General features: G+C 31.0%; 4 protein-coding genes across 6 annotated transcripts; 2 read left to right on the top strand and 2 right to left on the bottom strand.

Moving 5' to 3' along the window:
• Window positions 1–20,587: 20,587 nt before the first annotated feature.
• On the bottom strand, window positions 20,588–21,682 carry LOC127255853 (uncharacterized). The gene has a single exon (XM_051281605.1). It carries the CDS (start codon window positions 21,577–21,579, stop codon window positions 20,740–20,742), a length of 840 nt encoding a protein of 279 aa, XP_051137562.1. The 5' UTR covers window positions 21,580–21,682; the 3' UTR covers window positions 20,588–20,739.
• Window positions 21,683–35,900: 14,218 nt separating this feature from the next.
• On the bottom strand, window positions 35,901–49,881 carry LOC127255860 (short-chain dehydrogenase TIC 32 B, chloroplastic). The gene is made up of 10 exons (XM_051281612.1): window positions 49,517–49,881; window positions 49,329–49,408; window positions 48,438–48,594; window positions 45,902–45,983; window positions 45,536–45,623; window positions 45,377–45,423; window positions 44,020–44,171; window positions 36,603–36,678; window positions 36,356–36,502; window positions 35,901–36,197 (listed from the first exon to the last, which is right to left on the bottom strand). The coding sequence occupies exons 1-10, from the start codon at window positions 49,879–49,881 to the stop codon at window positions 35,901–35,903; spliced, it is 1,491 nt and encodes a 496-aa protein (XP_051137569.1).
• Window positions 49,882–55,515: 5,634 nt separating this feature from the next.
• LOC127256026 (probable trehalase) lies at window positions 55,516–60,721 on the top strand. Of its 3 annotated transcripts, none has more exons than XM_051281861.1 (12): window positions 55,516–55,627; window positions 55,865–56,399; window positions 57,855–57,974; window positions 58,058–58,173; window positions 58,271–58,371; window positions 58,990–59,099; window positions 59,256–59,328; window positions 59,436–59,603; window positions 59,682–59,769; window positions 59,863–59,962; window positions 60,051–60,264; window positions 60,440–60,720. In XM_051281861.1, exons 1-12 carry the CDS (start codon window positions 55,624–55,626, stop codon window positions 60,545–60,547), a joined length of 1,737 nt encoding a protein of 578 aa, XP_051137818.1. In that variant the 5' UTR covers window positions 55,516–55,623; the 3' UTR covers window positions 60,548–60,720. The 3 variants fall into 3 exon arrangements, with proteins under 3 accessions (XP_051137818.1, XP_051137817.1, XP_051137816.1); XM_051281860.1 differs by lacking the exon at window positions 55,516–55,627 and adding an exon at window positions 55,634–55,708 and having other exon boundaries at window positions 60,440–60,721; XM_051281859.1 differs by lacking the exon at window positions 55,516–55,627 and having other exon boundaries at window positions 55,731–56,399; window positions 60,440–60,721.
• Window positions 60,722–63,871: 3,150 nt separating this feature from the next.
• Window positions 63,872–67,628, top strand: LOC127255744 (mitogen-activated protein kinase kinase 6). Its single transcript, XM_051281460.1, has 10 exons — window positions 63,872–63,981; window positions 64,107–64,237; window positions 64,705–64,792; window positions 64,875–64,959; window positions 65,559–65,693; window positions 66,053–66,277; window positions 66,377–66,559; window positions 66,692–66,915; window positions 67,098–67,143; window positions 67,242–67,628. The coding sequence occupies exons 3-10, from the start codon at window positions 64,719–64,721 to the stop codon at window positions 67,332–67,334; spliced, it is 1,065 nt and encodes a 354-aa protein (XP_051137417.1). The 5' UTR covers window positions 63,872–63,981; window positions 64,107–64,237; window positions 64,705–64,718; the 3' UTR covers window positions 67,335–67,628.
• The last annotated feature ends 4,461 nt before the right edge of the window (window positions 67,629–72,089 follow it).

The raw sequence follows: 72,089 nt of genomic DNA, 5'->3' as shown, positions 1-72,089 counted from the left end.
CATCAGATTTAGAATTCGGTATCCTGCCGCCGAATCAATCAACATATCAGCTATGGGCATTACATATTCATATTTAGGAGTAACTATATTGAGATCTCTGAAGTCGATGCAGATCCAAAATTTTCCATTCTTCTTGGTTAACGGGACAATGTTGGCTATCCATTCTGCATACCGACAGGGTCGAATGAACCCTACTTTCAATAACTTCTCAATCTCTTCTTTGATCTGCAGAAGCAGTTCTGGACTAACCCTTCTTGGAGGCTGCTTATACGGCTTGAACCCCTTCTTAATGGGTAACCTGTGTTCTACTAAATTGCGTGCCAATTCAGGCATTTCAGAATAATCCCATGTCAAACACTCCATATGGTCCCGAATTACCGTTACTATTTGCTCTTGTTGGTTTTTAGACAACAAACCACTAACCCTGACCATCTTGGGTATCTGTTCAGTTCCTACATTGTATTCAATGAGCGGATCCTGAGTTGATAAAGAAGGTTCTGTTTTCTCCAGCAAGTCAGGCCAGTGAAAGCCTTCTCCCTCATCAACATTATTGTTGGAACCTTCCTCACTATGTAATATAACCATTAATTGGTTTAAATAAAACTGCCTAATCAACAAGTTGCATTCACTTATCTCTTCCATAATTAAACTTTAATAAATTTAATATTTTCGGCTAACAACAGAGCCATAAGAAAGAAAATGTTTATAATGAAACACATACCCCTGCGCAGTGAGCTTGCAGCTCTTCCATGGATACTCATCAACCACAATTGTCTGTGAAATCGGAGGTACATACTCAGAATACAGTACGGATTCTTCCACAATCTCTGTGGAGCCGAATGGATTAGTGCTTGCATCCATTATGAACACTTGATCTCCTTCCCAGAACATGATTTGCTGATGGAGAGAAGAGGGCACGCACTTGGAAGCGTGAATCCAATCTCGCCCCAATAGGACCGAGTAAGTAGTATTAGCATCCACTACAAAGAACATGGTTGAGATCACCTTCGTTCCTACCTCAATAGGGGCCACCATCATCCCTTCCGGTTTCGTTGGCTGTCCTGTGAAGCTTGTCATCTCGATGTCAACCGGCGATAGATCGCCAACTCCTTTCCCCAATTTCTTCAAGGTCTTGAGAGGCATAACGTTGAAGACAGCTCCATTATCAATGAAAACCTTGTTAATCGGCTTACCACATATGTGAGCGTTAACATATAATGGTTTCAAGTACGGGATCACTCCTTCTGGTATAGGTGGAAAAACCATGGGTGGGGGGCTGCTATGTGTATATCCGGGGCTGCCACCCATTGCCGCCCATTCTGGTTCCTCGTCCTTCAGACTTGCCCAGATAGGCTCATCTCCCTCTTCGAACCACCGCATACCAGTCATCCTGACCTCAAACATGGTCTTGTCTGCCTTTACTATTTTGCTACGTAAAGTCCTCGTCTCCTCTGGAGCAAACGTCCCAAAGATTATTTCGGGAGCCTCTTTTTTGGCAGCTTCTATCTTGGGATCAATGTTGATCCGTCTGCAGAATTGAAATCGGAAACACCTGGCCTTCTTGAAAGGCCTCTCGATTTCCCAATGCTCTTGTAGTTGGTCTCTTGGCTCTTGCCTTTCAGGTGGTGTATCAATCTTCTTTTTCCCTTTTTCTGCTCGTCTCCCATGCCGAGCTGCGTACTTACGTTTAGCATTACGGATTTGCGTATGATTCATACCTGGAAATCGGGGATCTATATCTATGGGTAAAGGCTTTCTATTCTGACTCCATTTTTCATGGACTAGTTGTGGCTTGCGTGTTGGTCGATCTCGAACTACCACTTTGTCCTTCAATTCCACTTCAAGGGAGCCATCCTTTTTGTCCAATTTCTCTGCCACCCTTGTTTCGCAGATCTTGAACTTGTCCTCCTGATCAAGCTCTCGCTCCTTTGGCGTACGCTCCTTCCGCTTGGTGTCTCTCTCATCATTTCTTTGTATATCTTGTGAAGAACGCATAGAGATTACTGCAGTAGTTACTTTCGGGAAGAGTTGCTGCTCTACTCCCATCGTCACGTATTTGAACTTTCCAGCTTTGATAGCGCTCTGAATTTCCTTTCGGAAGTGCGTACACTGGTTAGTGTAATGCGCAAAGGAGTTATGCCACTTTTAGTACGGCATTCCCTTTATTTCTTCATTTGTCGCCAACCGTTGTCCCTTAGGAATGCGAATTTGACCATCTGCTAGCAGAATATCGAATATCTCATTTTCTTTAGATGCATCAAAAGTTGGTTGTTCCAGCTCTTCTGCCCCTGGGAGGGGTTTTAGTTTGGAACATACATAGGGCTTGCCGTTTACAATCTCCACCGCCATTTCTTCAACACCTTTCCCTTGTTCATCGTCTGGCTCATACATCTCTGTATCGACACTGACCATCTGTTGGACCTTGTTCCGCCGGAAGTTGTGATCCTTTTCTCTAAAGAGAGATTCTAACCTCCCTGCCTTGGATGCTAAACTAGCCAGATCTCGAACATCATGAGCTGTTAAAGCCTCCCGCAGTCGTGTATGCATATTCCTGACCACCAAATTGGTCATTTTGCTCTCCTCAATGACTGATGGACAACGTCCTTTCATCAGTCGTATACGCTCTATGAATTGGTAGGCGGTCTCCTCCGGTGTTTGCCTAATCTCCAAGAGGTCTGTGAGTGAAACCGTCGGAAGAGGATTAAAGAACCTTGCATGAAAAGCCGCTTCCAAACCTTCCTAAGTTTGCAATTGTCCTGGTGGAAGATTGGCAAACCAGGATAAAGCGGTTCTTGTGAGAGACAATCCGAACAATTGTAACTTTTGAAACGGATTATTACCCACTTCCCCAAGTTGAGTCGTGAAACGTCTTATATGCTCAATGGTTGATGCTCCATCTTCCCCTGAGAAGGAGTGGAAATCAGGAGGCCTATAATTCCTCGGGAGGGGATGCTCATTGATGATTCTTTCTGGAAACGGCCTCTGATATGCCGGTCTGTTCACGTCTGAGGATTCATTCCGAAATGCACCCGCAACACTTGAGCGATGTCCTCCGGATCCACCCTGAGTGGAATAGGATCAAAAACAGGAATGGGATTATGCGTTTGTCCCCCTATTCTTTCTTCTCTGGGGAAGGTTGGCTCGGCTCTGACACCCAGTGGGACATTATTTGGTTATGTTAGAGGAGTCTTTCCTCTATCGACCTTAGTAACGACACTTGGATGGTGACATCCCTGAAGGTTGAAGAGTAACCCTTGATAGAGCCTGATCTACCATATTCTGCATGAGATTTTGTTGCTTGCACAACATGTTCTGCATAGCCAAAGTTTGCTGATTGTTCAAATGTTAAACATAAGACACCCAATCAGCAGGTGCTTGTGGTGGTTCCCCTGCATTCGGCATGGCAGGTGGTGAGATTGTTTCTCCCACCGGTGTTGAAGATACTTGGGGCTGTGAGCCTGCCATGTGGATCCTTCCGATGATTCGGCCGGACCTCAGTCGTATAAAGTTCTCTCTTGACGTAGGATCAACAATCTTGCCTTTCTCCCACTGTGGTCGCCAAATTGTTGATGCAGATTTTCAAAAATAAAGTAAAATCTGAAAATAGAAATTATTTCTGAATTTGAGTAAAAAGATGTATGAAATTGAAAGTTTCTAGACACCGTACGGTACATAAGAAAATAAACTGAAAAGAAATGCTTAAGGCTGTAAAAGTAAAAAGATGATCCCCAAAAGAAATTCACCAAATTTAATGTCGATTGAAGATGCCGCTTTTAGGTCGTGAAAAGACCTATTTAAAAGCCCATGTCAACCGCCCAAATGTAGTTATCAAATTGTGCCTTCATATCCGATTGCCAGTTGTAAATTCTTCCAACTGCCTTGGACCTGCACATCCACTGCTTCTTCTCCCTTTGCCCGTCTTCCATTTGTCCGACCTCCGCATCGGATGCCTCATCTTTCTTCGCCCGACTTCTCTTTGCTCGACCTCTATGGCAACCGACCTAAATGCCTATTGTCTCCCTTTCCTTCGTCCGACTTCTCCTTGTCCGACCTCTATATCCACCGATCACCTAGTCACAGGTTCTCCCGAAAAAGTCCATTTTCTTAATAACGCCTTGACCATTGGGCCTATACCCAAACCCATAGTCTTATTTATAAGCCTATTCTTGAAAACCCTACACATTAGTTTTCCTTACTCAACAATTATCATGGTGCTAAAATGATCGGATCAGTACATATGATATATATCAGCATGTTGATTCAATTGGATTAGTATAATGCGATATGTATATTATATGTTGTTACATATATATATATTTATCATATATATTAATCCCATCAAATCAGTAGTATGCCGATTTGCCAGGTCAGTAGGAGATTGGTGTCCATTGAAGGTGTTTGAATTAACTTAAAAAATATGTATAAGTAAAAATAGAAGTGGAAATAAAAAATAATAATAATAATAATTTTATATTTTTATAAAAAAATTAAAAAAATAGATATAATAAAATTAAAATTACTTTTAAACTTTCAAAACTACTAAAATGAAACGTTGTTAATATAGATATATTTTTCTATTATAATCTTATAATTTATCTTTGAATTTTACTAATGATGTTTAAAAATTTTAGATTATCTAGAATAATTTAAAACATATTTATTAAATTTGGTATCTATATTTTAAAATTTTAATTTTATTGTAATATATAAAGTGAAAAATGACATTACATTTAACTTTAAATTAATTGAATTCTCAATTTATTTTTAAAAATTATAAATTATACTACACAATAATTTTAAATTATTTAAAATTTGGTATTTTTATTATTTTAAATTTCAATTTTAAATATAAGATATAAATAAAATTTAAAATAAAATTTATTTTTTTTCATTTTAATTCAAGTACTCATTTGTCCCACTTATCGTGTCTACCTTTCTATTTTTATTTGTCCCACTTATTTTGTCACTTTCCTTTTTGGAAAAGAATTATAAGTTTTAATCTTATTTTAAATTTTTTAAAAATTGAGATTTGGGGGGAATTTGTGTTCCTATTTTTATTTCTGTAGAAGGTGGATTTACTGAAGGGGTATCTTCATTAATTATTATAGATGCAATTTTAGCTTCAATTTCTAGATCTTTTATCTGGAGTGAATTTATTTGTTCTTTTATTTTATTAATTTGACTTTTCAATATATTTATTTAACTTTGAATATCTTTTAAAGAATTCTTTTTGGTTAAAGGATTTGATGAATATTTGTCTAATATTTTTGACAAACTAAAAGGTTCAACTAATTTAACAGGTTCTTCGAACTAAATCTTTTAGTCTTTTTAAATAATCTCCTTTGATCTTAGGATCTTCAATTTGATCTATAATATCAAAAAGAAATTCTTTATCCTTCTTTTAAGTAATCACGTTTATACATATTCTAGACATAGTATTACATGAACTTTCACTGCTTGAATCAGATTCTTTTCTTTCCTCGTCAGAACTTTGTACTAATAATGAAGCCATTTTTTCTTTTAAATTAGTTTCTTGAAAAATTTCATTAATATTTTTCTTTAATTTGCATTTATCTGCTTTGTGTCCTACCTTTCCACATTTCCAACATGTTATTATATTTTTATTATTATTTTTGTAATTTTAAAATAAGGTTTTTGTTTTCTGTATTCATGATAAGATTTTTTATGACGTTTGAATTTTAAATGTTTAGGTTTTTGACGTGAATGAGCTTTTATTCCACTTATGCCAAAGGCTTGACAAAAAGAACCTACTTCTCGGCGTTCAGATCCATATCTAACTTGTATTTTAAGCTCGGAACATAAGGCTAACCCTTTTTTTTTTAGTAAAAGCAAATAATTGACCAAAAGTTATTGTTTCATAGTTTATGTATTTGTTTATTAGCTCATTTTGAACATTACTCATAATTCGTTGTGAAAATAAAGTAGGCAGACCAGTTATGAATTTTTCTTTCCAAAAAGATGCATTGCAATAAGGTCTTCTTAATACATATGTTAAAAACATATCCTTATACCACCTAAAGTCTGATAAGGTTGGACATCTTAAATTTGTTAAAAATATTTTGGATGAATTTAATTCCTTGGATGGATTTCCTACAAAATACATGGCTATAGTAATTATTAAACAATCTGTTGAATCTGGTTTAGTTGTTATACATCCTAATTCATCTTCAGTTTCTATTGTATTTTCTAAAATTGTAATTTTATCTTGAAGAGAAATTGCATTATCCCACCAATATTTTAGTTGTCCTGTAAATCCTTGAATAAGAAGACATGTAACATTTTTTTCTTCTATGTTTTGAATTTTATATGCTAACCTAGTCATGCCCATTTTCTGAAGAGTATTTAGTATTTCATATTCAGATTTACCATCTATATTCCATTCGTAGACTGATTGCCCATCATACCTACTACCATGAAACTTTGATATTTCTTCATATTGAATGTCTGGCGGTGTAGGTCTATTATAGTAATTTCTTGATTTTGTATTTTTCCATTTTGTGGTTCTTTTGAATTTATTTCTACTCATATATATTTTATTTTCATTATCATCTTGGAAGTTGTCTTCTATTGTATTAATATTTTTTGATAATACTGATTCTATTTCAGACTTTTCTGAGGATATTACAGACTCGGTTTCTTCTTGGTTAGGATTACATTGATCTAGTCAGCCGATTTTATGTATTGAATTTTTAGACGAACTAGCTAAACTAGCTTCTAATTTAGTATGACTTTGAGTAATTTTATTTAAAACCATATTATTGGATGAAATTTTTATTGAATCTTCAATGTCTTTAGGTAGACTGCGTGGTTGAAAATGAGGGTTTGATACATCGTTAAAAAGTTTTGGACTTTGTTTAGGAATCGAATCTATTTTGTTGTAATAACTTCTAAATGATTGTTCATAGTGTGGAGGATTTGGTTTGAATAATTATTTTGTTGATATATTTTTCTAATATCTTCTATATCTATAGGTTCGTCATTTTCTTTACCTTTTTTAAAAGGGGAAGCTTTTATTTCACCTTCCAGAGTGTCAACTTGAATTGATTGAGGGGTGGATATATACTAGTGATAGTAGTTCCATTAGTTAAATTCCATTTTTTGTATAAATTTGTTTGTACATTAATTTGAGGGGTAATATAAGGATCTATAATTCCTATTTTACTTATCCAATATGAAAACCATGTAAAAAATTCAATATTTAATTTTCTTTTATGCATTTCTTGAATCCATTCATCTTTTATTTTTTCTTTGCAAAAAAAATCAAGTTTTGAAAACTAATTTCTTTTTTCTTCATTATCTTTACTATTAAATTCTTCTTCTAAATCATCTAATTGAATGTGAAAATCAGGATTTATAATTACATTTATTTCACTTTTCATTTGGGACATGGTTGGTGATGACGGTGGTGAATTTATAGGTTCTGGAATAGGCGTTCTATAACTAAATCATAATGGATTTTCTAAATGAATTGATCTAGTTCCTTCGGAAAATGATTGCCTATGAGGTTCATTTATTTTTAATGAAGATATAGTAGATGAATTTGTTGAAGGTATTTCTCTATATGAATTAAACCTAAGAAGGATTGATCCATTAGGTTCTTCAATTATTTCATCAATTTCTTTTCTTTCTAAAATTTCTAGGTATTTGAGGGGCAAGATTTTGAAATTTATCTGGTATTGTTATTTCATTCAATTTTAATCTTTTAGGGATAAAAACAGAGGATTGTTCGACTTTTATCTGTAATAGTCCCGTTTCTTCTTTGTTTGTTGGATTTAAGGTAAATTTTGGATTTAATTGAGAGGTCATTAACCTAAAATAAATTCTATATATTATTGCAAAATTTTTACTTAATTTCTCAAATTCGTCTCCTTTTAAATGAATATCTAATACTAATGAATCTAATATTAATGGATCTTTTAAGTCTATTGAAAAATTTGGTGAACAATTAAAATATATTGGACCATTACAAATATTAGTTTGAATCATAGCTAATAATGAAGTTTTGTAACGTTTCAATCTTTTATCTCTTAAAGCTAAATATATTGGAGCATCTACTCCTAGATGAACTAAGGGTTTTACAACCACTTGAATTAATCTAAAATGTATATACCTATATCCTTTATTTATATATTATTGTAAAGACGTTGTGGATAATAAAGGAATCGTTTGATATTCTTCTTGAATTGATTGAGTTTCTTCATGTGTTTTATTGAAAATGTTGTTTTAAAATCGAATGACCCTATTGAATATATTGTTTCTATATTTTGATGAGGAATTGTCCAGTTTGAATAATTAATAGGAGCATGAATTTCATGACTTTGAATAACACTAGTATTTTTGGTATTAGAGAAATTGGAAAATAGTTTCTTTAATTTAGCAGTCATTTTATCTTATAGGTTTTCTAATTAAATATGCTAACATATACGGGAACAACTTTTAAACCTTACTGGGAACACCTATGCTTGGCTTACCAACAGTTTTATAGATTAACTTAAGTTTTACCAACGTTTATGCAAGCAAGATAATTAAAAAACACATAAGATATTAATAACTCCTAAACTAAAATTAACTTACCTTCTCGTGGCTCTGATACCAATGAAGACTTGGCGGCGGAGCCGACTAAATTAATTAGAAGTAGGCGGCAGAGCCGTCCCAAAAGTTAAAAATAGATGGTGAAGCTGACCAAAAGTTAGATCAATAGGCGGCGGAGCCGGCCCAAAAGTTAGAAATAGGTGGCGGAGCTGACCATGTTGTATATGCTAACCATAAATTATATTTATATATATATTAGAAGAACAAAATTAAGAATAAAAATAATAGTAAGAACAAGAACAAAGTAAAGAACAAACTTACTTGAATAATAACTTCTTTATTGATTCTTGAGATTGCAAGGTGGACAAGTACACAAAGAGAGAAATCTTTCAAGATTTATGCTCTTAAGTCTAGCAAGTGGGTTTACAATGAAATCATTCTCCCTATTTATATGTGAGGAATAGCTAAAAATAGCAAAGCTGGATCTAGGATATGATTTTTTATTTTATAGATCTATAATATATTATTTTAAGTTTATAGATAACATATATATGTATATATTTATATGTATATCTTATATATTATTTTTATTTATATATATATTATTTTATTTTATTTTATTTTTTATTTTTTATAATATGTTACATATCAAATGGATCTTGAGCTAATGGTCCTCCGAATGGATCACAGCTTGATTCCTCTGTCGTATCGGAATCGATGTGGGCTTTGTTTTGTTAATTTTTAATGAATTCCATTAATTGAGGATTGCTACCTATCATTTCCATGAATTTGAGTATTTGTTGATGTTGTTGAGTATTCGGAGTTTTTGGAGCAGGTGGTTCCTTTGATACTTCTGGAATGTTCTTTTCACCATGTGGAATGGATAATGACTTGTTGCTTTGAGTAGTGGATGACGGATTTTTTTAAATTTCTTTGAGTGCCTTTGTTAGCTTTTCACCCGTCTGGAAAAAATGGGCTACTGCTTGTTGATCACAAAACTAGGTGTTGAATTGGTTCCACCATTTGATTTTGAATTCTTGAACCAGTGATAATGGATTGGGTTTGTCGAAAGCCTGCAAAAATTTGAAGGACCAACAAAATATCCATGGAACTTTGAATTCGGCGTGGAATAGTATTGGCTTCTGGAATTCTTCGTCTTTGGACTTTTTGTTGAAGAGTTGAAAACCAAGTTCAACCTCGGGAGGAATTATATCATTTTCTGGGCCGTAGAATACCCACCAGTGGTAAAACCATATTGGAAATTTTTTAATACAATTTGAATGAAAAGTAAAAAACCATGACTGATCAAATGGTCGGAATAGAAAGGTTCTATACCATGCCATCCGATAGTCATGGTATGTATACCCTTTTTGGAGAAAAATTTACTGAAAATATTTTTATGGAAAAGGGGGAAGCCCATTTTCATTGGGAACACACCTTTTTTATTATGCATTTTGAATAAGCTGCGGTCTGGATTTTGAGAATCTTTAGTATGGGTGAGTTCAATTGAATCAGAATCTACTAAAATGAGTTCATAAAACTTTTGGTTTTTAATGGGATCATCTGTGCTCCAGTTACATCATGTTGGAAAAAGTCTTTGAGTGAATTGTTTAAGGGTATCTATGTTAGGGATTTCCTTGAATCGGGTTAATGTGATATGTTCAATAATATTTTTTGTAAAATATGAGGAATTAGTTGGTTGTCTAGGTGGAGTATGGGGAGCTTGAGTTTGTCCATAGGTTGATTTTGTGGTTTTGAAATAGTTTGATTTTGAGAAGATTGGGTGGCTTGAATATAGGTTAGTGGGGGAAAATTGTAAAATGGTTGAAACCTGTTGTTTGTAGGAATCACTATTTTTGGGATGAGTTCATAATCTTTTGCCTTTTGAGCTGTAGGTTGAGTTGGAGTGTTCATATCTACAAGAAGGAAAATTATAGTTAGGTAGTAAAATAATTTGATACATGTTTTAGTTCTTTTAATTTTGTACGGGCTTTTGAATTTAGGGTGTTACAGTATTCTCTATCATCTTTTGTAAATAAATGAGGGTGTTTATTTATGAATTCTAAATTATATTCAAAAATTTGTAAGAAATGAATTAAGTGGACTTTTCCTTCCCTGGGATAAAAAATTTGTTTTTCTAAGTTTATATAAATTGAGGGTATGGTTAAAAGGAATATATTTAGGATGAATAATGAATTTGGGTTTATGGTTTACCATTACCCTGCAAAAATCCCCGAGTAAGGAAATCAGCCAATGAATTTAATGAACCATTAATGAATTCAATTTCAAAATCAAAGGCAGATAGGATAGCTTGCCATCTAGCAAAAATTTGTTTTGAAACAAGATTTTGAACATCTTTTTGTAAAATTTCTTTTGCAGATCTACTGTCAATTTTTAATAAAAAAATTTTAAAATATAAATCATCTTGAAATTTGGAAATACATAAGACAATGGATAAAACCTCTTTTTTAATTGTTGAATAACTCTTTTGTGGTCCAAGTCATACCCTTGAATGGAATCTAACTAACTGTTCTTTTGATTCTATTTTTTGTTTTAGTATTCCTCCATAACCTATGTCAAATGCATCTGTTTCCACTATCATGAATGTCCGAAGATTTGGAATACCTAAACATTGTAGGGCTTTAACTTTTTCTTTTAATAGTTGAACAATTTTAGTGTGTTGATTAGTTCATGAGGGAGGATTAGTTTGTAATCTTTGAAATAAAGGTTGACAAATTTGTCTCATATTTGGAAAGAAATCAGCTACATAGTTTAAACATCCTAAAAATCTTTGTAATTGGTTTTTTTCTTTTATTTCATTGGGGAATTTATCTAAAATTCTATGGCTCTAGTTATTGGTTTAATAGTTCATATATGAATTTCATGCCCTAATAAACGAATTTGAGTTTGTAATAATTTCATTTTAGAGGATGAAACCGCTAAACTATTTTTTTAATTATGTTGAAAAATGTTTGTAAATGCTTAAAATGTTGATATATATTTTTTGAAAAAACTAGAACATCGTCTATATATACTATTGTAAAAGTGGAGTATGAGTTGAAAATATCATTCATTATGCGTTGAAATTCAGAAGGAGCATTTTTTAATCCGAAAGAGACTGTAAAAGCAGTTTTATATCTATCGTCTTCGGCTATATGAATTTGTCAATATCCAGATTTTAAATCGAATTTTGAAAATATTTTAGCATTATATAACCTATTTAATAAATTTCTTTTATTTGGAATAGGATATATTATCCATTGAAGAGCTTTGTTTAGGGATTTGTAACTAATAACTAACCTTGTGACACCACGTTCTTTTTCTGCATGATTCATAACATAAAAAGCAACGCATGACCATGGTGACTTTGAAGGCCTAATGAGTTTTTTTATCTAAAAGACTTCGAATTTTTTTTTTTTTTTTACATGTTTGTAATAATTCTTGGTTCATTTGAATTGCTTTAGCTTTGGTTGGAATATATTTTTATATAAAATCTTTTTGATATGGGAGATTAATAATATGTTTTTTTCTATCCCAAAATGCATTTGGAACATTTGCAAAAAAAAATCTTTAAAATAAATTTTCTACTTCTAATATTTTTTTTTTGAACTAACGGATTTTTTATTTTTTCTTCTATTGATACATATGATTGTTCTTCTTTTAGAAACATGAGTTCTTTTTCTTTTTGTTGTACTAAATTTATTTGCTTAAATATAGAAGATGTTTGAAGTAAAAATAATTCTTTTTGTTTTATCGAATGTAAAAATCTAAAAATTATATTTTTTCCCATAATATTAGCATAAATACCTTGACTGTCGGTAGTAAAGGGATATATTTGAATTAAAAAGGGAGTTCCTAAAATTATATCTTGACTTATATCATTAATTATAAAAAATGTATTTTTGAAACAATATGTATTATTACATATTTATCCTTTAGATAGTTTTTATATTTTACTTTTAAAGGTGCTCCATTTTCGGTTAATAATTGTTCATTAGTTTTATCACAATATTTTGTTGGAATAAGGCAACTTTTATGCAAATTTGATCTGCCTCGCTATCTATTAATGCAACAAAAATTTCCTTAAAATCATCTATTAGTGCTAATGACAACTTCTATATGATAAAGGCTGCCATGGATCTCATGTTCCGGTCATATTATCATGGTGCTAAAATGATCGGATCAATACATATGATATGTATCAACATGTTGATTCAATCGGATCAGTATAATACAATATATATTATATGTTGTTATATATATATATTTATCATATATATTAATCCCATCAAACCAATACTATGTCGATTTGACCAGGTCAGTATGAGATCAGTGTCCATTAAAAATGTTTGAATTAACTTAAAAAATATGTATAAGTAAAAATAGAAATGGAAATAAAAAAACAGTTTAATTTTATATTTTTTATAAAAAATTTAAAAAAGAAATTGGATATAATAAAGTTAAAATTACTTTTTAATTTTCAAAACTACTTAAATGAAACGTGGCTAATATAGATATATTTTTCTATTAAAATCTTAATAATTTATCTTTGAATTTTACTAATGATGTTTAAAAATTTTAGATTATCTAGAATAATTTAAAACATATTTATTAAATTTGGTATCTATATTTTGAAATTTTTAATTTTATTGTAATATATAAAGTGACAAATGACATTACATTTAATTGAATTCTCCAATTTATTTTTAAAAATTATAAATTATACTACACAATAATTTTAAATTATTTAGAATTTTGTATTTTTATTATTTTAAGTTTCAATTTTAAGTATAAGATATAAATAAAATTTAAAATATAATTTTTTTTTTCATTTTAATTCAAGTGCTCATATGTTCCACTGATCGTGTCTATCTTTTCATTTTTGTTTGTCCCACTTATTTTGTTACTTTTTTTTTTGGAAAAGAATTATATGCATTAATCTTATTTTAAATTTTTTAATTTATAATTTTTTCAAATTTTAATTAAACTAATTAGTTATCTTAATTTTAATATAAAATTATATTTATTATATTATAATTATTTTTACTAATACATTATTAATTATTTTACTAATTATATTCATGGATTATGCTTTTCTTATGTCTATATTAAAGAGGACACTTTAGCTAGAACGGAGAGAGTATAATATATAACAATTATTTTTATATTAAATTTATTATTATTGTTTCTATTATTATTATTATTATTGAAAAATATTAATTTTAATTTGAAAGTATTTTTTTCACATTTTCAATGTGTTTTAAAAAATACTTTTAAGTTTGAAAAAAATTGCATCTACTTTTGTATAAGTTAATATAAACATGTTTAAAGCATTTTTTTAAAAAGAAAAATAAAAAATTTCTAGCAAATATCAATTCAAACTGAGCCTAAAGGCCCGGTTGAATTAATTTAAAAAATAAATAAATAAATAAAAATAAGAGCAAAAATAGAAGTAAAATATATAAACAATTTAATTTTATATTTGACTATTTTTTTTTATAAAATCAATTTTTTAATAAGTAAAAAATATTTTAATGTAATATTTTCAAATTATTTGGAAAACCGCTTTTAAACTATCAAAATTATTAAAAAGATATATTGTTAATATTTTCTAGTCCCCGTCTCGGTACAAGGTATATTTTATTTTTGGCATAAAATTTAAAAAATAAAAATATTTTAATTGTAATAGATAGTTAAAAGTAATGTAAAGACTATTTTGTTCTTATTTTTTAATGTAAAAGTAATAATATGATAATAAAATAGAAATATTTGTAAAAAAAAATGAGATTCATAATTGCTAAAAAAATGTATAGTTTTAATGTGAGATAAACGAAAATAAAAATATATATATACTAATGCACGATGGAAAAAGTGTTCAATATTTATAATTTATTTATAATTTTATTAATTATATTAAAAAAATTTAGATCATCTAGAATAGTTAAAAAATATTTATTAAATTTAGTACTTATATTTGAAAATTTTAATTTAATTAATAATGTACTGCCACCGGCTCATTGACTTATTTGATAGTTATACGTTTACTTGAAAAAAATGTAGTATAATTAATAAGTTAATGATAGTATTTTATTATATAAGTTTTTATATGAGTAATGACGTTGATATTTTTTAAATAAAAATTAATACTTTATTTATAAGGGCTCCTTGGGGTTTCTTAGTAGATTATACAATAATAATATTTTATTTATTAATGAAAGTGTAAAAAGTTTTGATATTTTTGTCATTTAACTTTATTTATAAAGTAATTGTATATGTAATGATATATTTTAATTTAGATAAAAATTAAGGATATTTTTATAGTAGTTTATGATTACTTTTAATAAAACAGAAAATAAATACCTTTTGAGTATAACATACTAAAATGGTAAAAATTCTACTTTGAGTTAAGACGGAGAGAATATATATGATTTAAAAAATTAGAATATGTGTTTAAATATTTTAAATACTATTTTCTAAATAAAATATATACAATATTACTATTATTTTGTAGACAATATAATTTTATATAATACAATTAAATAAAAAAAATATTTTTACTTATTTATAATTATCATAAACTAATATTATATAAAAAGTTGAAAAAAAATATTTTTACTTATTTATAATTATCATAAACTAATATTATATAAAAAATTGAAGAGTTTCTATATAAATAATATCAATCTAAGATATAATTTATGAACTACATTCTTAATTTAAATTAATCCATTTACAAAAGATAATCAAGATATTCCTACTAATGTCATGGGAAAAAGTATAACTTTAATTTTTTTGCACCCAATTAAATAAAAGGAATTATCTTTACTTCAAAATTTTTCTATCTTTGAACAAATATATTTATTACAACATAAGCAAAAGAAAATTATATTTTCAAGAATCATATGACATAAGATATATCAAACTATTTTGTTGCCTACTAATATTTTTCATTCTTGCAGGTATGAACAGAGAAAATTAAATAAACCAATTCACTGTTCAAAAGGCTAAGAACTACGAAATTACTCAAATAACTATGATTATTACTCAAAATCGATGTCAACATTTTTATAATTTTCTTTCTTTAACTTACACCCAGGCAACTCAAATAGCACAAGCTATTTCAAAGCCACAAAATTCTAAGTACATCTAAAATTCAATCTTCAACTCCACCTAAACAATTTATTCATTCTTTATATTTTACAAAAGATATTATTGAATGTGTTACTTTTGCTCAAAAAAATTAAAAAAATTTCTGAACTAATTTTGGTTAATTCAAATTCTGTTGAACTTGTTCATGCAAAAGATTAAAAAAAAAAAAAAAAAAAAAAAACGAATCATATTGCATATTTAAAATGTGTCATAAAAAAATTTGTTATAAGCGGTGATTGGGCTTCTCTATTTTCAACTAAAACCTTTTCAGTCAATTTTTTAGTAAAGAATTATTTATATCATTATTATAGAATTTCATGGTGCAAAACTTTTCTTTACCGATTGTTCGATCATTCATGGTTTATTATATTTCATTCAGTTTCAAAAATATTTCAATTTGATTTTATCATTAGTGGATATTTTATGATCCGGAAACTAAAATTTTACCTCTTGAAATGCAACTGGGATTACAACTATTCAACAGAAAATCATAAGCATAAGAAATTCAAACCCCAATTCTTTTTCATTCAAAATTCAAAGTCCCATGAATTTTTTATTGGAGTTTCATGTTTATTCAGGTTTTTTTATCATCCATATGCATTATACATGTTCAAGAGTTCAAGATCAAATGGTGAAATAAATCTTAAACTTAATACTGCAACATTAAGCCATTGCTTATTATTTTCAAACTTGGGAGAAATTTGTGAAGACCGTCAAGGAGATTCCAAAAACTTCATCTACACATAATAAAAAAGAAGTTCTCGAAAGTTCAAAGATGAGTGTCCAAACTAGCAGAACACCATCAACTCCGCAAAGTAAGACAACAATTCCTGAAGATCCAAAGACTCTTCAAATTAAAAAACACACTAAAAAAAATACTCAAGTTTATGAAAATACTGGAAAAGAAATATTTAAATCATGAAGTTCATTAATCAACAGAGCGAGAATAATGTAAACTCGGATATCACTGAAGAGTCCAACAATGAAACATTTAGAAACCACTGACGAGACCCGTATAATATATAATTCAAAAATTGAGTGTATAATATAATAAATATCATGTATATATATAAATAATGGTCCCACCTACCACCTAAAATATAACATATTAATTAAGGGCCCCACTTACTACCAAAATGGAAAAAAATTGTACTTTCAGTTGGGACGGAGAAAGTATTATTTTGTTTACACTTCGGTTACGGTGCTGATGTTTCACCATACTGATTTTTTTTCCAAAAGTACATGATAAATATTCAAAGAGCATCAATTTTTAGTGCATAGAACATTGTACTCTTGAAATAAAACCTATGCGTTATCTGTATGTTTTTCAAACTAGTGCTATATGTAGCCCTTTACAGAAGTATGTCTAGTGCTCTATAGAATATATATTGTACTATATAGAGTATATATACGGTGCTATCAGAATAATTCAACAGTACTTTCTAAAAATTTAAACACTTAAGAGAAAATCAAATATTTTTCTACGTCAATGCGGTAATTGCTGCATTTTCTTAAAATGAGCTTGTTTTTTGCTTTAGTTGATATTTTAGATAAGATTTTATTCCTATTTTACATTACTTATTGATATTTAGATAAATCCAAAAACAGATAAAATATTTTTATTTTTTTGCTTATTCACTTTTTGTTTACTTCAGTTTGAACACCTATTTATTATGTTTGTTCACTTATTTGTTTGAACAATTTGAAATGATGTAAAACTTTTAGTCTTTTGAATTTGTTTGCTAATATACTCTTTTCATTTAGATTCAATGTATCAATTTGCTTTTTTATAGTAAATTAAGATTTTATAAGTTAGTAGAAGTGTATAAGGTAATTTTGATATTTTTTTTACCCTTAAAGTACAAATGAAATTAATATTTTCGTAAAAATTAGAAGTATTTGATATTTAAATATGAATTATTTTTACTATAATTGAAAATAAATACTTTGAATGAGACAAATCAAAATGATAAAAAAAAAAAAAAAGAAAATTAGGTTGAAACGAGAGCTTGTTGATAACTATAACCAATTTAGTGATATTTTAATAAGAATTAACTTTATTGAATTAATGATAAAACACAAGTGTTATAATTGCATCATCCCTTGAACCAGACACCTCCTTGATAGCTAGTTCCCCGTTGATTTAATTGCTTTGTTATTTTGTATTCATTAAATAATAAAAGAAAATTCCCCAATTTTATTTCCTGCATTAGAACGCGAAATAGTGAGTCACAATCTCTGTGGAGACGATTCTTTTCCCTGTATTATATTAAATTGTGATCACGGAATATGTGAATTATTTGATTGACCGCGGGAGATGTCAAGTTGCATATATCATTTTCATCATATACAACAAAGGCAACATATGCGCAATAATACAAGGGCAACAACAACTAATTTTTTATTCTACAACTCATTGGTATCAAATTAGACAACAGTGTAAAGATTTAGGCATATTCATCATAAATTTCTGGGTAAACTGTTTTTTTAGTTTCGTAACTAGACCCCCTTATCATTTTAGTCCCGAAAGTGGAGCATGTCACAAACTAGTCCCATAAGTGAAAAATTTTCGTTGTTTTAGTTCTCTGGCGCCGGAGACGCCCGCGTGGCTCGCCGGAAGCCACGTGTCCGCCAGGTGTCCCGCCAAGTCAGCGATAGCTGGCAGACACGTGGATTTTATTTTTTTTAAAATTTTTTTATAATTATTTTAATTTCTTTTTAATTGGACTAAATAAAAAAAATTAAAAAAAAACGAATAAAATTTTTTAAAAAAAAAATTAAAAAATTAAAAAATAAAAAATAAAATCCACCTGTCCGCCAGGTGTCACTGACCTGGCGGACACGTGGCCTCCGGTGAGCCACGATGGCGTCTCCGTCGCCGGAGAACTAAAACAACGAAAATTTCTCACTTAAGGGACTAAAATGATAAAGGGGTCCAGTTACGAGACTAAAAAAACAGTTTACCCTAAATTTCTCATATCCATTAATTAAGAGTAGTAACCAATATATTCATTATGTCGAGCAAAGACAACACACAAACATAAATTAGCCTAGATCTTATATTGAAAAATTTAATAATAGGTAGAAAATTGAAATTTAATTGTCTCACACTGTAAAGGTGGAGAAAAAATAGAGCAATCGAAACTCCTCAAATATAATCAACGGTTGTTTGAACCGCAATGGTAAATTTGGAGAAAATAAAAAAATATATATATCGATCAACATAGCTACAGAGCTTGTTTTTCAATGGGTGTTCAACCACAGTTGAAAAAGGAGAATGGGTCATTACCAAGCGCAGTCACCGCTGATTCATCGGGAAAAAGTACGTCAGAAACAAACTAAACCAAATAGACCGAAGATAAATACGTACCGGCGAGCTCGAAATTGAAGTTTGTGTCTACCTCTTTAGACACCCTCAGAGGCCGTGGCGCGGTAAGAGACCTCTCTCCGGTGAAAATTAGCTTGGAGGAAGAAGCGCACATTTGAGAAGAAAGAAGATTGATTAGGATTTTATTCGTTGTTAGGAAAAAATCGCGATTTGGAAAATAAGAATGAGAAGTCTGAATGATTTATTGCTATTTTTATTGTTTTTTTTAATAAAAATTAGATATTAAAAAAATATAGTTAATTATATTGATTTGTAATTATTAATTATGTTTTTGATAGATAAAATTTATTAAAAATAGAAATGTATCAAATTTGGCGGGACAAACTAAAATGGAAGACATGTCAAGTTTTATGGAACAAGAAATTAATATTTATTAATCTTATATTGAAATTTATTTTAATTCAGATTTTTATTATTTTGATTACACGTATGAAATTTCTGCATCTCCATGACCTCCATTCCTTAATAAATTTAGAAGAAATTATGTGACAAGCCACATTATTACAGCATCGTCAAGCTGCAGCACATCCACACGATTACTGAAATTTGCTATAATACGCAATACATGTTGTCTCTGTGTTTTTGGTGAATTTATTAATTAGTAATATTATACTCCCTCGATCCACAAACTAATGTCTTACTTTCTTATTTGGGACCTTCAACAACTATTGTCCTATTTCCTTTTTTAAACACAAATTTTATATTTTTACCTTTCATTCATTTATTATTTTTAATTTCTATCATACAATTAAAGGTAAATTTGTCAATTTATAGCAAAAAGACAATCACTAAAAAACAAAACAGATCGGAGGGAGTAATATAGAAGTTGTATATATAATTATATAATAATATATTAGATGCGTATTTTGTAGAAACATTAGAGAGCGAGCATGCATAACTTATGAAAATAACTGAAACATATTTCCGGCAAAACTGCACTGTTTTGAACTTATCATAACGTCTTATTAATTCTCTCTTTACTTAAATTACATTTTCATCCAAACAATATATATATATATATACAAATTAATTTCCAACCATTTTCTGATTATTTTAACTTGTTTTTTTTTTCAATACTTTTTTATTATTATACAATCCAACTCTTCAATCTATAAACATAACACCTCTTGTTTATTTGTTTTAAATTTTGTTTGTTCTGAATAGTAGTTTGAATATGATTTTTTGCATGAGAAAATGGCCATTTTCTGATAAAAATTTGGGATTGTTGTATAGTGAAAAAAACTCAAATGAAAAAAAAAAAAAAAAGAAAAAAAAAAGAAGTACAAACCCTCTATTCTATTCGACAATTGAATAACATTAACATTCAGAATTAGTGGTAGGGTATTTTGCACATATATTACTACAAACATGAGGTTTATTTTTTTGTTTATTATAAATCTGGACATTATAAATATTGATTAAAATCAAAATAAAGTTGATGATACGTAGAAATCAATTAGGGTTAAGATAATTAATTCCAAAGTAAAACAATAATAATAGTAATAAAGGATACAAATTATCTTCATTAATTAAGCATAATATTATATTCGTTTATTTGATTTCCAGGTGATCGAAATGACTAACAATATTAATAATAATAATAATAACAACAATGAAAGACGTTCCAGTGACTAATTAATTAATTTAATTCAAATAGTTTTATTGGCGGCGATCTTGGCGGCGCCGCCGCCGGGATATGCCCGGAAACGGAAATCAAGAAACAGTGCGAAAAGCGAAACGGCGAAGACGGAGCTGAATCCCCACGTCCAGAAGCCGGAGCAGCCGCCGGCGCCGTTGGTGAAGTGGAGGTAAAGCATCACCGGCGAGATGACTTTTCCGAACAGGAACTGCCCGATCTGGCAGTCGGTCAGGCGGCGCTTCCACCGCGGCCGCAGCCCGACGGCGGTCATCAAGTAGTAGCAGTACATGACGACGTGGACGGAGCCGTTGGTGACGACGCCGATCGGGAACATCGACTGTGACGTGGCGACCCAGAGATAACACATCACCAGCACCACCGCGTGGTGGTACACGTGGAGGAACGAGAGCCGTCGATTGCGCGAACGGCTCAGGAGGATCAGCGCCGTATCGGCGAATTCCAGAAGCTTCGAGAGGTAGAAGACGTAGCCCCAGAAGAAGATCGGCCCCCGCGGCGGCGTGCTGCCGGCGGGGAAGCAGAGCAGCCACGTCACGCCGCCGTTCTCCTGCATTTGGTGGGCGGTGGCGAGGCCGCAGCCGATCACCATCACCAGGGACAGCAGGCAGAGAATCACGTTGTGCGCCGCCGCCGCCACCGCCAGGGCCGCCGCGGGGAGCGTCGGCAAGTGCCGGGAGTTGCGGAGGGAGAGGGTCAGGACGAGGTAGCCCACGACGGCGCCGGCAAGGAATAGCGGCGACGATCCGACGGTCTGGCCGGGCTTCCATTCGTACTGGCTGATGGACGGGTGGTCCACCAGCCAGTAATGGACTGCCGCGTAGAGATTGCTCATCACGCGCCGCCGCCGCGTCTGACAACTTTCTTGCTGCTCGCCGGAATTTCACTCCCGCCGCGCCGTTATATGGTGTATAATGTGTGTGTAGATACAAAATGTAAGTTCATTAGTTCAATACGATAGTCTCTTTATAGATATATATATATATGTGCATATGTATATATATTAATTGTATGTATATATAAATGTGTGTGAGAGAGAATGGTTGTTTGAAGGTAGGATGACGTGTTAATTCGGTGGGTGATATTTGACGGAATTAATGTTTAAAATAAAATAATTAAAGCTTAATTGTACTATTCAATTTATTTCTGGCTTTATAACTGTAGTATTCCTCCATGTCGCAATTGTTTGGTAAAAAGTAAGGCCATCACAACACAGAAATCCATCCAGGGTTTCTTCCAATTCTCTCTCCTGTGCAACGTCAGTTTCTCTCTTCGCCACGTCACGAAGAACTCCAACTATATTTTACATTCACATCAAAGAACCCTTTAAATTTATGAATATTTTTATGTATTTTTATTTATTATTTGTATTGCATGTAATTTTAATTAAACAAATGTTATAATTGAATTAACAGATATTTAATTAAATATTTTACAAAAATATGCATTAAAAAGTTACATAAAATATAAAAATATTATATTAAAAATTATAGTTATTAACAATATTATTTTAATAAAAAAATAAATATTAAATAAAACTCATATAATAAAATTTAAATCTAATATTTTAATAAAACAAATTATTATAAATATAAATAAAAAAGTATATATTATAAATATTATTTTTAATATTTATTGAATAAAAAAGTGGACCATGGCCCACAAAAATTAGAAGAAACGGTACACTCGCAATGTACCGTTTCTTATGTTAATTGGTGTTTTAATTTTTTTTTTATTTAATAAATGATGACGTGGGAGGCGCTTCTCAACAAGCGTCTCCCGTTGTGGATGCCCTAAGCATACGGTAATATATTAGTATAAAAAGTAATGATAATTGTGTAATAATAATAAAAAAATATGGATAATTTTATAGTGATATGGTTATTTATGGAAATTGGACTATTGTTTTGAGATGGACAAAAATAATAAACAAGATTATTGTATTGGGATCGGATGGAGTATAATTTATTTAATATTTAATTGATAAATTAAAATAAAAAATTAACGATATAATTATATATTAATTTAGATAGTTTTGAGGAAAAAAGGCAAATTGTATATAAATACATAAAAATTATATTTTTAACACTAAAAATAATTATAAAAAATTGGGTTTGGGGGCAATACCCCCAAACCCTTGTGTAGTTCCGTCCGTGGGTGCACCTATACTGAAGTTTAAAAATATATTATGTATAATTATATAAATTGGGTAAACTATTTTTTAGTCTCGTAACAAAATCATCTTATCATTTTAGTCTCGTAAGTGAAGTCTGTCGCAAACTAGTCTTATAAGTGGAAAATTTTCGTTGTTTTAGTCCTCCGGCGCCGAAGACGTCTGCATGGCTCACTGAAATCTACTCGTCCGCTAGATGTCCCGCCAGATCAGCGACACCTGGCGGACACGTGGATTTTATTTTATTATTTATTTTTTTTAATTTTTTTTCAATTGGACCAAATAAAAAAATTAAAAAAACAAATAAAATTAAAAATAAATTAAAAAAAATTAAAAAATGAAAAAAAAAATTCCACGTGACTAAAAAAACAGTTACGGGACTAAAAAAATAATTTACCCGATATTTTTAAGTTACCAATAGGTCCTGAATAGATTCATTGAGCATCTTATCCACATCAAAACTCTATATATACAAGTATATATTGAAAGTTATAAGCATTAAGGAATGTATTTATAGGATGGAGAAATTTATTGAAAATATCAAAATGCCGATTCATTGTATCGAATATATTAAAAATTTCGGTATATTGAAATTCTCGGTATGGTATCGATATCATACCAAAAATTTGAAATGATATTAGTATTTATTTTTGGAAAGTCCAGTACTTCAGTATTACACCGTACCGATAATTTTTTATTAAATAATTTAATTATTAATATAAATAATTAAATAATATTTTTAAAAAAAACTAAAAAACCCTAATCTCATACATTCACACATAGCCGATGCCGTGCTCCTCGGCAATCTTTGAGCCAATGCATTATGATATTCTTCACCAATTTCTCGAGCATTGCAGTCAGTATATAAGTTTTGATCAACAAATTTACTAAATTTCATTCGATCGAATCTACTACAAATCTATTTTGCCATTTTTTTGAAGACTATGAATAAAAAAAATTACGGTGAAATATATTTCGTCATATCTCCTTTAATATCATCTTTTTAGCTAAGTTATATAAATTGCATTATATTCATATAAAATAGTAAGAAGATTATCATTTCCGATTTTAAACTACAATTCTTTGAAATGCAGTTAATCATTTATCTCAACCATACACTCTCTATTAGTCTCATGAATTACAATTATTTGAGCATGATTCAAAGATGTAGCTGTTACTATTTATCTAGGGTGTGTTTGTTTGGGATTTGAATTTTGAGTTGGGATTTGAATAATAAAAATTTTGAATTTGAATAGTTGTATGATGTGATATAAATAGGTATTTGATGTGATGTTTTGAATGTAGAATTCATTTTTAGTATAGTATAAAAAATAAAAAAATAGGTATTTGATTTGATATTTTTGGAAGAAAAAAATAGGATGAATAATGTATTTAAAATTCAATCCCCCAAACAAACACACCCTAAATAGTGAATCTTCAGGATAGCATAGTTCCTCCATAAGTAAATTTATTGTTGGCACGGGACTTGACTTTTGTCAGAAAGATACTCAGCATCTACATATTCAATCAACTAATGTTGGAATTACTTTGAATATGATATATTGGGATTAATCATTCTTTGAAGATAACGAAAAATATGTTTGATCACTAAAATTTTCTAATAAGTTTACAACAAATGCTATATCTAGTTTTGTGCAATTAGCCAAATACATCAGTGCACCAATAGCACTTAAATATGATACTTGGGGACCAAATGTGTTTTCATTCTCTTTTTTCCGTTCGAAATGATCCTTGGTATGATCACGAGTTCCAATGATCATTGAAGTACTCAATGAATATGTTTTATATGTGGAAAATTATTTGAAAATCTTTTGAGTACATGATATTGATGCATGGAAATTTTATTTTTAAATGTTCAATTTGTAAATCAAGTAAAATTTTATTTTTTTCGAAATCTTTGATTTCAAATTTTTTTTTCGAATATTCAATAATTTCTTGGAGCTCTTTAGAAGTTCTGGTTAAATTTACATCGTCCACATAAACAACTATATTATCTTTTCTTCCACTATTTTTTATAAAAATACATGAGAAAATAGAATTATTAGTATATCATTCTTTCATTAATAATGATTAAATTAGACAATTAAACCACATATGACTAGATTGCTTGAGGTCGTATAAAGACTTTTATAATTTGATAAAAACAATATTCTTTTGGTTTTAATTTGCATGTAACAGATATATTGAATCATTGTATAAATATAAAAATATATATATATGGCAATATATGATTAGAGAGAAAATCGGCCAATTTCAAAATTTGGATGGACAGATCTGTAAATATATGATATGTCCAAGAAACCTTAATCAATAGCAAAACTTAATCCAACAATCACAAATATTCTCAAATACCAACAAAAATTAGACAACTCCATTTTAAAATAATTTAAATTTTTTTTATCAATAGATAATTTAATCAGATATTTAGATCTTGTGAAAAATTATGACAATAACGACAAAAAAAAAGGTCATAGATTTTGGTGGGGAGTAGGAAACCTTTTAATTGCATGTCTACATTGATATTATTGCTATTTTTCAAAATTTCAAAACTTATCTCTTTGTTTACCTAGGTTGTGTTATATATATGTATATATATATATATATATGTGGGTATGGTTGCGCTAGTAATGGTATATAGATTATATAAATATCACTATTAAATGAATCATATAAATAAACAGTTAAGATGTCCGTCAGACATCTACTCAAATTTTCATGGATTGTCAAACTCTCAAGATATCGAAATGTGATTTCATCTATTACTGATAAATAAGTTTCATTAATATCAATTATTGGTCTCTGTAAAAAACCTTGTGTCTCAAGTCTTGCATTATACATGAAAATTTTATTATTCTCATTTTATTTTTGAACGAATACTAATTTATAGTCAACAGATTTAACACTTTCAGTTGTTTGAACAATAAGTCCAAAAACTTTTTGTTTTTTTAGTGAATTTAATTCAAACTAAATTGCGTGTTATATTATATGCAAAAGCGGTTCCTATTATCGTATCATTTCGGTTCAAATATTTTCCAATAGTACATAATTGCTTGAAATTTTAATAACACTATTCTTTCCAGAAAGTTTTGTCGGTTTCAAATGTCTTGAATGATCAACAACTTGACTCGGTGGATTGTACATTGATAAGAAAACTAGCGAATAAATAACAAAAACCATAAAAGAAAAAAAAAAGATGAAACACATGATTTGTTCACTTATTTTGGTCTAATCGTGATCTATACCTAAGGAATGTCACCTCTGGATTCATCCACTATCATCAAGAATGTCAGTATAATTATTTTAGAAGTAAAAAATACCAAAACAACAATCACACAATCCTATCGGTAAACACCATGATCAACCTGTCATCAATGTTTGAGTGTCATCCACACCCGACACAAATCATTCAGGACGCATCATCTTACCCGGTTTGTGATGTTTATTGTTTTTCACTGAAAAACTACCTTGTACGAATCCAATAAAGATAAAATTCGATCTGCACTTATTTTCTAAGTTTCCGTAATAAAACATTTTCATAGATGCATAACAATCTTCTCTAAAAAAATCAAGAACGAATGGTAGAAAAACTCACAAATATTTACTCATAAAAATCAACTTGTACGAAGTTTTTCTCACTCTTTTTCTCTCAATACTTCCCCCCCCCCCCCCCCACCATCCCCTCTCTCCCAATTCGTATTCACTCGACTCCCCGTTTAATTGATTTCATCTCTCAATTCTAATATTCTAATCTCACACCAAAAAATCACATAGGTGATTTGTTCCTGATATATATTCTCAATTTAAGATATTTTATAATAGATGATGATTCATTCCCGATATATATTCTCAATATTCATTTGGGGCACATTTGTGCACTGTGGCAATGCAACTGACAAATAAAATGCGAACTAAAAAATTCACAAATGTGAAGTATTATGTTTTTTTATTGTATACCAAATATATTGGAGTATACCTATGATAGCTTCTTGGTTTGAATCTTATTGGTATTGTATGTAAAATTGTATGTTTCCTAGTAAATACAAAAGGTTTAGATTTTATCACTATTAGTCTAACAATTAGTTGCAACCTACTAATCTCTTTATAAGCGATTTAATTAGATCATTTTGAGTATGTGAACATGATACATAATGCTCAAAATCAATTCCAATAGACATGCAATAATTATCAAATATTTTGGATTTATTTATCAACATTATCATGACGAATTTTCTTTATCTGGTGATCATGAAATTGTGCTCATAACTTAAGTATTTGAGCAAATTACCTCGTCAAATGATGCATCAATAAATATCATAAAATATCTTAATAGTTTCTATGTTGATCTACAGACTCACATATATCATTAATTTATTCTAAAAATGCAGAAAATTTAGTTTTCACTTTTGTTGGTAATGATCTAATTACTAAATTTCCTTGTAAGCAAACAAAATATTTCAACTAATTTATATTCAATATCCTTTTATTTTTCAAAATTTGATCATGAGTCTTTTCAATAATTCATCTCATTATAATGCTACAATGATGCCTAAATCGGTCGTGTTAAATCATAAAATTTGTAGACTTATAGTCTACCAGATAAATTTTAATTGCACTTAGTCTTAACTTAGTCTTGTGCAATATAATTTGAAAAACAATAAAGATAATTTTTCTAGTATCAATTTCATTTCATAAATAAATTTTGTAGTTAACAAAAATACATTATTTGTCTATTTGGTGTTTCAACATGGTATTAATTTTCGAATATCATTAAAATTTAACAAATTTCTTTGAGATTTGCTAAAGAATAATATATTTTGAATATAAGTTTTACTCAGAAATATCATGGCTTTTTTGAAATTTTCAATTAATTTTTGCATTACCACATATAGTATTAACTTGATTTTTTTTTAACTTTAAATTGATTAAATATTTTTATTTTTTAGGATGGTGTGTATTGATGCACTATAAATATAAGACATAAATTATGTATGCAGGAGTTATATTTCTTTTTTTTCAAAATTTGGCATAACTTATGCAGTGTATTGATACCCTTTTATGTACGCAGGAGTTAAAAAAAATTCAAATAAAATTTTTGCATCATTTTGAGTAACTCAAAAAATACAATGAATGTTATTTTTATATTAGCACATCATCGACAAAACCTCACTTTGACATTGGATTATGTAATACTTCCTTTTCTCAGCTAATTTGTTCACTTTAGCTAGGCATGGAGTTTTAGACATTATGTAGTAATTAAAATGTATATTACTATAAATAATTATAATATTATAAAAATAATTATAGATTTAGATTTAGATAACTAGTTTAATTAAAATAAAAAAATATAAATTATAAATTTTAAAATATGATTAAAGGGTATAATCATATTTTTAAAAAAAAATTATTTAGAATAGTCTAAAATAGAAAAAATGAACAAATTAGATGGGAACAAAAGAGAATATATAAGTATAATAATAGGTCAATAATTTAATACTATAAAATATTGTAATGAAAGTAAATAAATAGACAACTTAATAATATTTGAGTTGGACGGATCTATTTGACCAAATTTTTTTTAAAAAAATATTTTTAATTTATTAATAAAAATAATTATATTAATTGATATAATTATTAATTTACTATTAATATTATAGTTATAATTGACATAATTAATAAACATATTTAATAAAATTTAAAATTTATTATTATATTATCTATATCTATATATCTATATGTATTATAAATTTGAGTTTCATGGGTCCATCTGACCAACTTTTTTTTTTATTTTTTAAAAATTTTTAATAAAAAAAATTATATTAATTGATAGTTAATAACTTACTATTAATATTATATAGTTATAATTGATATAATTAATGAAATTATAATTAATAAATATATTTATTAAATTTAAATTTTAAAATTTATTAGTATATTATTTATATCTATATATTATATATTTGAGGTTGGTGTGGTTCCAGCACATTCATATTTTTTTTTACTTTTTAAATTTTTAATAAAAATAAATATATTAATTAATATATTACTATTAATATTATATAGGTATTATTTATATAATTAATGAAATTAAAGCTAAATAAATATATTTATTAAAAAATTCAAAATTTATTATTATTATTATTATTATTATTATTATTATTATTATCTATATATTATATAGATAATTTAACATATTTATTGCGTAATTATCGATATATTATATATTTGAGGTCGGCGTGGCTCTCATACGACCAAAATTTTTTATTATCTTTTAATTTTTTAATAAAAATAATTATATTTATTAATATAATTAATAAGTTATCTTTAATATTATATAGATATTATTATATAATTAATGAAATTATAGCTAATAAAAATATTTATTAAAAAATTGGAGATATTTATGAGAATATTTGTTATGTGCATTTGGTGGTCTTTGATTGATATTAAGATGTTGCCAATCTTTCATTAATAGTAATTATATATTTTAAAATTTCATTTTACGTAAGATGTACATAATCTTTTATTTTTATTTTCAATATTTTTTTTTCGACTATGATATTTATCATATTATTATTAATAGATTTGTTTGATTTTGTGATTGGTTTCAAACATGACATATATTTTTTTTTGTCATATGTATATTTTTGTAAACTTCAATTTCATATTACTTTTATTTATTTCTCTCTAAATGTATTATTTGTGAACTGTAGTTCTATTGAAAGAATCTCAATTAAAAAAAATTCACATTCTTAAGCTCTTATATTTGCAAATTATAATTTTTTTTATTATTTATCGACTTCTCCACCAAATTAGAAAGAATTATTAAAACTTTTCATAACAATCATTCATATATATATAATTCATTTATATATAAAAATTTATTTGAACGTGGTCTTATCTATCAATGACAACAAAAATATAATATAAGTTTCAATAACGATGAATGAAATAAATTGTGTAAATAAGAGTACATTCAACCTTTAATAGAACGTATTTTTATCTATCCATGACAACAACAAAAAATGTCTTATAGTACATTTATATATATTGTCATCTATTAAATATTATTATTTTATTACACATTGATTATTAATTCGTGAAAAATGTGAAAAAAATTAAAGAAAATGTGTTTATATAATAAGTATTTTGTAGTAATAATTGACTGATTTGAAATATATTTGTATTTTTCAATATTTTCTTTACAATAAATTATTTATACTATATAAATTTAATAATTCATAAAATCTGTGCAACGCAGGGATCACCACTGGTTATATATAAAAGACATCAATATTGGTTCTACACTTGATATCTTTTTTCTTATTATTTTCAATTTTGTAATAAAACAATTTTATTTAATTAATAGACATATGGTCTTATTTAATGAAATTATTGACTAATAATTATATTTGACATTCAATGCATTTTTTTTTTCTTTTGTATATTTAAAGAGTACGATCCAATTTACTTTTTTTTTTTTTTCTTTTTTAATTTTTGAAGAGTACGATCCATTATTGTCTCTTCAATAGGAGGGTTAAAGTGAATTTATTTTGTAAAAAAAAATTAATTTATCTCAATATTAAAATGTTTGTTATATATTTGTATCTTGTCTCTCGCGTTTATAAAAATATATTTGTTTGTGTCTTTATGTTTGATTTTTTTTTTTTTTTCATTAGTTAGGGTTACATCTATTTATATACATTTTTTTCACAATTACAGTCTATATATGAATTTATAGATAAAGAAAACGTAGAGGTCTTGTTACGAATATCTATTTTTTTTATTTATCTTTATTATTTATTTTAATTTTGGATAAAATTATTTTTTTAATGTAAAATTTTATGATTTTTATAAATTAATTTTAATTATATCATCTTCACTATCTTCTTTGTTTAGTTTTCCTTCTTTTCCTTATTTATTTATTTATTTATTTGTGATTTAAGTGGACTTGGACGGATATTCATCATAATATCATTACAAGATATTTTCGAATTTTATACTTAATTATTAAGATTTTATGATATTATTATGTGGTAAATGAGACAATATCTATTGTTTCATTATGACGAAGAAATTTACATCAAATATATCAATTTTATAGAAAAAAAAAATATGGTAAATAAAGAATATATCAATTTTTTGATATATTAAAATTTTTCCACTTTTTTTTAGTTTGTTCTCATATATATATATATATATATATTAATTATATTTCTATACTTTAAAACTTAATTTTTATAGGAGATGTACATAATTTTTTTTTTTTAATTATATTTTTTTTGTTAATTATATATATTTTTTATGTCATCATTAGGGAGTTGCTTTGTTTTCATGATTGCTTTTAAGTATGAATATGTCATTCTTCTTCTTTTCTTTTCTTATGTTATTTTTAAGATTTCGATTTGATGTTCACATATATTATTTTTATTTTCTTTAAGATATATTATTTATAAATTGTCGTCATTTTTAAAATTTTGATTAAAAAATATTTGCCTTAAATCTCTTGTAATTATAAGTTATGATTTGATTTTATCTATCATGTTTGTATATAAATATTTCATAACAATTTTATGTATATATATAATTTATTTATACATAAATATATAGATAAATATATGAGAATGCTGTGGGTCTTATGAATAGTATTGTTGTCGCTGAAATTCGTGGATGACGGTCGGATAAATTGGACCTATCGAAATTAACGCAAATCGAATTCTCCGGCCTAATCAAGAAAGTGTCCGGATTTGGTTTCGCAACTGGTAAATGAAGCACAACAAATTCACATTAGAAATATCGCATTAATTGGTTTGTGACTGAAATGTAAGTGACACAATCTAGTGCACTTGGAGTCACTCGTAGGAAAAAGAAAATTTGGAATTAAAATTAAAAAGGTACATATATAAATTCAACGTTGGATTTGGGATCAAATATGTGTATCGAATATATAATTAAAGTCATTATTTTATTCAGTCATATTATTTTAAGTGGTCTAATTAATATAATTAATTGACTGATAGGCTTGATTGTTATGGAATGAAAGTGCAGCTACCTGTATAATATTATTATTTTGGTGAGGTAAAAAATTAATAATATTAATTAAAGGTATAATTGTAATTATAATTATGTTTGCCTTATTATAAATAGACTAAGGTTAGGTCCCCGAGATCAACGCGTCGTAAAAGAGATCTCATTCTCCTTGCAGTTTCTGCTCCTCCTCACCCGTCAATGATAGAAAGGAAGCCGACACTCTGATCTTGGAAGACCAAACCTTTAATCATCCAAGATTGTATATGGCTTCATCCTCAGGTATGCTTCCACTTTAAGGATCGGGCATTTAAATTCAACATTGAAAACAATCAGAATTAAGAATAAAAAATTAATGCAAAAAAAGGAATATAAATTAAAAAGGAATTTATATCTATGCTATAATAACTATCCAATTTCATATGGGATTCTATGCTGAACACAATAATTCAGCATGATTGAATTTACTTAGCACCATTGATTAACGATAAATGTTTGAATTGACTAAATTATCCTTCTCTAATCAATAGTTAGTATTAATTTAAAAATCAGCATGTAATCCAAAACCATCCAATTTATCCACTTATTTCTCAACTTTCCAACTCTCTCTTATATTTCCTTGAATATGTAAAAATATTTTGGATCGGGCCAGTCGGACTAAACTTCTTCATGGGTCGCATGGGCTGATCTTCCGGATTGGGCTATCGCTCCTTATCGAACTTGAAAATTAGGGAATAATAAGTACATATATGTTTTAAAAATTGTTATTTATATTTTCTTTTTATATAAATGATAAGTACTTTATATTCTTATTATTATGTATTTTAATTTTTGAGAAATAATTGTTTAAATATATAGAATAAACTGTTTTTTAGTCCCCTAACTGGACCTCTTTATCATTTTAGTCTCCTAAGTGGAGTCTGTCGCAAATTAGTCTCATAAGTGAAAAAATTTCGTTGTTTTAGTCCTCCGACGCCAGAGACGCCTGCTTGGCTTGCCGGAGGGCACGTGTCTGCCAGGTCAGCGACACCTAGCGGACACATGGATTTTATTTTATTTTTTTAATTTATTTTTAATTTTATTTGCCTTTCTTAATTTTTTTTATTTGGTCAAATTGAAAAAAAAAATAATTTTTTTTTTTAAAAAAAAAATTAAAATCCACGTGTCCGCCAGGTGTCGCTGACCCGGCGAACACGTGGCTTCCGGCGAGCCACGCGGGCGTCTCCAACGCCGGAGAACTGAAACAACGAAAATTTTTCACTTATAAAACTAGTTTGCGACATGCTCCACTTATGAGACTAAAATGATAAGGGACTTCAATTATGATTAAAAAAAAAACAGTTTACCCAAATATATATAGAGTTATATTTGGGATTATATATTCATATTTTGTTTCTTAAAAAAAAATTAATTTAGATATTTAACTAATTATATGTTTTTATGTTGTCATAATTTACATAAATATTCTTACTAATATTGAAGTGAATAATGAAAATGATGAAAGTAACAAATATTTTTTTATTTTTCATATATAATAAAGAATTCATGTATTTATTTTGTTATTTCTAAATATATATTAATATCTATTTAATATTTTTATTTTATTATATATTGATTTATTCTAATATATTTAGTGTTTATTATCAATATTATATTATATTTTAATTAAAAATATATATATTGTATAAATCAATTAATAATTTAATTCAATTTTTATTATTTTTACTCATTTGACACTATTTATTTTTTAAAAATATCACATCAAATACACTTTTTTTTTCTCACAAAACATCAAATCAAATATTAATTTTTTACTTTTTCTAAACATTCAAATTTCCAAAAACCTCCGTCTAAACAAATCTTTAAATTGTATATCCGTACGTACCATTATATAATGATAGAGATTTGATTATTTTTGATGTATTTTACAAATGTCAAAATAAATTTATTCTACTTAAAATATATATATATATATAATAAATCATCATCATAATCAATACATGTAACTTTTACCTAAATATTATTTATTATAACTTATAATAATATATAAAATGATTTTATCTATTATAATTATATCTCGTATACATGTGTGTTTTTTAGTAGGTTTGATTAAAAATTTGAATATAAAAAATGATAATAGAAGTATGAACTTAAAAGTATTACCTAAATAATTTTAGTTTATTTTTCGTTGCGAATCATTTTACTAATATTTACAAGATTAGATATATTATATATATATATATATTATGGTGATATTGTTAGGGTGTTGATTTGGTCAAATCAGCATCATGCTGACTTAGTCAAATCTACGAACTAGCCTGAAAAAATTAGCAAATCATTACACAGAAAACATCACAAAGTTAGCCCATTAATAATTAGCAAGACAAATAGCATATATTGTGTTATATAATATGTTATATATTATGTGATGACTTGCTATATTTTTTTATAGACATTTGCTAATTGGTCAAATTATTATTGTGTTGAAACAAAATATATTTTGCTAAAATTAGGATATATTTTACTATATATAATTATATAATATACTATTCAAATATATGTTATATTTTATATCATTATTTGTTATTTTCTTTATAAACTTCTGCTTATTGGGTCAAATCAGCACGATAACTGGAGTGATATTTTATCTATATTACTTATGTTTACTAATTTTAACATATTGTTGGACATGAGTCCAAACCCACCTGAATGTGAAGGAGACTCAAAACCAAAAGTGGAGCCAGAGCTCATTGGCCACGAAGCTGCTCAACAGCAATGGAGCTTTAAGCCTCGGAGCCAAAGACTGATGCCTCCACAGAGCTGAAGACAGCAACTTTCATTAGATTGTGGTGCTTCCACAGGGCCGAAAGCAGCAGCCTCCATGGACCTTAGGGTAGTAACTCCTTGGACTATGGCTCCTCTATCGCGGAACAATGTTTCCATAGGATCAAAAATTGTTGTCTCCATTGGGTTGAAAACAACTTCCTTCATTCGACTGCGATGCTTCCACAAAGTAGAGGAAAGTTGTCTCCACAAGATAGAAAGCAACAGCTTCCATAAATCATGGGATAACTACCTCCATTGGCCCTGAGTTAATAATTTCGTACTAAACATTAGTGGAGGGTCTATGCACTTTTATACTTTATTCAAAAAGCTCCATGGAACAAGCCAACAAGAGGAAAACCGAAGATTCCATATAAGTCGAAGCTTTTGGGGACACATCCCCGTGGATCGGCTAGGAGTACGACGGAAACAAGTCGGAGTAAGCGACAGATCTAGTCTAGAGGCAAAGGAAGAAGTTCGGAGTAAGTGGAACCCGGTTCAAAGGCAATGGAAGCGGTTGGGATTGATGGAAGGAGGTTACCAAGCGGTTGATGGAAGGAGGTTACTAGGTGGTTGACGGAAGGAGGTTACTAGGTAGTTGGGAGCTAATGGAATGAGGTTACCAGGCGGTTGAGAGTGGTGGAGGAATAATTGGAACTGCTCATTTTAGTGGGAATAGACGGTTATTCTATCTTAGAATTAAAACTAGGAAAAAACACATCACACACAGGCACAAGAAGATGAACTCGCATATTTCTCTGTTTCTTTTTCATGTTTTAGTTCCTGTTTATGCATTTTAATTTGAATTACATGCTTTTATATTTCTAGCATATTTTTATTTTGTTTTCCAGTAGATTTATTCGAGTTTTAGTAGATCTTAGTTTAAATCCATCAAAATCGGTTGTTTAGGCTTGAAGCCTTGTTTAAGATCGAAGCTGTGCAGGCTCCATCACAGGAGCCGCCTCCAATCCGACGACGGACAGGCTCTTTGGAGTACTTTCAGAACCCACACCGACGAATCGACGAACGGTCTTGGAACCTCCTAATTTTAGGTTCCAACAATTGGCACGCCCAGTGGGACCAAAGTCGGATTTTTCAAAGAGTGATGTCAAGGTTTACATGGCGTTAATTTGTACTGACTGAAAAAAGCTACGGAATTGTTGTAGAACATCCAATGCTTCAGACCTTAGGGCCGGGGCAGACAAGATCAGGCTGGAACCAACAGCCTGCAGGAAGCTGGAAGCAACAACCTGTGGAAGGCTGGCAACATCTTGCGGAGCGCTGGAACCAATAGCCTGCGGAGGGCTGAAACCATCAGTTTGCGGAAGGCTGGAACCAACAGCCTGCGGATGGCTGGAGCCAACAACCTGTGGAAGGCTGGCAATAGCTTGTGGAGCGCTGGAGCCAACAAGCTGCGAAGGGTTGGAACCCCTTAGCCGTTAGAGTTTTGAAGAGCAATGTTGAGCCTCCACTAGGGACAAGCAAATTTTCAGCATTTGGCATGATCCCGCTAGGGTGATTAAGCGGACAACCTATGTGGAATGCGCCGACGCCGCTATGGGGATGTTACGGTCTGAACGTGGTTAATCTCCAATGGAAGGGGATCATCGAAACACAGGGGCAAAAAGGGCAGGCCACAGAGATGCAGCTGCCAACCTTCCATCACCAGGTAGCTGAAGTGCAGCCGCTGACACCAAATCAACGGGAGGCCAAGCCTCTAATGGACGTTGATGTCATCGTAGATTGCATAAGGAGGACATTTTCAAAAAGAAGGTGTGAAAAGAAGCCTACTGCCACTTTGAACGCGGAAGATTCACTTTCATACGAAAAAAAAACTGCAGGGGCAAAAACCCTAGATGTTGTGGAGGCTCCAGTCGAAAGGAGTCTGCGGAGGCAGAGGTTCTAGAAGCCATGGAAGCTCTAGATTTTGCGGAGGTAGAGACTCCAGAGGCTGTGGAGGCTCTAGTCGAAAAAGGAGTCTGCGGAGACAAATGTTCCAGAAGCCATGAAAGCTCCAGAGTTTACGGAGGCGGAGACTCCAGAGGCTGTGGAGGCTCCAGTCGAAAAGGAGTCTGCGGATGCAGAGGTTCCAGAAGCCATGGAAGCTCTAGAGCTTGTGGAGGCAGAGACTCGAGAGGCTGTGGAGGCTCTAGTCGAAAAGGAGTCTACGGGGGCAGAGGTTCCAAAAGCCATGAAAGCTTTAGAGCTTGTGAAGGCAGAGACTCTAGAGGCTGTGAAGGCTCCATTTGAAAAGGAGTCTGCGGAGGCAAAGGTTCCAAAAGCCATGAAAGCTCCAGAGCTTGTGAAGACAGAGACTCCGGAGGCTGTGAAGGCTCTAGTCGAAAAGGAGTATCCGGAGGCAGAGGTTCCAGAAGCCATGGAAACTCCAAATTTTGCGGAGGCTGAGACTCCAAGGACCATGGAGACTCCTAACGAAAAGGAGGATGTACGGGCAGAGACTCCATACGAAAAGGACTCTGCAGGGACATAGGCTCCAAAGACCATGGAGGCTCCATACGAAAATGAGGCTGTAGGGGAAGAGACTCCAGAGGCTATGGAGGTTCCATACGAAAAAGAGCCCGCAAGGGTAGAAGCCCTAGCGACTTTAGACGAAAAGGACTTTGCGAAAGCAGAAGCTTTGGCCACAAAATTAGCAAATGGAAAGACTTATTTGTGTTCGGCATTGAGGCTGACCAAAGAGTTTATTCTTTTTTCTAATACTATGTCAGCTAAAGGGCTTATGAAAGGCAGGCTTAGCACCCAGCCGTCAAAACCTTTGGTTCAAGACTGTCTAGGACCGAAGACACCCGCTAAAAAAGTCGTCTTCAGAAGAGTGACATTTGATAACGTCTCAAGTTAGAAGATAGAGAAGGTAAGACAAAGAATGATCAAGAGGGAGCTTACTTTCAGTGTCACCATCCCAAGTCCGAAAGCCTCAGGATCGGAAAAGAAGAAAGTATACAAAAGACCCAAGCCGAAGGCCATCGTAGCAGAAGTGAAAGTCACAAATGGAAAGCGGATTTGGACTGTTACCACGGTTGATCAGATCACCATCATTCCCAAGGCGACACAAAAGCCTCATATCGTGAAAGAGAATGAAAAATGGATTGTGAATGAGCTGAAGCTTTCCACTAGGGGGGCGCAATAAAGAGAATCACCAGGACTCAAAAGAGGCGACCTCAAAGAAAAGAGTTGAAGGCTCATATGGAAGAGGAGAGGTCACACGAACCATCTCTGAAAGAAAAATAGATGGAAGAACCTCCTCAAAAAAAAAAGAAGCAGGCTATAGAGCTGTTTCCAGAAAGAAAGCAGGTCATGGAGCTGCCAAAGAAGCAGGTTGTGGAGCTGCTTTCAGAGAGAAAGCAGGCTGTGGGGCCTCTTTCAGAAAGGAAGCAGGTTGTGGAACCGTTAAGGAAGCAGGTTCCACTTCAAGAAAGAAAGCAGGCTGTGGAACCCGTAAGGAAGCAAGTTGTGGAACCGCTTTCAGGAAGGAAGCAGGTTGTGGAGCCACTTCCAAAAAGAAAGCAGGCTATGACGCCACTAAGGAACCAGGTTGTGGAGTCTTTTTAAAAAATGAAGCAAGTGGAGGAGCTTCGGGAAAAATTCAAAGCTCCGGAAGAATTTCAAGAGTTAGAGGAAGAAGTTGTTGATGAGGAGTCTATCTTCGAATGGAGTGATGTGGCAACCATGATAGAATTTAAGAGGCTCGGGTCTGGCCAAAACCAACATGTCAAGCCTTTGCACATTCGGGTCTAAGTGAATGGCTATCCGCTTGACCAAGTTTTGGTGAATAGTGGAGCTTTTGTGAATGTGTTGCCAATTGAGACCCTATGGAAGTTCGGAAAGACTAGTGACGATTTGATTTCTACATTTGTACGAGTTACCGATTTTATGGGAAATTCTTACAAACCAGCAGGTATGATCACTTCGAGTGTGCAGGTGGGGACAAAGGAAATATCATCAACTTTCATGGTGATCAATAGTAGGCCATTCTATTCGGCTCTCTTGGGACGGAATTCGATTCAGGCATGCAAGTGTGTGCCTTCGAAACTTCATCAAACGTTGATGTTTTATGATGGAAATGAAGTCCAAGAAGTGAAGGCTGAGGAGGATCCCTTGTCGACAGAAGTGACCACAGTTGATTCAAGCGAATGGCTCAAAGCAAAAGGACATTAGCTCAATGGAAGCAATCGCCCAGCCCTTTTGAGGAGGGCATTGTTGGACATGAGTCTAAAAGCACCTGAACGTGAAGATTTCATGTAACTCGAGGTTGTTGGGGACACATCCCCGTCGTTCGGCTAGGAGTACGATGGAAAAAAGTTGGAGTAAGCGACAGATATGGTCTAGAGGCAATGGAAGAAGTTCGGAGCAAGTGGAACCCGGTCCAAAGACAATGGAAGCAGTTGGGACTGATGGAAGGAGGTTACCAAGCGGTTGATGGAAGGAGGTTACCAGGTGGTTGGGAGCTGATGGAAGGAGGTTGCCAGACGGTTGAGAGTGGTGGAAGAATAATTAGAACTGCTCTTTTTAGTGGGAAGAGGCGGTTATTCTATTTTAGAATTAAAACTAGAAAAAACACATCACACACAGGCACAAGAAGATGAACTCGTATATTTCTCTGTTTCTTTTTCATGTTTTAGTTTATGTTTATGCATTTTAATTCGAATTACATGCTTTTATATTTCTAGCATATTTTTATCCTACTTTCCAGTAGATTTATCCGAGTTTTAGTAGATGTTAGTTTAAATCCATCGAAATCGATCATTTAGGCTCGAAGCCTTGTTTACGATCGACGTCGTGCAGGCTCCATCGCAGGAGCCGCCTTTAATCTGACGACGGACAAACTCTTTGAAATACTTTCGGAATCTACACCGACGAATCGACGAATTATTTTGGAACCTCCTAATTTTAGGATCCAACACATACTAATAATAATAATAATAATAATAATAATAATAATAGGAAAATAGTGTATTATTAGCACTTGAGTACATTCTAATTTTCAATGAATGTATTTATATATTTATACTATAAATTCTTCTTTCATAGGTTTGATTAACAAAATTGTCATATGATAAAATTTTATTAATGTACACAAATAGTGCAATACACGGGTGATCGCATTAGTTTTCCTATTATATATTTGAGCTCGGTGAATACACGTGACTAAATCGTTTCTTTCTTATTATTTTTGTATAAAAATAATTATATTAATTGATATAGTTAATAATTTACCATTAATATTATTTAATTATATTGATATAATTAATGGAATTATAATTATTATATATATTTATTAAAATGTAAAATTTATTATTATATTATCTATATATTTTATATTTGAGTTCGGTGGGTCTCACCTGACCAAATCTTTTTAAAAATAAAAAAAGAAATTGATTTTTTTAATAAAAATAATTATATTGATTGATATAGTTAATACTTACAATTAATATTATATAGGGTAAACTGTTTTTTTAGTCTCGTAATTGACTCCCTTATCATTTTAGTCCCGTAAGTGGAGCATGTCGCAAACTAGTCCCATAAGTGAAAAAATTTCGTTATTTTAGTCCTCCAGCGCTAGAGACGCCCGCGTGGCTCGCCGGAAGCCACGTGTCCCGTCAGGTCAGTGACACTTGGCGGACACGTGGATTTTATTTTATTTTTTTATTTTTTAAATTTTTTTAAATTGGACCAAATAAAAAAAAACAAATAAAAGTAAAAAAAAATTTAAAAATTAAAAATAATATCCACGTGTCCGCCAGGTGTCGCTGACCTAGCGGACACGTGGCTTCCGGCGAGCCACGCGGGCGTCTCCGGCGCCAGAGGACTAAAACAACGAAAATTTTTCACTTATGAGACTAGTTTGCGACAGGCTCCACTTATCATATTATATAATTATAATAGAGTAAACTGTTTTTTTAGTCCCGGAACTGGACCTCCTTATCATTTTAATTTCGTAAGTGGAGCATGTCGCAAACTAGTCCCATAAGTTGAGAATTTTCGTTGTTTTAGTCTTCCGGCGTTGGAGACGTCCGCGTGGCTCGCTGGAAGCCAGCGATACCTGGCGGACACGTGGATCTTATTTTATTTTTTATTTTTTTAATTTTTTTAATTGGACCAAATAAAAGAATTAAAAATAAAAAAATTAAAAAATAAAAATAAAAAATAAAATCCTTGTGTCCGCCAAGTATCCCTAACTTGGCCGACACGTGGCCTCCGGCGAGCCACGTAGGCGTCTCCGGCCAGAGGACTAAAACAGCGAAAAACTTTCACTTACGGGATTAGTTTGCAACATGCTCCACTTATGAGACTAAAATGATAAGGGGTCCATTTACGATATTTAAAAAACAGTTTACCCTAATTATAATTGATATAATAAATGGAATTTTAATTAATAAATATATTTATTAAAATTTAAAAAATTTTATTATTATTATTATTATTATTATTATTATTATCTATCTATCTATCTATATATTATATATTTCATCTCGGTGGATCCCATGTAATCAAATTTAAAAAAAAAAAAATTGAATTTTTTAATAAAAATAATTATATTGATTGATAGAGTTAATAACTTACTATTAATATTATATAATTATAATTAATGAAATTATAATTAATAAATATAGTTAATAAAATTTAAAATTCATTATTATATTATCTTATATATAAAAGTCATCCATGTAGGTTCCACACTTGATATTTTCTTTCTTATATTTTCAAATTTTTAATAAAATTATTTTATTTAATTATTTATAATTATAGCCATAATTGTCCTATTTAACGAAATTATTGGGTAATGAGTATGTTTAGGCATAAACTATCCTTTGAATTATGATGACATTCAATGCGTTTTTTTTCTAATTTTTATTTTGTATATTTAAAAGTTACGATTCATTCGTGTTTCGATAATATGAGATTGAAAGTGAATTTATTTTGTAACAAAAAAATAATTTATCTCAATGTAAAAATATTTGTTGTAGTATATTTGTATTTTGTTTTTACATCTTGTGTTTATAAAAATATATTTGTTTGTGTCTCCATATTTGATTTATTTTTTTCATTAGCTAGGATTATATCGATCTATAAACATCTTTTTCACAATTACAATCCATATATAAAAATGCATATAGATAAAGGAAACTTAGTGGTCTTATTACGAATATCTATTGTCTTTATTTTTTTATTTATATTTATTATTCATTTTAATTTTGGATAAAATTATTTTTTATTATAATATTTTATAATTTTTATAAATTAATTTCGAATTATAATTTTTTTTCTCCATCGTTGGCAAGTACCATATATAATCTCCACTATCTTCTTTGTTTAGTTTTCTTTCTTTTCCTTATTTATTTTATTTTGTTTTTATTTGGGATTTACTTGGATTTGGATGGATATTTATGTAATGTAATTATGAGATCTTTACGTATTTTATACTTAATTGTTAAGATTTTATAATATTATTTTATTTTAAATGAGACAACGTCTATTGTTCGATTATGGAAAATAGATTTATATTAACTATATCAATTTTATAGGAAAAGATAGTTTAATAAAAAATATACCATTTTATAGAAAAAAAAAGGTCAATAATAAATATATCAATCTTCTGATATTTTTGAATTTTTCTACGTTCCTTTATTTTGTTGTCATATATATTTATTATTAATGTACACAAATCGTGCAACGGACTGTTGACCGCACTAGTATATATATATATATGAAGATGTATATATGTGTGTGAAATGTGTAGGGGTTTTTGTATTTACAAAGATAATGATATATATATATATATTATAGATAGTAAGATACATGGATATTTGTGTAAATATACGTAAAATTCAGCACTGTGCTGAATAGCATACCGTGTATACATTAGTATAATACAAATATAACACATGAACTAAAAATGTACTATATCACTACAAGAAAATATTATTTTTGTAACGAGATTTTTTTCTCCCTAAATTTATTTTTTTCGTTACTAATGACATTAGAGATAAAATTAAGGATGAAATTACGTTTACTACGTAAACTGTAAGGACGAAATTACGTTACAAATATACTATTTTTTTGTAGTGTTACTCTAACTTACACAACACATACAATAGTTGATTTTAGCTCATGACATAATCATATACAACATACTCAGTAGTTATGAACAAACAATACATATTGTATATAATAAAAACATGTATTTTTTTCTATATTTTACGTGTGCTAATTACCGTAACCCTTCCCTTGTGAGATATATATACATATGTATTGTCATGTGTGAATAAATGTGCAATAAGAAGAGAGAAAAATGGAGAGTGATAATCGAAAATTAATCGTAAAAGATAAGTGAATTATTTTTAATTATGTATAAAAATATAACTATTTATAGCCAATTCCATAACATAACTAGTCACCAAGAATGAGCATTTGGCAATACAATAAAATGATACCTACACTCTATTTTCATGTAATCGAGCATGCATTTGTCTCGTAAGAGATGGTCGGGTGGTATTGGGAGTAAACTTGTGATTGTGAGGTCATGAGTTCAAACCCTGAAACTTATCTTGTCGGGCCAAGTACTGTTATTGCCAATTCTCGCAGAATGCGGCATCATCAGGGATTTATTGAGTCAAGTACATAGTACTTAAAACTCGGTATCTGATCTAAATGGACAAATTAGCTAGGGCAAATAAAGTAATATTTAGATTAGACAATCCTAAAGAATGAGTGTGAGACTATTGAATTAGGAGAAAATTAGTATTACATAGTGTAGAAACAATTGAGTTTTGTATATAAGTTATCAAATATTGCTTTAATAGTAGTGTAAAATATCTTCTCCATGTACATCGAAAGGTTGGACAAATAAAGACAATAAGAGTCCCATAAGGGATGGAGTGTGTGAGTGGATTAACCGTAATATTAACCATCCAAGAGTCATCTCTAACTCCATCTTCACGTATGTTTCGACTTTAATGTTTATGCAATAAATTCAATTATAAAGTTATTTTTTCTACATAATTTTTTTTTTCTAAATAATAAAAAGTACCAATGAGATGCATTTACTATAAATTTTGAAATGCTAAAAAGTATTATATAAAATTACTTTTTTTTTTTTTTCATGAATTTAAAAATGAAACTAATACATAATTGTAAGATATATATATATATCTCATAGAAGTGTTTGGTTTTGTTAGTTAAGGATCAAACACTAGATCACAATGAGCCGAGGAGATGACACTTTCGGAAAGGGCCCATAATCTCACGGCTTCTGATAAGTCGGATGCCAAAGCAGATGTCGAAGCTTCATTACAGTCGGAGAAATATTTTCCACTTATGCCGCCAAGCCTCGGATCTGTCGCAACATAGCAAGTTGTTGCAGCTGCCTGCGTGCAAAAATATATTCCGCAAAATTTATTCTCACATTGTTCGTACATACATCTTCCTGTCACCCCAGATTTTTTTATACTAAGAATAATAATGATTTGCATATCAGAAATGGGATGTAAATAAAATCTTCTATAATGAAAACAGCAAGAGATGTGCAATATTTAGAGGGTTTTAGTATAACCGACAATGTTTTAATATCCAATGGCTATGGTAATTAGTCCCATTAGGACAAACTTGAGATCCGACTCGAATATATATACTAAGACTTAATATTAGAATTGAATTCAATCAAATTAAGACATAATTATTTATATATTTGACTATATATCTAGAATTCTAAATTATAAACCTAGAACAAGACCAGATCAATACAGAAATTTATAACTTTTATGAATATATATATATATATTATATTATGGAAGTGATTAAATATTGAAATATTTAATATTTATTTACATATTGAAACTAACAAATAGTAATAATATTTGTTCTTTCTAATATATATTTATATATAATTTTTCATTAAAAACAATTTGTCACCCATACCTATTCTTGTATAAATATGACATCAAAAAACGTCTGTATTTACTTATATATATTATATCACATTAAAATATTTTTTAATTTAAACTATTACTCCCTCCTACAGTGTTCCATTTACCGTAGATACAAAAATTTAAGAGAGATATAATTAGTAAATAATAAAAAATATATCAGTGAAAATAATTATTGTATAATAAAAATAATTTTTTTTTAATATTGAAATAACTAATTAGTCTAACTAAATTTTTTTTTTAAAAAAAATATAAATTAGAAAAAAAAAGTAACCGAATAAATGAGACATACATATGAAAAGGTGAACACCATAGGTAAGTAGGACAGAGGAAGTACATCAAAAAATTATTATCTATTAAAACATCAAAATTATCACATTTCAATATATCACATCGAACATTTTTCCCCCAATTTTTTACTACTTTAGAAGTACTCTAAAATTCCAAATTGCACATCCAAAATATATCTAAGATTATCTTCATTATATCTACTTTTCATTGAAAATTTTCATATTCAAAACACATTAATCATTCTTTTTTTTTTTATTTTATTTTTGCAATTGCCAAAGACTTCTCTGTACTCAATTTTGAAGCATATATTTACATATTATATATAATATGTAATGGAATTAATGGAATATTAATACCTGATGAATAGTCTTGAATAGTTTGGAACCCAAAAAGAAAACCATATCTGAAATTTAGATAGAATAGGAAATTAATTAATTTATTTATTTTCCAACTAAAGGTAATAAAATATTTTAATTTGTAGTAGGTGTCAAAAACCCCTTAGAGTAATTGTTTACCAGTAGCGAGGCCTTCATTGTCTCTAGTAAGTCTTGTTTTAGCAATGCCAGGATTAACACAATTCACTGTCACTTTCGCCTTCATTTCCTGCCAATTTATAACAAATAAATATTTTATCACCATATATATACATATACATATAACATTTTCAAATAAATATTACCACGTAATCATATATTTAGACACCATTTTAATGGAAATAGGTAATCATTGTTATTTTTTTCAACTTTTTATAGTAAAAAGTAAAAAAATATATATTGTTTAAGGAAACTTAAAAAATAAAAATAAAAAATAAAAAACATAGATTTTAATAATGAAATAGTATAAGATTAAAAAAAAAAAAAAAAAAAATGAGAATTGTATACCTCGAGTTTGAGAGCAAGTTCCTTGGTATGCAGAATGGTGGCCAACTTGGAGAGGGCATATGCCCGCGTTGCATCATATTTACTGTCATCCATAATAACAATTATTATTATATTGAAAATACAAAAAAAAAAATACTCCCTCCCTCATTCATTCAATTGTGTGCTCATTTAACCGGGCACGGGTTTTAAGAAAAATATGTAAGAATAAAATTATTTTTTTTTTGGTAAAAAAAAATGGTATTTTTTTACTAAAAAATGAAACATGAATAAATTTGGATGACAACCACGACGGATCGAGTAATATTTAATCCATTTATCTTAATCAGATGTATAAACTGTTAAAAGGAAAAAGATAAATGAACGAAACACAATATTTAGATACTGGACACTGTTAGTTCAATTTTTATTATTATAAACTAAATTGTGAAATAATATATCGAGCAATTGAGATTAAATGCAATTGAAATCTTAGGGTAGGGTATGTAATTGATCCACAAAAATAATCATCCCGACAAACTATTTTAGGGATGCCACCACAAATTTCATGCAAAAGAACCTATTAGTAATGAAAAGGGAAATGTTTAAGAATATTGCATGGCAACTAACTTCATCTTATTAGATGTTTTTAAAGATCTACACTATTTGATTTATCAATTTTTTTTCCAAAACCATCAAATAAATTAAATGCCTATTTTAATTTAATTTATTATTAAAAATTTAGACAAAATTCGGAATATTTTTTATCAATTTTTTTTCCAAAATACTATTTCGAATATTTTTTTATTATATAAGTCTCAAACCTAAATTCAAACATTAAATTATCACAACCAATTTAAATTTCTTTCATAGTAAAGCCATTTTTGACAAAATTCAGATTTGATTGATTTTAATAGATTATAATCTATTATCAAGGATAATACATATATAAATATATAGACAATGATAGACCTAATATCACATTCTAGGGAAAAAAATTAATTAGGATTTCTTCAACTATGTTTTCATTTCCACTCTATATTATTCATTGAATTTCTCTGGCTAGTATCACATTTATCATATTTTTTTAATTTGAAATACTCTCTCCATTCCATAACAAGCTATTCATTTACCTTTTGCGTCATTTTATTTAACGTTAAAAATATCCTTATATTTGTATAATTTTTTATACAAATGTCATTATATTAGTATTATAAAACACTAATAGAAATATTTTTGTAATTTTTCCTTGATTTGTAATACGTTTTGATATAATAATTAATATCCAAAGATCAACACGCAAAGAGTAAATGAATACTTATTTATGGGACGGATGGAGTATTATATTCAAAACAACATATCCCCCGACACCTATTATATCACCTCAAAATTTTTCTATTCCTTCCATACTAAAACACACCCCAAGCAATGGTCAATAATCGCATTTTAGTCTCTATGCTCACTCCCCTTATATCAAATGGTCAATAATCGATCAACAATTGTAAAGAATAGGGGCCCTAAGCCATAACTCTTATATTGGCGACGATTAATGTGAGGATTAATATGGAAGAAAGATAATGACAAGAAACATGCCCACGTATCTTCAAGTCGAGTACTTTACTTTTAAGCTCGAACCATTATCGAAATAAATTAGCTCAAGCATAAGCTTGCATAGTTAAGGGTATCTCTAACTAACTCAAAACTAATAGTAAAGCTGACTGTCCATTTGAAGTATATACTTAAGATATGTCTGAATTTGAAAATAGACTAAAATTGGGACCAAGTAGAAAAGGAGAGGAGAAAACAAGATTTAACATTATTTTTAAAGTAAGAAAAATGGTACGGTTTGATTTTAATTATTTACAATACAATCATTAAGGTCATCTCCAACCCATCAACTACATTTATTCAATTTTATCTTCAAATATGCAGTTGCTACAGTAATTTTACTCTAATTATAACTCCATTTTTCATTATTATTTTTCAAATATTCAATTTTTCCTATTATTTTAAACAACTTTTTATTTTTATAATTTTTAAAAAAAATTTAAAATTTAAAAAAAAAATTAGAAGTCAAATTTATAATTTTAAAAATTAAAAAAAAAAACCAAACACACCATAAATGACGTTTGCTACCGTGCAACACCATGTGTTACATTGTAGCAAAGACTAAAAATGGTGTATGAATTGGTGCCCGATTGGAGACAGTCAGCGGCAAATATGGGGTTGCAACGTCAATTGACATTGCATTGGAGATGGTCTAAGATTTTTTAAAAAAATATGCTATAATTTCTTGTAAAATATTACACTCAACCCACTATTTAAACAATAAATAAAAACCTAAATATAATATCAAACTAAAAAAGAAAACACCCTTTTTATATTTACAATTTTGCAAGTCTTAATTGATATGCACTCGTTTTCAATAAAAATATATTTATTTTTCTTAGAAAAACCATATCAAACAATTATTTCATAAAATTGTCTTAAAGAGTAAGACCCAAGTCTATCAAAATCCAGCAATTCAAATGCTAAAATCTAAACTAAATATAAGTAATACCTTTTGTCCTTGGTAAGTAATCCAATGTAGGAGATGGGATCACCCGAAAACCACTTGTGGAAATTCGAAGTTAGGTTCACAATCCTTCCTTCGACGCCACAGTCTCTTGCCGTCTCTACCATTTTCTCGAGTAACAGCTTCGTCAGCAAAAAATGACCTATCCACCGATCGATCCATCATTTTATTCACATTATGCATATATATGTTTAAACTCATAAAAATTAGTTGATACATTGAAGATGAGTAATCAAAGAAAGGTTATATTTAATTTATAAAATTGAGAAGAAAAATGAAAAGCAAATTTAATTAGTCATGAGTTTATAATCAATTATGGCTATTACCCTATGAATCCATTGATTGTGATTTGATCTTTTACTTTATATATATATATATAGGTATACACATATTTTGTTCTTGGCCACATACAAAAATTGTATATATTGTAGAGAGCTGTGGCTTTTCTTTATGAAGTACAAAATCAAACTACAATTAATAAAATGTGTCAAATATGAGTGATAATTGGATATAAATATAAGATCAAAATTACAAGGCAAAATTGTTTATAAACCACATATTTTGGGATTTAGAAACAATATGAAACTTGTCTTGTGGACCTAATTTATAGGTTAGTAAATTTGACCAAAGATTTAGAGTTTACCTGGAACACATTCATTCACAAAATAGTAAATAAAAAAAAAATTAAAAAAAAAAATGTATGAAGCTTCTTCATGACCTAGAACATAATTCCTTTTATAGGGTTTTTGTGCAATATTTGTTTGTGTTTCTTAAACCAACACAGTCTTGTCTAGTTCATAAATCAATGCTATAAACAATTATGCCAAATTATAATTATCTTTGATTACATTGCTGACATGAAATCAAACATCATACCGAAGTAATTGGTGGCAAGAGTTGTCTCGATACCATCCTCAGAAAGAATGTGTTCCTTCGAGTATTTTCCAGCATTGTTGCTGCATGAATAGTGATTCCAATACACACATACATATCTCTAAATTCCAAATCAATAATATCCCATTACAGTAATACATATATATACATAGATATATAGATATACATACATGAGGAGGTTGAGGGGTAGAGCGAGGGCATTGAAGTCAGCAACGAACTGGCGGATGGATCGGAAAGAGGCGAGGTCGAGATTCATGGCGACGATTTGGGCGCCGGGAGACTCGGCGGCGATGCGAGATTTAGCGTGGCGGGCGGCGAGGATGTCGCGGGCGGGCAGGACCAGGCGGGCGCCGCGCTTGGCCAGCACTCTGGCGGTTTCAAACCCTATTCCGGAAGTGGCGCCGGTGACGATGGCCGTCGTCGTCGAGGGGGCGCGATATCGGTCGGTGACTTCCTCGGCGGTGGTGCGGGAACTGAACCCACTGGGCCCCCTCCACCCGATCAGGTACTTAGCCGTTTCCGCCGTCGTCTCCATCCTCAATCGGCGATATATATGAGAATCAGCAGAAGGATTTCTGGCTCCATGGAATGGATTCTTTTTATGTGTGGCAATTCACAATTGGAATAATTGTAATTTGGTAGTGATTAATCGTTGTTAATTTATTGCCTAATTAATTGACTCTCTTACCATCTATTTCTCTCGATTGGCTTTTCAAAAAAAGATTCTAAATTAAAAATTACCTATTTATTTCAAAAAATAATGATGATAAATAATTTTACATTCAATTGTTCTCTATCACTCTCTTTTTCATGTCTCTTAACTTGTTGTCGTCGTTGCAGCCGCTGCCATTGTTGCTGTTTTCGTTGTAATCGTGCTCTCCAACTCCAGTCTCAGGGGCTTCAACTGTATGACTTTTTATTTATTGTGCATTTGAATTTTTTTTTATTATTTTAATCTTATTTCTATTATTTTATTATATTTTTTTTTGTTGAGTTTAACCAATGTATTTTAGAATATTATATTATTTTATATTGCAATTGATGCTCTTTGAGTGAATATCAAATAAAATGTTTATGATTTTTTTTATTCGGAGAATACTTATTGTTGGGTATTAGCAAGAAAATGAATTTTTGTATTATATTTCAACAAACAATATAAACACAACTTCATTTATCAATCCTAAAAAAAAATAGACTATTTCTAGCGGGTTTGAATTCGCTTACAAATACCTATTTTTCATAATAAAAAACTATTTGTAACGATTTTATTGCGGATTTTTGTCGGTACTTGAGTAATAAAAAGTCTATCTCGCAACAAATGTCACAACAAAAAATTGGTGGTCAACGTGCGTGAAGAGACTTTTTGTTGCGGTTTTTTGTACGTGACAAAAAATAGAATTCTTTTTGTAATGAAAAATATCCGTAACAAATAATGCGGTGCAAATATTTTCTGACAATCACATTATCTTTTTGTAACAGTATTTGTTATGGTTTCTTGTTTGAGACAAAAATAAAATTATGTTTATAACGAAACATAACCGTAACAAATGATGCAGTGCAAATATTTTCTGACATTCACAATTTTTTCGATATTTGTAACATCTTTCTGCAACAAAAAATATACCGCCAGTTATTAACATAATTTTTTGTTACAACATCTATTTCATGACAATTAAAATACAATTTGTTTTTCCATATTCCCTCTGAAAATCATTATTAAACCTATAAAACGAGAATGATCCAACCACATTCGAAGATATCTTATTATCAGTTACACTAACAATCGTGTCAACTACACATAGGACTACATAAAATGCAAACAAGGCAAAACTTACTTATACGCAAAATGATCAATCTAGTAAGCCCAAAAGGCGTAGTATAGAAAAATATGCAAGATGTCAATCCATGTCTAAACATATACATGATATGTGGATGCTTATGCAGCGACAAAAGTATAAGGGAGGAACTCCAGTATGGCGAACCAGCTGCAATTAATAAATAAGTTCTATAAGAATTTAATTATGAAATAAAAATTATGAACATATAAACAAGACGATCTTAGAAAGCAAACATAAAATAAACACACAAACAAAGGGTAGCAGAAAAAGTCTAAATACAGTAGATAAATATGTGTTATGCCCCACAATTATACAAACAACAATACACATTAAGCATTATGCAAAAACTTAAATTTCATGGCTATTACGTATTAAAATTGCAAACGAATCTAGGTTGGGGACGAAAAGCATGATCTCTCACCAACATGTTTTTTCAAGCCATGAAACCCAATCTACATAAAAATGTTTACAACTATTAACAACATTCTTATGGGTTAACAATGTATCAGCAAAAGACAATGTTAATTTATAGAATTTTAGATATTACTTTAAAACCCCATCACATATTTATGTAAACTAATCATAAGTGGTTCATGAACCTTAGTCCTCGGCATCTGTAACCTTCTTTCAGTGCGGCTAATTCCTTACAATGCATGGAACAATTAATTGCATAAAGTACAACAGTAGACAACATGACAATTATAGTATAGATTAAACAGATAGCTAAGCTAGGCTAAGGATTAAAACTGAAGCTAAAATGATAAAGCTAAATCGTAATATACTAAGACAACAATAGGTAAGCTAATCTAAACTAAACTTATCTTTAACATTTACCATAGTAATCTACTCCTGTATTACAATGCTAGCGCTAGCAGGAATTCACATTACACTAAGAAAAACAACTTGGAAATAAATTAACTTAAATAAAATTAATGATGCAATCACAACAAACTTCCCTTTACATGTTTGTTCATCCTCGAACAACTTCGCCCAGCATCAAGGAGAAGCTACAATTAACCCAAACAACAAATCGTTACTAGAAACTTCCTTTACATGCATGTACATACTATATTTACACATTTCAAACACTTACCATAAGACAATGCATATCTCTTGTCGGTCTACAAGTCGGTTTTTTGTTATCCACCAATTTACATTTAAAATTGTGAATTGAATCAACCAACTTGTCTTTTATAACAGCAACCCAATTATATCTTAAAGCATCCTCAGGAGATACAAGGAACCTCAAGAATCGATTATTGATACATGGAGATGTTGATGGAATTAATAACGTTGACAAAGAATATAGGACATAAAATCTCCAAAAGTCAACAAGACGGTGCAATCTAGAAGATTGTAATATCTCTGATAACCAACAATTTTGGACTACCGTCGAATTTCTTGTATCAAGCTCGAAGCGTTGGCTAATTTCATGAATTTCGCTATAATAGTTTGAAGGCTTTACTAAAGATATGATACTTTTACCAAATCCATGCGGAAGTCCATATACTCGAGCAACATCATCATTGGTAATATGCCGTTCCGTCCTATCTAAAAAAACAAAAGACTTTTTCTCGGTGTCCCAATTTCTCATTAACTGAAGCAGTGGCTCACTATTTATTTTTGTTTTCCTAACATATAGAAGACCGTCAAAACATGACTTCTCAATATAGGATCTAAGCACTTCCTTATTTTCAGACTCTAGCAGGTTATTCAATTTTGCTATTTTACTCGGGATGGAATACATCTGAACATGTTTAGCCATTTCTCCCCTGTAAAAATACAAAATTAAACATAACACAATCAATAGAAATATATCACAATTCAAAAAATACAATACCATTATGTATGTGGCTTTTCACTACCATTAAAATGAAATTGTAAAGCTAGAAATGAAATAAGATGAAGTACTTAAGTGAGAAATAAGAAAATTGGATCTCAGTGCCGAGACAACAATTCTCGATCAATTGTTGCTACTGTCAACAAGGGAAAATCAGTCATGGAATCTGAGCCAGCATCAGGGAACACTTCCAGGAACACATATCTTCAGGTACGCTGTGAACTTAAACTTTGCAAAATAATATACTGTAACAAGGCCGAATTTCACGTTTTAATTTACATGGATTGCGCGAGGAACAAATAGTCGTGGAACTTTGAAATCGGATTTGCTTAACTTGCTACTTGTTATGCCGAGATAGTAATTTTCGATCTGCACTTGAAATTGTTTGATTGTTGAAACTCTGTTTTTCTCGGTTTGTTATTTCTTGCTTCAGCTATTCCCGGAGAATAGCAGTGGAGACCCACCCCAGCTGCCCAACAACGAAGAAAAGCTGAGGCTCGGTAGTCAAGCCTGGCCTGGTCTTGTTCAACTACATCCGAGAGAAGCATTTCATGATTTTATGGCCCCAGCACCCGACCAAGGACAATCGTTCTCCAGACAGAGGATGATGCTCGCAAAAGCTGCACGGGGGCCATAAAATCATGAAATGCTTCTCTCGGCTGTAGTTGAACAAGACCAGGCCAGGCTTGACTACTGAGCCTCAGCTTTTCTTCGTTGTTGGGCAGCTGGGGTGGGTCTCCGCTGCTATTCTCCGGGAATAGCTGAAGCAAGAAATAACAAACCGAGAAAAACAGAGTTTCAACAATCAAACAATTTCAAGTGCAGATCGAAAATTACTATCTCGGCATAACAAGTAGCAAGTTAAGCAAATCCGATTTCAAAGTTCCACGACTATTTGTTCCTCGCGCAATCCATGTAAATTAAAACGTGAAATTCGGCCTTGTTACAGTATACTATTTTGCAAAGTTTAAGTTCACAGCGTACCTGAAGATATGTGTTCCTGGAAGTGTTCCCTGATGCTGGCTCAGATTCCATGACTGATTTTCCCTTGTCGACAGCAGCAGCAACTACTTTCTCCTTGTCGAGAATTGCTGTTGCGACAACAGCACCATCCTATTTCTGATGATGAGTTTTTAATCTAATAATTAGTTGGTTTTCAATCCCATCAAATGCTTGGATAAAAACACCAATCAAAACATCAATGATGAATATCAATAATTAGTATTACGGCTAAAAACACAAAAATATGCACAAAACATGAATCTTGAATAGCAAAAATTTCTGACTAATTGCCCATCATTGAACGAAACCAGTACCACCCAATAGTAATGTCCAGTATCAAAATTGAATACTTAATGAACGCTACCTGAATAATGAACCTGTATCCATACACCATACACCCGAATACCAACTTCTTGTAACACAGCAAACTAGTTACATTTTTACTTTCTTGTAGATATCTTTTGTCATGAATTCATAAAGATGTGCAGACTCCAGTTAGCTTTGCAATGAACTCACATCACATGTTGCTACCATTAGTCTTGTCATGTTATATGTAGTTTCCCTAACTATCTATGTCCCCTGCTCCTCTATTTCTGGTGTTATCTTAAATGAATTTGTACTCAAACCAACCCAGTAATGGGAAACCCAACGCTCCGATGCCCTAATCATCAAAGGGTTGAACTTATACACACACATATCATATGTAACCACATATACGACTTCTTGTATCACACTAAAGGTAACAGAAGACCAAAAATAAAAAGGAAAAAAAGGCATCCCTTCTACATTATAGCTCCAACAACCCTAATGTAGAAATAGACAGCTATACTCGCTACTTCTTCCCAAAAGATACATTATACAAACTTAGTTTGCAAATTTTCTTAAGATTGAAACACATTAGAAAACACAAGAAACACATTATACAAATTACACAACCTGAGTTTGAGTGAGAAATCTGAATCGAAGTGTTGGAGTTCGCTGCAAGAAGATTCTGAATCAAAATGTCTATGGCACATAACAGAATTAGATAGAGAATTTGATGTTGGATTCGCACCAGAGGACTCACCGGCAGTTGAGAGAATCTGAATGATGAGAGAATCGCACTAAAGGTAAGAATCGATTCAGCACACAAAGAGCGGTTGAGAGAATCTGAATGACGAGAGAATCGCACTAAAGGCAAGAATCGATTCAGAAGGATTGCGAAAAGGGCAAGAAAGTAACGGAGGAGAAGAAAGTAATTTAATGAAAAGACTAATTACAATCGTTAGATTATAATGAATAGTTAAGATCAGATTAAGTATAGTTGAATTATATTATAACGTCAATACCAGATCCTTTCCCTTAACATTAACATGACACTATAATAAACATAACGTGCTCAACTCTAACATCAATACATATGAATTGAGTCTGTTCTATTTTTAAAATATTTAAATACATATTCTAATTTTTAAATTATATATTCCATATTAGATTGATGAGAATACGATAAAAACATACCCAACCTAGAAAAAACCCCATTCAGTTTCTGGACATTGCCGTCCTCCGTCGCTCTCTCGGCGTCGCCGCCTCATAATTGATTAATCGCTTAATCTCAATGGGTAATTATATTATATTCATTCTTCCTCACTCCTGAATGAACTTCCAATCCCTTTTGGCTTCTTCTCTCCGTCGCTTTCACTGTATGTATCTGCTTTTTGTGCGCTTGTTTGTGTATATATGAGGCAAGTTTGTTTGTTGTCGGTCACTTTATTCGAAAAGAATGGGTAGAGAAGGCGCCACAAATTTATTGTTGTTGTTGTTTAATCGATTGCTGACAATCGCTTCCGTATTTGTAGTTTCGTCGGCAGTAGCGTCGGAGAGGACCGCCGCAGCATGTACGGGCGGCGGTGGTCCCGTGGTCCCCACAACACCTCTAGTCGCGTTCCTCGAGCGCGTCCAGGCGGCGGCTCTGCAGGCGTACGGCGGCGACGGATTCGATCCGAAACCCTACGTCGACCTGTCGCTGAAGCAAAACCTCTCGGCGGCGGTCGAAGCCTTCGAGAAGATTCCGAAGTCGGGGGCGGCGGAGGCGGAGGGACTCGCGGCGTTCCTTGCCGAGTACACGAGCGACGCCGAGGCGGATTTGGTCCACGTGGACCCGGCCGACTTCGTGGACCGGCCCACGAATTTCCTGCCGAAAGTGGAGAGCCCAGCGGTCCGGGCCTGGGCTCTGGAAGTGCATCAGCTATGGAAGAATCTGAGCCGGAAGGTGTCGGGCCAGGTTATTGAAAAGCCCGATTTGCATACGCTCTTGCCGCTGCCCAATCCGGTCATAATTCCGGGCTCCAGATTTACCGAAGTCTACTATTGGGATTCTTATTGGATCATAAGGTTGGTGCTCTTTTTTCTTTTGAATATTTTATTTATTTATTGTTACTCTTTCTCAAATCAAAAGAGTGATGTTACGTAGGATGGAAATGGGTCCTATTAGACCCGGACTCGGGTCCAATTATTAGGGTCGGGTATGGTGTATTTTTATCTGTTCCGACCCGGACTCGACTAATATATTAATTATATATATAAAAAATATAATTTTTAATAATATAAATTATATTAAATATATATTTTTAGTTTAATTTTATTTATTTTTTATTATTTTATTATAATATTTTTGAATAAAATATATAAATTTTAATATAAGTAAGTTCGGGTTCGGCTCCAATTTTAAATTAAATTTTAAGAATTGTAAAAAAAAATCGGGTATGTCGGAGGGCATTATTTAGGTCAGGTCCGATTCGAGTATCAGGTCCAGCCATTTGTATTCAGGTTGGGTCTCGGGTCCGGCTGAACCTGGCCCATATTGGATCCATTGTCTTCTCTAATTTATAGTAAATAAGAAATTTAAATAAAAATTAAAAAGAGTATTTTGGTATTAATTTAAATTAGTGTATAAACTAAAATGTAAAAGAAATATTTTTTTATTGTGGCGGATATACTTCTTAGACATTCAATTGATTGATTTTATAAAAGTCTATAATAATGGTTATTGTTAGCTAGGAGCATTAATTTGTAGGGAATTTTAGCTTCTCTAATTCTTATTCTTTTAATAGAAGTGAACGAAATATGCTTCTTAAACTAGCAAAACTTATATCAACTAATCTTAAAAAATAAAATAAAATGCATATAAAATAACGGAAAGTAATTTAACAGTAAGTTTGGATTTGATGTGTTGTTTATATCTTAACTTAATAATGATTTGATATCATGCTAAGGGTTTGTTCTTTTGGGGTTTGGTTTGAATAGCAATTTAGATTTCATGTTTATGTTTTGTGAGAATAAATAACCTATTTTTACAGGGAATTGCCATTGTTGCATGGTATTTTTTTAGGATGTGTTCGTTTGTTGAATTTTATAAAAGATTTATTATTAATCTTTTTTTTTTTTCAAAAAACTATCAAATTAAACACTTATTTTTTATTTTTTATATTATATTAAAAATCAATTTTATATTCAACTATTTTAATTTAAATTTTTTACTATTCAAATTCTGACTCATAATTCAAACCTCCAAACAAACACACCCATAGTGTATTCTTGCTATAGATTCCATAGTTTTATAAATGTATATACTTCCCTGATTAAATGCATACTTGAAAACCAATCAATCTCATTATTGTAGTATTCATGTTGGCCTTTATTTAGATGTATTTCATACACAATAAAAAAAATTAAGCCTGTGATCCAATCCACTTTCAGATAATCATGTATATTCAATATGGCATCCAATGCATCATGATTGATTCATTATAAAAACTTTAAGGTGGTGTTGATATGCAATGCTTGCAGGGGTTTGTTAGCAAGCAAAATGTACGAGACTGCGAAAGGGATGGTGTACAATCTCATTTCCCTAATCCATAAATACGGCTATGTTCTCAACGGCGCCAGGGCATACTACACTAACAGAAGGTAACACAATTCATGCTTCGACAGATTAAAACAACAGACTTAGCTATCCATGGGCAGACACCTTATCTTGTTCTAATTCCCAGTCAGCCCCCTCTTCTGAGCTCGATGGTTGTAGACATATACGATAGCACACAAGACAAAGAACTTGTCATAGCTTCACTTCCTGCATTGCTCAAGGAACACCACTTTTGGAATTCAGGTGGCTAACAATCTTCCTCAATCACAGCATAGCACATAATGCACATGTTAGTTCTTTATTTTTCAAGATCAGTAATGATTTCATGTTAATTGTGAAGGGATACACAAGGTGACTATTGTGGATAGTGAAGGTTCAGCTCACACTTTAAGCCGATACTTTGCAATGTGGGATCAACCGAGGCCAGAGTCATCATCTACTGTACGTATTATAGTGTACTTATATTTTTTTAGTGTTTTATTCCTACAAGATTGTCCAAAAACATTATTTTAAAAATTACAATTTATACACATAACAATAGAAGTCCACAAAACCACACAAAACATTATCTCCTATAGTATTTTTAGGGGTCTCCATACCTCACGAATTTAATATCTAAAATCTATAAAACTAGACAAACACACATTAGTATTTTACGATATAATTTATTACAGAAATACTATAAAAACAAGACCTAAGGGCATTTTAGGTTTTGTTCTTTCGTGGGTTTTACCTTAAGTTGTTACTATTGAGATTTTTTTTTTTCCCTCCAAAAATATAAAATCAAACAATTACTTTTCTTTTTTATATTATATTATGAATTTATTTTATATTAAAAATATTATATCAATTTCTATTTATATCAAATCAAACAACTATTCAAATTCAATATTTTACTATTAAAAATCCAAATCCAAAAACTAAAACCCATAAACAAACGCACCCTTAGACTGTTAAGCTATTACGAGGGCATGATTTATCTAATTATTGATCATCTAGAGACTTGGAAGAGAGGAAAGTTATGATAATAAATGATGCTCAACTTATATTTGCTTAAAGGACAAAGAAACAGCATCGAAGCTGGCGAAGGGGTGTGCTAGAACACAGCTATACCGAGAGTTGGCATCTACAGCTGAATCGGGATGGGATTTCAGTACAAGATGGATGAGGTAGCATATTTTCTGCCCTTTTTTTGCTGTGTTCCCTAGACATGTAAATAATGCATAGGTGCACAAACCTTCGGGACATTCATTTCTTGATTCTTTGATCTTCTATTAAAGTCATCCTTTAGGCTATGATGCACATAGAAAGTGATGAATTTTCAGGAACGAGTCTGACTTAACAACATTAGCCACAACATTGGTGATACCCGTGGATTTGAATGCCTTCATTCTCAAGGTAAAGTATTGCCAAAGGCTTTGATTGTTTCCATAGCATTCAAAAAATATATATACACACATATATTTATATAGTTATAATACACATTCATTATATATGTGGTTCAGATGGAACTCGACATAATTTCATTGGCAACTGCAATTGGAGATGGCGATGTTGCTGAGCGCTTTCGAAAAAAATCTGAAGCTAGAGTAAAAGCTATAAACTCTGTTCTATGGAATGCCGAGAAGCAACAATGGTTTGACTACTGGCTTAGTGATTCTGATGCATCAAAGGTGAAATCAACAACTGCGCATACCCTGACAAAAGCAACTAGTTTTGCAATTTCACTGATTTCTTTTTTTCGATCTCAGGAGGTTCATCAGTTCAGCATTTCTCGCCAGAACCAGAAAACATTTGCTTCAAACTTCATACCATTATGGATCCAACCATTCAATTCAGGTAATTGTTCTCGCTTTTCCAACTCACTCCTCTCCATCGCACGATTTAATTGTGTTCCAAAATAATTAAATGTATGTTTTTTCATGCTTGAAGACATCAAGACAGTGGATAAGGTTGTCGAAAGCCTCCTAAGCTCAGGCCTGGTTTGTGCATATGGGATATCGACTTCTTTGACAAACTCTAGCCAACAATGGTAACAATTACATTTCCCCACACTTAATTCACCTCCAAAAAACATTCCCTCTGCACAATGACCATCAAAGGCTCATTTAATCTTTCAGGGATTATCCCAATGGTTGGGCTCCTCTCCAACACATGATCGCCGAAGGCCTTAGAAAGTCCGGATCAGAACAAGCGCATCGTGCTGCAGAAGACATTGCAGTCAAGTGGATCAGAACAAACTACGCAGCATATAAAGAAACAGGAGCTATGCATGAAAAATACGATGTAGAAAAATGTGGCGGCCATGGAGGTGGCGGAGAGTATGCACCCCAGGTAAGCCCGGCGATTATATACAAATTGCGCCTATAAGGAGTGTTTGATGACACTAATTATTATTTGAACTCAATAACTAAAACTTTTTAAATCTTACTCAACATCAAAATTTTAAATTTATGAAATGCCGGCATGAGAGTAACACAAGTATTAAAGTATTGAGTTTTGGATGCAGACCGGATTCGGGTGGTCGAATGGAGTTGTCTTAGCGTTCTTGGAGGAATTCGGATGGCCAAATGATCGAAACATCGAGTGCAGCGAATCAAGACAAGTCAAGCTCTAAATCCATCTTTAGAGGTTTTTAGCATTGAGATTCTTTCTTTAACAAGCGATTTTTTTCCACTGAATTTAGCCTGTAAAAGAATACAGCTCTTGTTTATATAATACAAGGAGATGATTTCAGTTGGTCAGCAAAACATGATCTTACTCGGTAAGACTTATTGGTAATAATAGCAATTGAATATAATGGCTTAGTCAAAGTCCATTTTAGTTTTAAGAGCATAAACGATGACAATTAATTTTAATATTACATATACTTCTGGAAATTAACGTAATATCAACAGGTGCATGAAATTCTTATTCAAATACGAGAAGAAGTTAAAAATAACAAAAATCAGAAAAAAGAACAACACATTCTATTGGTTAGCATTGGAAAGAATAAGTACAATTTTGAAAATTCAGAAAAAAAAAAAAAAAAAAAAAAAAAAAAAGGGAGGCTGGTTATCCTAAAAAATTGATTTGAGGCATGTTTGGCAATCAGCTAGTTTGACTAGGTGATTTGTATTAAAATGTTTGGTGAAACAACTGTTTGATATTAATTGTTTATACGTAAAATGATTGAGGACATTTCTATTTTATTTTTGTTTCTAATATATTCGATTATGTTCTTTTGAGTTTAGAATGTTTAAAATTTTGTTGTTATTAGTTATTGAAAATTGTAAAAGTGTTATAAAAGTATTTATTTTTATTACAGTTAGATTTTAAAAAATAATATATTTTTATTAAAATATATAAATAATTTTTTCTATTGAAAATGATGCAAAATATAAAATAATAAATTTTTCGTGTATATATTTATTATGTTAGTTATTGATTAGTTCATTATATTTATAATTTTCAATAAATTTAATTTATTTTTAGTATAAAATTTATATAATGTAATTTTAATATAAAAATAAATTATTAATATTTATATTTTCTGTTGATTTTAATAAATTTATATATTTTACAATTTAAATAATTTTTATATAAAAATTAATTATCTTAAATTTATAAAAATAAAACTATATTATAATAAAATATTCTAATATAATTAATAAATAATCAAAATATATTTATTTGTATAAAATGCATAATAAATTTTTAAGGGCATATAAGGAATAAAAAAAATTTTACAGAAAAAATTATTCCAAAAATTTTGGGACCAAAAAGCTAATTTACAAAACACCTAAATTAGCTTTTTGACCGATCAAATAGTTAAAAGCTGTTCAATAAGCTAAAAGCTCTTCAAAACGCTATTTTCCAAACACCCCATTGAAAATTTTTGAAATGTGCCAACGCGACTCATCCAAGCATAGCTAATGATTTAGTTCTTGTTTTACTAATATTCTCGCAGGGTGTGTTTGTTTGGGGAATTGCATTTTAAATTTACTATTTATTCCATTTTTTTCTCTAAAAAACATCATATCAAACACCTATTTTTTATTTTTTATATTATACTCCCTCTGTCCCAATACAATAATCTTGTTTACTATTTTTGTCCGTCCCAAAACAATAATCTTATTTCCATAAATAATCATATTACCGTAAAACTACCCCTACTTTTTTATTTTTATTACACAATTGCCACTACTTTTTACACTAATACACTCATAAGGGAAAAAGTCTTTTATCCATACTTTTTACCCCACTACCAATATAATATCAATATTCCTTAAATCTCGACAGAGGAGTACTAAAAATTAATTTTACATTCAAAACATCACATCAACATCTAGTTATATCACATCATATAACTATTCAAATTCAAAACAGTCTCAGTTCTTTAATCCTCACAGTTTCACTCATAGACCTTCTGGAGATCCGGAGGAGACCGCCTACCAATTCATAGAGCGGATGCGATTAATGAAGGGACGTTGCCCGACAATCATTGAGGAGAGCGAGATGACCAATTTGGTGGTCCGAAATATGCATACACAACTACAAGAGGCTTTAACAGCCCACGACGTTCAAAATCTGGCCAGTTTAACATCCAAGGCAGGGAGGTTGGAATCCTTTTTCAGAGAAAGCGATCACGACTTCTATCATGGGAGAGGTGCTGAAGAAATCATAGTGCAAGATCGACCAACGCGCAGGCCAGCACCAGTCCACGATAAATTGAGGTTGGGTACAACGTAGCCTCGAAAGATAGAGGTCGGATCTGAGGCTGACGTGGCCTCGGATGACAGCCTGCTAACTCCTAAATATCATGAGAAATGACGCTTAGGAGTCTTGCAGAAGAGGCAAGTTGTTACGCACAAAAAATAATAATAATAATAATAATAATAATAATAATAATAATAATAATAATAATAATAATAATAGTAATGATAGCAGGATCTTAAAGGAAGTTAGGACACGAAGTCCGGCGGAAAAGGAGAAAATATGCACTCAGGTCGGTTGGTCCACAGTCGGTTGGTCCGCAGTCGGATAAGCAGGTCGGAAGGTCCGCGGTCGGATAGGCAGGTCAGAAGGTCTGCAGTCGGATGGGATGGTCTGCAGTAGGTTGGTTCGTAGTCGGTTGGTCCGCCATCGGTTGAGTCGGCCAATACGGAGTTTGGACCAAGCGAAGGTTTGTTAATTAGTCGCCTAATTAAGTGAACAGTAGTTCAGTCGTTTGGTTGGGGCGACCATTGAATCGTCTGGAAAGACCAGAGGGTGGTCGCTTGATGGGGTGACCAAGGAAGGAGTCGTTTGGTCTAGCGACCAATTAGTCTCTGGATTGGTCGGTTGGGTTATGCGGTTGGCGAGACGGTTGCCGTAATCGACCAGACGACGTTTCAAAACGTTTCGTTGTGGGCGGTTGACGGTGGTTGTTGGCGACGGTTCCGAAACATCTCTTCAAGGATTGGGGTCAGGAACTTGCAGAGCATCTTCAATCGATATCAAATTCAAAAGAATTCTCTTTGGGGATCACCACTTTATTTTTCTGTAGTTTTATTTTTCTGTTCAGAGATTCCTCTTAAACACTAATTATATCAAATTCGAAGATAATTTCCTATTTTCGGATTTCGGATTTTTGTTGAAAAAATACTTCAACATATATATATTTTTTGGATGACGTGCGCACTAGGTAAACCTCCGGCCAAACCTAATATCCTGCAAATCAGGCCCAATAAAAAAATTACACTAAGCAAATTATATATGGCAGGTAACCTGAAGCGTCAGGGGTTTGAACCCATCACTCATGCTCAAGTCAAATCCTTACGCCACAATATAGCATATATTAGCAAAGGAAACTATTGAGTTGAAATTTGGTATTGGGGGGCACTTTGGTCATTTCAGTTTGAGCATTATTTTGAAAAATAGCCCGCCCGCCGTTTGTTTGTTTTCTTGTTCTCTCTGCCAACGCCTTTTGGTATTTGCTTTCTCTCTGTCTCAGCTCAGCCCTCTCCTAATTTTGAAATTTCGAATTCTCAACACTCCCAAGATCTCATCGGATTGATTCGCGCTTCCAAGGTTCCCAAATTTTCATCTTCTCTGATGCGATTTCCAGCAAACTCTGCAGTTTTACTGAGTTCGGTTCGGTTCTACATTTTCCAAGATTTTTTTTTGATTAATTTTTATTTGCTGTGGTGTTTCAGGATTCGCTACCGTGGATATCTTGTTGCATATCCTCGCTTTCGACGTCGGCTGCCTTGGGTGTGATTTTCTCGCATCCTGTGTTTTGCGCGTGCGTAGATTTGGAACAAAACAAACTATCCGAGTTGAAAAGGTTTCTCTTTCTTTCTCTTCTTTTTCTTCAAGGTATGAAGAATGTGATGCGCGGGGTTTAAACTGTAAACTAGACTGGATTAGGATATATTTGTTTATCTGTTGATTTATGTATAATTTTGGGTTTATGGATTTTTAGATCTGTTTTCTTGAATGTAAGGTTCTTGCAGAGCAATTTGGAGGTATTGGAGATTTTGGTTGATGGATTCAAAATGCTTTTCCCACCCTTTTGCTGATTAAATATAATGAGAGATTATGTTTTTATTAATAGAAAAGAATTAGCATTTTACATTATTGGCTAATGTTGTATAGATCGTCGTTTATTAATAACATGCAGTATCTGAACTTTCTATTGATTATTGTTTGGCTATCATTCCCTATTGAGTAGTTTTTATTTTTTATCTTTTTTGGTTTCACAGCATCATTAATGGAAAACTGAAGTTAACATTCTATTCCTTCACCCTGTAGGAGGAAATGAAACCATGAAGATCAAAAAGCCTCTTAAAGAACTCAAGCTCTCTGTCCCGGCACAGAATTCTAATATATCTAGTTTCCTGTATTGAGCACCCTTAATAGTATTTTGTTCGAAACTTCTGTTAGTTAGCAGGTCCTGATATTCTGTTGTTATTGTGATGCAGGACAGCGAGCGGCACATTTCATGATGGAGATTTATTGCTGAACCAAAAGGGACTGCGATTGATTTCTGAGGAGAATGAATCCATTGTAAGTATCTTAGCATTTTGGTGAATTGATATGACTCTAGTACGAGTATAATGATGATGTGATGCATATAGGCAGGCAAAATTGAGCCTTTTTTTTGGATGAGAGCAATTTTAGTTTAGTTTTGTTCCACTTATTCTTAATTTTTCTCCCCATTTTATGTTGCTATTTCCCATGCCTTTCTCAGAAGTTAGAGTGTTTGTTTATTTACCTTGGTGTTTGGACGTGGAAAGATGTATCTTTTCACTACTGTTATTCTTTTCTTGGAATGAGGGATAAGGATATCCCACCTCTAATGCGGGATGCTCCCTCCCACAAAGGCACAACAATTAGATTGAATAGGCAGTCCTCAAAGTTTTTAATCCCGGGCCTATCTTCTATGGAAGTCTTCATTGTGTTTATTTCAATTGAATATGATATCAGAACTGTTTAGACAAGGCTGAACCATGATTTAGATCCAATTTTAAGGAATTTCTTCAGACATGGGTGTTGAAAGCCTATGCAAGTTGAAATAATGTTTGAGTTCTTTGAAACCTATGATATCTCCCGTGTGCAGCTAACTTGAACTTATTTTTTGCCATAACTTGCTGGGATTAACTAAGCCGTCAGAAACAAAGGATGTCGATCTTCAGTTCTCTCTTGAAGATCTTGAGACCATCAAAGTCATTGGCAAGGGAAGTGGTGGCGTTGTTCAACTTGTCCGACATAAATGGGTTGGGAAATTGTTTGCCTTGAAGGTTAGTTGCCACTGGTTTACTATGCAGCATTATTTTTCCTATTTTTACTTGTATACCATATAATCTTACAATGGAATTCAGTATTTTGTTATAAGAAATTTGCAATGCAATGTTGAGCAAGTGAAGTTTAATATTCAAATATACCTAATAGTAACACTAATTGGAAATCACTCATATCTCCTAAAATGAACACCTAATGGACATAAAACATGTAACAAGAGTTTCAGCTTTCTGTTTGCTCTTGTCCAAGAGCTTACTTTTTGACCTGTTTTTCCTGTTTGTTTAGCATAAGTTTTTATCTAAGTATTTATTGTTAGTCTTTCCAGAGTCCCATTTAAGTGATTATGGTGTTGCCACAGGTTATTCAGATGAATATACAGGAAGAAATCCGCAAACAAATTGTCCAGGAGCTTAAAATCAATCAAGCATCACAGTGTCCAAATGTTGTAGTTTGCTATCATTCATTCTATCACAATGGGGCTATATCTCTTGTGTTTGAATACATGGATCGTGGATCACTTGTCGACATAATTAGACAAGTTAAGACAATCCTTGAACCTTACCTTGCTGTTGTTTGCAAACAGGTGTGTGTGATTCTCCGAATTCACTCTTAACATCAGTTCAAAAACCATTCCAAATTCATAGGTCTCTTCGAAGACTAATGCCCTGTATTTCGATTACAGGTTTTACAAGGTCTCGTGTACTTGCATCACGAGAGGCATGTAATACATAGAGACATAAAGCCTTCAAACCTGCTAGTGAACCACAAAGGCGAAGTAAAAATTACAGATTTCGGCGTTAGTGCTATGCTGGCCAGCTCTATGGGTCAACGAGACACATTTGTTGGGACTTACAATTACATGGCAGTGAGTATAAATTAAAACCATTCAGCACCTTCAATTAATACTTACCCTTCTCTCTTATTTCGGCACTTTGTTTTAGCATCATCTGTAACATAAACGAGAAACACCACTTATGCCTAACTTCATCCTCTTTAGCCTGAGAGAATCAGTGGGAGCTCATATGATTATAAAAGCGACATGTGGAGCCTTGGAATGGTGATTCTCGAATGTGCTATTGGACGATTTCCTTATACCAAATCTGAAGATCAAGCAACTGGACCAAGCTTCTATGAGCTTCTGCAGGCAATCGTCGGAACCCCACCACCTTCTGCTCCACCAGATCAATTCTCTCCAGAATTCTGCTCTTTCATCGCAGTCTGGTAAGGTCCAAACAACATTCTTGATGTGAAATGAAACCCAAAATTTTATCCCAAAGTTGCAGCCAGACAACTTTTTCATTTTTGCATTCCTCCTAAGAAGAGATGTTTGATGCCGAAATACAAACACTGCAAAGTTGATTATATTATTTAGCTATTCATCGTATTGTTTTGTTGATGTGCAGCATACAGAAGGATCCTAGAGAAAGGGCGTCGTCTCTAGAACTGCTGGTTAGTTTTACATGTAACAAACTTACAAACATTCTGTCTGCCTCTCCTGTCTTTATTCTTACATGGTGAATGTGTTTTACTGACATGTATCGAATCAGAGCCACCCTTTCATAAAGAAGTTTGAAGACAAAGACATTGATCTCAGCATTTTGGTGGGGAGCTTGGAGCCGCCTGTGAATTTTCCCAGATAAACAATGCTGTGTGTTGGCATGTTCCATCTTGACGGAGACATTCAGGCCGGCGCTGTGCAAATTGTAAGAATTGTTGGACCAATGTTGATTCATATAATATGGAATGGTATGCTCCTTCCTCTTCTTATATACAATAAAGATGTACATTTATGGTGCACACAATTCACATTTGCGCAATCTCTTATATCTTTATTTGAGTTGTAGTTTAAGAAGATCGATTAGATTACTCATGTTCTTCTTTTTGAAAGATTATATAAGGGTGTGTTTGTTTGGGATTTGGATTTTGAGTTGGGATTTGAATAGCAAAAATTTTGAATTTGAATAGTTGTATGATGTGATATAAATAGGGTTTGATGTGATGTTTTGAATGTAAAATTGATTTTTAGTATAATATACAAAATAAAAAATAGGTATTTGATTTGATGTTTTTGGGGGGAAAAAATTGGATGAATAGTGCCACTAAAATCCTTCAAACAAACAGTGTGTTGAAGGATATGCATTGGCCTTTTATGGAGTATATGAAAGATTATATAATACTCTCGGATTATTTCAGAGGTATTACAATACCCTCGGCGATTGCCTGATCGCCGTGGGAATTTGCCGCTATGGGCTATGGCACCTTTATTTGGTTGGCGATTCTAATATTGGATTTGAGTCAAATGTGATATGACACCTCATTGATGTTATTATTATTATTATATAATTTTTTTAAAAAATTAAAATTATATAATAATAATAATAATACTTAGTATTATTATTATTATTATTATTATATGTGGAATTAGACTATTAATTTGATAATTGTATTAACTTTTATGGCCACTTGTGAATATGTTACTTTTTATTCTGACAATTTTGGCGAATTATGCTTTTTGTTGCTAGTGTAATTTATATTGAAATATATACTTCGTCTGTCCGCAAATTTATCAATTTTATTATTTTAGTTTGTGTAAATGTAATCATTTTATTTTTGTAGTAAATGTATATTCCATTAAAATATAAAATTACCTTCCTCTTCCGTATAATATTACAAAAATATCGTCATATAATATCACTTAAATTAACAAATAAACACAACTAATTATGCAAGTAAATCAGCATTCTTAAAGCACCTATACATCACATATCATTCTCTCACTCTCCACCCGCCACTTGATTATCTTCATCCCTTCCTCTCATCTCACCACCGCCGGTCCTAATTGCCGGCGATGTCCCTTCAACCGCAGTCCCCACCGCCGATGGAAGGTTATTTACCATTTTAATCCTTTCTTTTGCCGCCGAAGAAGAGTTTCAGGGGTGAAAATGCTACTTTGGCCGGTTAGATGAAATCGACCGATGGCGACGCCTCATCCACCATGGATCTTGCCAGATCTTGGTTGCCGACGTCGTTGTTGGCCTCGTCGCCGTTTATCGTGCCCGATTCGGAGACCAACAACTCAACGAAACCTCATCGACGGTGGATCTTCCCGGATATGGGTCGCCGATGACCTGTTTTGCGTTTGATCCGTTCATCATGCCCGATTTAGAACCCGAGTTCGAACCAAAACTCGCCGACGCCGGGGTTGTTCCCCACTGATCTCTTTTCCGTGGCTTTGTCCCGATGAAATCCGCTGGAATTGAGAAGGCTCTCCTGAACAACTTTTCCACTCCACAGTGGTCACTGTGTTGCTTTTCTTAAACATCTATTGCTCTCTCACCCTGAGTTCCGTGAAAGAAAGTGAAAGTTTTCATATAATGCACATCTTTCAATCTCGTTGATTAAACTTAGGATTTGTGTAAGTATTTCATATGATTAATTGTAACAATGTTATTTCATATTATAGGTTTGGTGGAACTTTTTGAGACAAACAGTTCAAAATTGTTTGAGCGGGGAAGTAATAATTTAGTTTTAAAAGTACTTAATTTATTACTTTAATTTTTTATCTTAATTATATTTAGTAATTAATTATGTTCAGTACTTAATTAGTAAACTGTGTTAACGTAAAATTAGTGTATTATCATTACTCTTTTAAAACTATAAATATTAAGAGGTATAATAGTCTTTATTATATCAATTGTATCTCCAATTTATGTGTAAAAAGTAAACGAATAGATATGCAGTAGAGTAGACGGTGAGAGTATTTGATTACAAACATTAAAAAATATTTAAGAAAATATTTTAGCATGTGTATATAAAATTTTAAATTCAAATAGTCAATAGTATTTTATAATTCAATATAGTATATATATTTAAAGCTTCACAAAAGATGGATTAATAGACCTAACACCAACTTCAACCGGGGCCAAATTTGAAGAATTACTCCATTTTTTTAGCATAATTTCTCCAACCGGCCTCATTCCCATTTCTAAATTTAGAGTAGTTTACAGTATTCATTTTTGGAGGAATACCGTAGCAAGCCTCATTTTTGGAGAAAATATTTTTTATTTGCATTTTGGTCCTTGAAGTTGAGATTTTTTTGTATATCTGGTAGTTTTAATTAATTAATTTATTGTTATTATTATTTGGTGTGATTTTTGAGTTTTGGCTATGATTATTATTATTTGTTGTTTGTAGTTTAATTTTGAATTTTGTATATTTGGTGTGATTCTTTAATACATAATATATTATACTATTATATAATAAAAATAAACAATACAAATTACACAATATAAATATTACATAATAAAATATTACACATAAATATTACTATGTATGTTTGGCTCTGAAAGTTCCATTTACTTTTTTCTATTGATATTTGAATATTAATTATTATAGAAAAATATAGTACAAATCAAGGAAAAAAGCAAAAATACTTATACTTATATCAGTGTTTTATAATACTATTATAATATAAGAATATTTTTAATGTTAAGCAAAAGGTAAACGAGACCCTTATAGCCGAACGGAAGGAGTATAATATAAAATTAAAATAAAACACAAGGATAATATTAAAAGCAACAATAAGTAAATTACTGCAATAGAAGAAAAGATACATATTAGTATGGCAGAAGATACACCACGTCGATGAAGATGCTCGGTTTCAGCAATTTCTTAGTCGACATAGACGGATAAAAGACAAAGATGTACATATGGCACTACGGAATGCATTAATAGATCATTTATGGGAAAACTATGTTAATCAAGAGGCTCGTAATGAATAGAATTTAGTTTAATTGTATTTTTATTTTCGCCCGTTATTTTCTCAATATATATGATTTCACCTTAAATTTTTACTTTATTTATTTTTTAAATCATTATTTTTTTACACAAAATAAATTAAATAATATAATTTATTACTCCTTCCTCCCCGTTTAATTTGTTTACTATTTCTATTTTCTTCATTTTCACATAATTTGTCATTTCTTTCTTAGAAATATAATTATACACTTTAGTCATATTTTAAAGTTTAAAATTTTATTTATTTTAATTAAACTATATAGTCATCTTAATCTTAATTTAAAATTATTTTTATTAAATCATAATTATTTTTACTAATACACTTCTTAATTATTCATTAATTACACAGTACCTAAAACTTTATTTTATAATCTAAATGAGATAAATTAGCCGGAACGGAGAGAATATTATTATTATTATTATTATTGTTATTATTATTATTATTATTTTAAAAATTGTCTTAGTAAAATAATTTGAATTTATTGAAAAGAAATTTTTGGGGTTAACATGTAAATATATATAAAAGTTGAATATAGAATATGAAATTGTTTAAAAATAAAGAATATATGTGAAATATTCTTTTTAGAGTAAAAAATAGAATGGATTGGAATGAAATTAAAATATTGAGAAAAATTTAGAAATTTTTTAAAAGAAAACAAAGGAATCGATTGAAGATGATCTAAGTCTTTCATATCATAAAAAAAATATATATATACACATTTAAAATGAAATATCAAAATTAATTATTATTGAAATTAAAAATTAAATCATTAAACAATATAAAAGAAACAAACACGGAATAATATGTAAAAGTCAAGTCACCATTCAACATGCCCTTTTGTGCTATGGCTCACCAATGAGTTCTTGGTTATATTTGTTAACTTTCTTTACAATAACGTCATGAATCCTTCCATAAATCACTAATGTAATTTTTAATCTTTTGAATCTATTTCTTTAATTTGGGTGTTTGGATTTTGACGTGGGATTTGAATAGTAAAAATTTTGAATTTGAATAGTTGTATGATGTGATATAAATAGGTGTTGATGTGATGTTTTGAATGTAAAATTGATTTTTAGTATAATATAAAAAATAAAAAATAGGTGTTTGATTTGATGTTTTTTTGGGGGGAAAAATTGAATAAATAGTGTAAATCCAATCCAATCCCCCAAACAAACACATCCTAGGAGGATTAGTACGGAACGAGTCACTTTAATAAATTTATTTTATAAGCCTACATACATTTATAATTTCCGTAACACTTACATGATATATACATAGCTTGCAACATGTTGTTTTTTATCGATCTAAAGGATGATCTGGTAGTACGATCATGAATTCGAGATTATGAGTTCAAACTCCAACGTTGATGAATAATTTTTTTGACCTTTTTTTTTTCTTTGGAATAAGTACAAAAAGTTTTCCATGAACTTTAATATATATATTTTTGTCTGGATTAAGAATCATAAAGATAACTAAATATAAATTTTTATTTAGCTAACATTCTTGTAAATAGAATCCTATATATATACACTAATGCTCGTCTTTGCGCGCTATGCCGCGCAACTTTTTGTTATGGTAAAATATTTTTTTTGATTCT

This window comes from Andrographis paniculata, unplaced genomic scaffold (assembly GCF_009805555.1).
Source record: "Andrographis paniculata isolate CXL003 unplaced genomic scaffold, ASM980555v1 Contig54END, whole genome shotgun sequence".
Lineage (NCBI taxonomy): Eukaryota > Viridiplantae > Streptophyta > Magnoliopsida > Lamiales > Acanthaceae > Andrographis > Andrographis paniculata.
Note: the sequence above shows the minus strand (reverse complement) of the source record. Positions and strands in the feature narration are given on the sequence as shown.

Bases quoted from the DNA above. Each gene is read 5' to 3' on its own strand.
- LOC127255744 (XM_051281460.1), top strand. From the start codon at position 64,719: ATGAAGATCAAAAAGCCTCTTAAAGAACTCAAGCTCTCTGTCCCGGCA. The intron at 64,960-65,558 runs GTAAGTATCTTA...GGATTAACTAAG, and splicing joins CTGAGGAGAATGAATCCATT to CCGTCAGAAACAAAGGATGT. The intron at 66,916-67,097 runs GTAAGGTCCAAA...GTTGATGTGCAG, and splicing joins TGCTCTTTCATCGCAGTCTG to CATACAGAAGGATCCTAGAG.
- LOC127255860 (XM_051281612.1), bottom strand. From the start codon at position 49,881: ATGGAGACGACGGCGGAAACGGCTAAGTACCTGATCGGGTGGAGGGGG. The intron at 36,679-44,019 runs CTCCTCGGCTCA...TAGAACCTCTGC, and splicing joins GCCCTTTCCGAAAGTGTCAT to CTCCGCAGACTCCTTTCGAC. The intron at 36,503-36,602 runs GTGAATCTTCCG...AACGTCCATTAG, and splicing joins AGTTTTTTTTTCGTATGAAA to AGGCTTGGCCTCCCGTTGAT.
- LOC127255853 (XM_051281605.1), bottom strand. From the start codon at position 21,579: ATGAGCAATCTCTACGCGGCAGTCCATTACTGGCTGGTGGACCACCCG.
- LOC127256026 (XM_051281859.1), top strand. From the start codon at position 55,789: ATGGGTAGAGAAGGCGCCACAAATTTATTGTTGTTGTTGTTTAATCGA. The intron at 56,400-57,854 runs GTTGGTGCTCTT...CAATGCTTGCAG, and splicing joins GATTCTTATTGGATCATAAG to GGGTTTGTTAGCAAGCAAAA. The intron at 60,265-60,439 runs GTAAGCCCGGCG...TTTTGGATGCAG, and splicing joins GCGGAGAGTATGCACCCCAG to ACCGGATTCGGGTGGTCGAA.